Raw genomic sequence first — 72089 nt, 5'->3', positions numbered from 1 at the left:
CCAGTGCAGGGTTTTGTGTTCTACACCTACAGCTAGCAACCTGTTTCTGCAGGATATCTGTAGATAGGTTGACAATATGGAGTCACAATGGGCGGAAGATAGTGGGATACTGTAACTATTGTTGTCTGTGCTGCTTGTGTTACATGGTTGGTGTTAGCAGAGATATTCAGACATGTACTGTTTTACACTGTGATGTATTATGTCATCAACTACCAACAGATATACTTATTTGCTCACAGTTATTTCCTGGGAAATACAAGATGAATGAAGCTGTGTCCAGTAGTGTGGTATGCAGCCCACATATTCTTGCACACTCATGCCATTCTGGAGGGGTAGCTGCAGACACTTACTGATGGATCTGTGTAAATGGTCCAGCACTTTGGTACTGTAGTGGCTGAGGATCCCATGCTTGTACATCTATCGACATAACAGAATGGCCATATCTTGCTGAGGCCATACCTCTCAGATGTACAGATTCACCCAGGTTATCCAGAGGCAGGGCTCATATATCTGGTCAGATCCCCTTCACTTTGTGGTTTATGAGCGGGTTTGAGCCACCCATTACTGGGTTAGCAGGCAGGGGTAGTATGGGCACACATCAGAGTTTCAGACTTCACACACTCCTTGGTGTCCATGCTTCTACACCTCTCCACTCTTGTTATTCTATCCTCTTCCTAACATTATGCGAGTGATAGCTGCAAATTATCCCTATAGTTGTCCCTTCATCTCAGAATTATTTAGGGGTTGGTCCACAGTTCATGCAGTAGGACATGGTGGGCATGCTACTGGGATTGGTCGACATGGTCTTGCATTTGTGTTCTGTGGACTGTGTTATGTTGTTAGTTGTAACCCCATGAGATAACATACACTGGCAATACGGGTGAGGCACAGGCCTTTGACAGAGGACTGTAGGACATTTGGTAGTGATGCAGGCCATCTGTACCAGGCCAATGCATTCTGTCACTCCTACATTCCCAGGGTGCGAGCCACTGGATTCTCCTGGGGTGAAAAGGTAAGTGTATGAGGTGTTAATGGCAATATTTCCTATCCATATTAATCCATTGGTCTGGATGCTGGCAGGGTGCTGCTTACAGCTAGGGACACACCTGCATAGGACACCTCTTCAGCATGCTGCATTCTGTGGGCATTCCCATAAAGAAGTGGCAGTCATACTGCACTCATTCCCAACAGCAGGGATATGACCTGTGATAAACCTGTGGATGATGGTGGGGTGAGCTGAGTGCATGTGTGATATGGAGGCTTCCTGCAGCTGACTCACAGATATACCTGGGACATTCCCCTTATGCTGCCTTGTGTAGGATTGTGGAGGGGGGGCACACCTGACAACTGCAAACATTTGCTATGACTGTACTAGTATTTCAGGTACTCTGTTGGCTTCAATTTCATTTTGTATTCTGATCATGCAGACTAGAGGCATATCAGTGGAGTACAGATCTTAGGTTTTATTGACCTACATTTCAGTTTCAGGCTTCATACCCTGCAGAACTAACATACAACTGCCTGGCTTGTTGTAGTCTGCCTGTGTAAGTCTGGAGGGTGGCTGTTATCTATTGCCATTAATTGGAGGCCTTAGCACAGCCTTTCTTTATGGTTATCTACACCTGTTCTGCTGGCTGAGGCTGTTGTTGGGTATGTGAACCTCACTGACATGCATGTGTGTGTTCTATGGACACACATTTGGGACACCACATGTACTGCAATGGGATTTGTCACCTTGTCTAGTACTGCCTACTTTGTTGACACCAGTATTTGTTATGGATTTCATGCTGCCCATATAGGTGTCCACTATCTGCTGCCAACCCATTCAGCCACCCAATTCCCTTGCATGCTCACATCAATACCATAGCTACAACTAGCAGAACATACTACTCCATTCAGCAAATGATAGGAAGAGTGAGTTACTTGTGGCTGTGCAAGTATTGAGGATGGTGCTGGAGAGCTGACTATGTTGGATGCACAAAGTACACTCTCTATACATGGTAAAGTACAGGTAGTGTCATGTTTGGTATCCCTTTTACTGTATGTGCGAGTCAGAGAGAGGTGTCGTTCCCTGGGTTCCTACCGTGTCAGTGTATGTGCTTTGTGTTGCCTCTTTGCCAAAGCCTGGGCATACTGGTAATGCCTCCTTCTGCCTACATGGGTAGGCTCAGGCTGTTCCTACTCTGAGTCACTCTGTGCCTGTGCTGCCCTTGGCAATGGTGGAGGGGGGGGGTTGTGTGGCCCTGCTCCATGCTGTTCCTGCTGCAGCTGTTTCCACAGGATCATATTGTGTAGCATGGCACATACAATGAAAATGTGTGTACATGTAGCTGGAGAGTACTGCAAGGTTCCACCAGATATATCCAAGCACCGTAACTGTGACTTGTACATCCCAAACACACTCTCTGTTATGATTTTCATTTGTGCGTGTGCCTCATTATAGAGTTCTTGTTCAGATTATTTCTGATGGGTGTCATCAGCCATGGCTCCAGTGCGTAACCAGCATCTCCCACTAGGTGGCCATATGGGATGTCCCCACTGGCAAATCTCTGGTACATCTGTGTCATATGCCAGATGTGGGAGTCGTGATAGCTTCCAGGGCTGCCAGCACACACATTCATTATAATGCATCACACATGACCTGGCAGTTGATGGAGGGGACGTCCTTGTGGTTTATGTAGACCCTACTCCACTCACCAGGTGGTGCTTTGATGTGTATGTGCATGCAGTCTATAGCAGCCACTACCTCAGGCTATTCTGCTATTTGGTGGAAGACATGCATATTACTGGTCAACGCCTCATGGGTGTTGAGGAAATATATGTGCTCACTGGGATGTGCTGACATGGCATCCAGGAACTGGTGGAGTACCCTGGATGCTGATGCCTGTGAGATCCCCATGTTATCCCCAGTTGGCCTTTGGAAGGTACCTGTGGCTAGTATTCTTAGCCCTACACATACCTTGGTATCCACTGGGATGGGATCCCCTCTGTTGCTTCTGTGTGTAAGGCATGGCCAGCACAGCTCAACAATTTGTTGTAGGATGTCCCTGTCCATCCTAGAGTGCTCCACTATCTCAAGCTCATGTAGCCCCTGGTAGGTTACCCTGGGTCTGTACACTCTTCTCCTTCTCCTCACTGTGGGTTGGTCATCAGCATTCTTATCCTCACCACCCTCAGCCTCTTCCACATATTGATGGATGAGAGTGACAGCAGCCGCTATCATTTTGTTGGTTTTGTCAGGTAAAATGTTCCATCTGTGTACACCGGTGGTGTAGAGTCTGTGGGAAAAACCAGAGTGAAAGGTGTTTGCATAGTTTATAGTAGTGTGCTGGGCTGGGCTGCTACCTGTATAATTGGCTGATTCTGATACATTTCACCTGCCAGCTATGCTAGTTCTCCTTGATTGCCTTCCTACTGCTGTTTTCCCTTCCCATTGCCTTCCTGTTTAAGCCCTGAGGCGCGTCACGCATACTCAGTGCTCAGATGTAAACAGAGCTGCTATTTCCTGGGGGGAGGGGTTTGTTTAACACCTGGTGTGCAGCATGCACACCCATTTAGGCAATGTAAACACTGCTAGGCAGCCTCAGACACACCCTCGTTCCTTACTTGTGCTTAGCTAAGGACAAACACGGACCACAGAGCTCCAATAAGCTTACAGCATGTATGACACTCCCTCTTATGAGATCATATACCTCTTAGGCTTGTACCATGGTGTTGCTGCACTTACACTGTTGGGTGATATCTAACACTTAGGGGAAATCTGTGATTCAGTACCAATCCCCTCATTTGCATAAAACTGACTGCTAATGGATGGTTGCAAGATTGACACTCAGCCTTCCCCCTCAACAACCACTATTCCACGGTATTGTTGTCTTCTGCATGCCATTGACTATTATGGCAGAATGATGATTTTGGTTTAAAAGCATATTTCCAACTTTTTTTCTTATTTTCAAGCCAATCTCATTTGCACACCCTACCCTACGCTTAAACGGACAAAATCGGCCAAAAAAATAAAAGTTATTTTTTATAATTTTGCAACTATTTCCCATGCCAATGGCCATATATTTGGCCATTGGCATGCCTACTACATTGAATACATGCTTTCTTTGGAACTGTCATGCCTCCATTTTGTAATTTGGTTAGTAGCTGAATACATTTCTGCAGGTTACACTATTACTGCACAGATGCCTGCCTGCTTCCTGGATCGCTAATTCACCTCATTTGCATGGTTTTCACCTGCAAATGTGGTAATTAGCATACAGGAGCTGTGTCCATGCAGGAATAGTGTAGGAGCGCTTGTACACATCCCGGGAGCTCATTCCTGGATTGCTCGTCGGTCATATTGCGTGTAGCAGCTCTTGCACTATTCCTGCACACCATGCAGAGCTTGCTGAACCCTGGGGTTTATGTACTGAATAGAATGGTGGACCCAAACATTGTAAAAATTATACTAAAAGGTGAAGGAAGACTAAAAGGACCCCTCAGTCACAGTGATGGACCTTAGAAGCAAACTTTATTAGGTCACAGAAATATCACAGGGTAACTACTGAAGGATGAGTGAATTTAAATATCATTGCTCGTATTGCTAAGTCTGGCAACAGTAGTGATGAATGCACAAGAAAGGCTGTGAGAAAAACAAACAATACTGAAAGAGTGTTTTGACAGAGATTCAAGAAAAGTGTCAGAACCACAAGCAGAACATTCATCCCACTATAGCAATACATATGTGGATTCCAAAGATAGCAGAAGGCACCAGTGATCGCACATTACCTCAACCAAAGGTGGTCAGAAATAAAATAGGAGCCAAATATTCCTTATAATAATAATTTGCCTGATTGAAGAAGAGCAGGTGCTGACTGACTGATGAAAACTAGATGGCAGAGATCCATCTGATCCGGAGGCAGAGACACATAGATTAAATTAAAGTCAAGCAACTGTATTGTCTAGGACTGATGCTGGTTATGCTGTGTGTTTGATTTTTGAGTGACAGAGAGCTTGTGCAGACGTGTATGACTCAGGCAGGCAAAGTCAACAAGACCATAACATTACAGCAGTACTGAATTATGCAAGTGAATTTTGAAATGCAAATATACATGTATATCCAGGGGCTCTGTGTATATAATTTTTAAAAACTATAAAAAAAAAAAAAAAAAAAAAAACATCATATTCATCTTCAGTACAGTTCAGTTGTGGAGCACTATAACATTTACTGAAAGATATAAATTCAGGCAGTTACTGCAGACTCTTAAAGCAGGCAGATATAACAGTGTTAGCAGCAGTTTCTAAAGTGTCAGTATCTTTAGGAAGGGATTCTGTATTCTCCAAAACAGGCAGGAAGTTCTGAACTTTTTAGTTCTGGAATAAGCATTCCCATCCACTTATACACACTGATAAAGAAAGCAGTTCAGAAATTTTAGTACAGTTAGGAAAGGCTATACAGTCCATCTTATGGTTTCATTTGCAGTACTGTACATGATGATTTAATAAAAATACTGTTCTCTGTTATCAGGCCATGACTAATGCTAATATGACACATTCTATAATAAAATGCAGTATTATAAATATAAGCTTTTTATTAGCGTACTTTACACAGTGACTCCCTGCCCTTCTCTCATTTCTAAAGAAAGTTCAAGGGCTCTAACCAATAATATAAATGGCTAGTAACAGACCCTTTTACTGTTTTCCTTACTAAGGTCCACATATGTCATTTTATTTTCCATTAAAATTAATGTATTCAAGGATCAGAAATGTTATACAACATAAGTTCTCAGAATGCATGGCAGCAATCCATTATCCATTCATCATATAAATTTATGACTTTTTCCCCTTTTGCATCTATAGGTTATTGGTGTCACTCAGGTATCCAAACATAGTCGTGTAAGTGCGTCGTCAAATCCCTTGGATAAAATAGTCTGTGACCACTACCCAGCAGTTAGCAAATTTGTGGATTTTTTGACATCTTCGTTTTTCCTGTCAGACTTCCTTTTTTCAAGTATTGCAAACTTATTGTCTGGCTCTGGTTTTTAACATTCAAGGCTTAAAAATAACTAAGTGGAAAGTTTTACCCATGTCATAGGAAATGGAAAATGATGTACCATTATTGAAGTAAATGATGGAAAGGCTGAAAAGTTTGTTGAGGATTTGCAGACTGTTATAGTTGTATTATATACTGTAAACACCTCTATATGTTACAGGACAGACTTTTAGATAAGTGGTGGATTAACTGCCCACTAGGGCTAATTACTACCCACATAAAAGATGTTCTAGTGTTTGTGTGTGAGTGGCCTTGCAGATTAAGTTGCCAAGGCGTAACAACTGCCTTGTTTACAGACTTCTTATTCCTCTAAAACTACCAAATCAACTCCAGGCATAGTGGCTGCAGAGAATGGCTTTGAACATCAGTAGTGTTATCACAAGTCAAGTCAGAAGTAGGCTGAAGTACGAGAAGTGATTGTTGCCTTATAATCAGAATTATAATTTGGAGAGCAAGCAGTGAGAACTTGGCTGATGTATATCGGTTTGGTGCATTCATTTTTTTTCTTACAGAGTCACTTAAGAATAAATTATTCTGACAAGACTTTTATTTTTTTGAAACTAGAGGAACTGGTCACTGAATCTCTAAAGAACCAATAATTGTGTGACTCACCCTAAATTTGGGGATACAACTGATAACTAAATGTTTATTGTACATTATACTTATTAAAAGCAAATTAAAACAATTCAAATTAATACTAAAGTTTGTGAACATAAGAGATCCAGTGTTGTAATCCTTGTAGATTTATATAACAAGTTACTTTTTGTTATTATGGCTCTGGGTTTACATGCTACTAGAACAGAAAAATGGTCTTATAATGGAAATGCTTTAGAGGATATGGCTGTTAGAAATGTTACCAGTCATGGGTTATTTTTGTATTGTTCTCTCATGTACTAGTCACGTTTTAAAATTTAGATATGCAAGTATTCATGCATATAGTTTGTTTTATTATATTAATGAATATCCTGCCAATGTGATTCTAAATACTTAATTGCATTTAATAGTTCATCCTCAAAATCATCTTGTCACTTCTGCCATTATATTGTTGTATTGCTCATTTATTTCAAGTTTCTGATTATTCTCATCAACCTTTATTATTTCATTTCTGTTATTAGGCAATGCTTTTAGTACTGACAAATCTTCTGTTCACCTTGCCTTCTAAATATCTCAAATAGACATTGTTATTGCTGACAGTTTCTTTGAGTTCCAGAAAACTAATGCTTCAGAATTTATAACATGCTGGATGTACAGTTTTCTGGTTTGTACACTCAACTGTGTATCAGTACTATATGTTTTTTTCTGTGCAGTACTGCTTGAAAATGACAACTTTGAGGGAAACAACATACAAGATAGTGACATACTATACATTCACAATGTATGACATATTTCTGCATCACCACTTTCATCAGCACTGCAGAAGAGCAAAGCCAGATGTCCTTCCTATATTTCATGTTGTTGTCTCAAATGTAGTGTGCAGCGCACAACAGATTAAGATACACAGAAGGAGCTAAACAAACATAATTCATTCTTCTTTTGGATAAGCTCGCAAAAGGTACAATTGCAGTTAATGTGTTGGACTATGCAATTGGAGACCTGCCTTTTAATCATTTTCAAATGCTGAAATACAGCCTTCCCCAAAACTTTTAATACCTTGTATTATTTTTTATCCTGGATCTCTCTCCTAAACAAAATCATATAAACAATGATGCACTTACTATAAACATAACTGCTCTTTATCATGCTTAATTTTCTTTTGCAGGGACTTATCTGTGTTATATGTTTATTGTCTTCTATAATCCGTGGCATTAATAGCTATTTCATAATGATGCAGCTCCCTGTGCTGTTTTGTTCCCTCCAATACTAGTGAAAATGGGACAATGTAGGTTATAAATTTCTAAGCACCAACATTAATAGATAGTGATAATTATTGCCACAGATATTTTATCAGTTTTCAGTATAAAACATAGATTTTCATTTGCACAGTTAAATGCAAATAAATATTCTGCTGTTTTTCACTGAAATACATTGCATTCTAGTTGCCTGATGGTAGGAAAAAGCAATAAGCATACTAGTTTCCTCTTTAAGTGCAATTAGATTCTGTGCTTTCTCATCCTTAGATTCCTACTTACCTTTTGGCCCATGCCCTTTTAAATGCTACTGTGGAATCCATCTCCATCACCTGTTCTGGTAGTCCATTCCTTGGATCTGTAACTCTCCTTATGATGATATATTTATGGAAATACTCTGAGCACTTGCTCTCAGTAACCATTTAAATAGTCAAGAATCCCATTGCCAAGTCTTGAAATGCAGAAGCTAAATGACTAAAAATCCAGACTTAGATCTACTAAATCTGATAATGGTATTTCCAAGAACATTCTCTATTTTTCCTCAAGGTATGGCAATCCAGGAGTTGGTAAATATAAGATGGGGGAAGGTGCAGGTGGCTTCCTTGAAAATCAAGTTTAAAGAAGAAAAGAGATGCTTGACATTCCCCTGTCTTTTCTGTCTTTTTTTCTGCATTTTGAGGCTCAGCATCGGGAGCCCCAACATTTTAATAAGAGCCCTTGGCCACTACAGTCTGCTGCTTATAGTCACTCTTCTATCCATCCATCCTTCCCTTTCACAATGACCTCATCACATATACTTGATATTATTTGTGCATCCATCTTATATCACAGGAAGACCTCTTCACATATCCTTGACAGTATTTTGTGAATAGATTTTATGCTACAGAATGTCCTCATCACATATCCAGACAATATCTTATGTGTCTGTTCATGTTATGTCACAGGATGATCTCATCTTATATATCCTTGACATGATCTTCTACCTCCATTTTATGTCACAGGATGATTGTATCACATATTCTTGACATTAACTTGTGAATCCTTTATGGGTCACAGGATGACCTCATCATATATCTTTCTCATGATCATGTGCATCCATTTTATCTCACAGGATGACAACATCACATATGCTAGACATGATCTTGTGCAACCTCTTTATGTCCTTCCATCTTGCCTGGACTCTAGTGAGAAGAACTCCAGCTGTTGTAGCGTCTGGCCATATTTTAGTTTCTTTCTCCTCCATACATTTCAGGTGTTTTTTCTCAAGACTGCTGTTAGCAATCTAACATGCCTTTACTTCAGGAATCTTCAGAGCAGGTCACAGTACTCAAGATGTTGACAGAAAGGGACCTGGAGACTACATCATCACTCCTTTGCTTTTGCAGTCTGCTTTCCTGAGGATACAAATCAGCATGAGGTTTACCACTGCCCTCTCAGTTTGTCGCTGGTGGTCTAGCCCAAGTGAGATCAACACCCAACTCATTTTTCTGATCTGTTGCTATCAGATCCACTCCCCAGCTCATACTTCATACCCATTTGTTGTGGCTCAAGGTCAGTACTTTAAATTTATCTACATTGAATGCCAACTGCCACCATTTTACCCACTTGATTGGATTTTCCAAATCCTTCCTAAAACACACCCCTCCCATGTTCCCTATATCTGTACCTATCATTGTGTAATCAGCAAAGAAGCTGATCTTAGTGTCTGTTTCCCAAAATATGTGTAAAAAAGCAGTGAGAAGTGTTAGCCTGAGGACAGACCCCTGTGGAACTTCACTGGTGACTTCCGTAATTCCTAACATTCTTCCCCTCACCATAACCTTCTGTGCCTAACCCTTGAACCATGTAACATTGCAATACCTCATGTTATGATCTTATCTCCAATTTTTCTTATTAACCTATTTACTTCCTGTACCCAACTGAGTCAAAGGCCATGACCAAGTCCAAGAAGACAACATTCACAGGTACTACTCTGTCAATCTGTTAAGATTTTATGGGCAGATCTTTCTGGCCATGAACCATCTTTTTCCTTAGAATTATGGAAGGGTGGATGCTTGTCAGTAGGCTAGCTATACAGTGTCATTTTTGGGGTGATTAGGCAAGTATTATAACTCCAGCAGCTTAGAAATGGTCCTTTTTCTGGAATTTACAAATGGAAGGTGATCAATGTTTAATAAGTTTGCAGCCCTGCTTCAGGTGATCTCCATGTATCAGACCTCTACTTCTTTAAGCCTGACCACCAGTTGTTTCCAATATACCTGTTCCCCCTTTTGTGTACCCCAGCCTGTTGGTGTTTTTTCATGTGCCTGACCTCCCTTCAATTGTTCATCATGTACCTTGCACTCCTTGTCTGCCACCATGTTACCAAGAACCCAAATGTGCCTGACCCCATCACCAAAGCTATGCTACATGCTGAATTGCACGGTGCTGGCCAGTATCATATCCCTGTACCCTTCCAGTTACTCAAACCTTTCAACACAGATTCCTAAGAGTCTGTCTACATTCATCCTTAGCTTTAGATGGCATGTAGCAATGTTTACCTTATAACATTCAATTGTTGGAAATCCAAAGGTTTCCATCTACTTAAAACTGAATGTTTATTTGCTATAATCACTTTCTGCTTTTCTTCTCATTTAGCCATCTTTCAAACTATGGAAAACAAAATCAATTGTTATTTCTCCTTATCTGTGTAGAGAAAATATCATTGTCAGATACAGAAAAAATGCCATCAGATTGCCTGTAATGGCCACAGCAGTAGTAAGGTTGGCATCCCTGACATTTAATCCTTTTTATCATGGCATCTTCCATTCCCCACCCTCCCAAGTCTAAACTTCATATTAAGTCTAACCACTACCCTTTCAGATAACATGACCAGGGTTCCCTGATCCTAATGATTTATACCATTTGGTTTATCCTTAAGAGAAAGAGCTTTCAGTAAAACCTCACAGAAAGGACTTCTCTCTGAAATATGTAATGAACTGGAGTATAATCCATTCAGGATTAAACTTTTTAATCACCTAATTGTTTTAAGGGTGAGTGTAGTGGCCTTTGTAGCTTTCTATGGGCAGCTGACCATTCAGGACATTATAGTCCTTGTCAACTAGTCCAATTATTGCTTAGCTTTGTTAGCATACACTGCTGCTGTTTAATCCCCTATTTTGACAAAGCATTTCTTTAATGTGTTCACTGCCTCTTCAGAGTTTAACTAGCAATTTTAGGAATAGACTGGAGAGCAAGTTTACCAGTTTTATCCACTTCCTTTCTTATCAAGTCAAAGCATTTATTGTCTTGGCAGTTTTGCTGTTTTCTGTATTTAGGACTAAGACTTTCACTTCAGTGGTATTTCATACACAGTGTTGTGTTATTTTGTATAGAAAGTGGATTGTCTCACATTTATGTTTGGTACTCTCTGGATTCAGATGCACTGTAATATCACAGATTCTCTATACATTGCAAACCACTACACATGCATGCATGTATTAGTTTTATTTCATGTATGTACCTAATTTGGTCTGGTTGATTAGTACATATTTGAAATTCTTCTTCATACTGTTCCACTTCATCAGTAAACAAACAGGTGTGGCTTACACAAGACATGTAATTCTGCAACATCCACTGATGTACAAGCTGACTACACATTACAGCAGACTTAGGAATCTTGAATGCTAAGTAATACCTAGGCTGACTCAATAGTTGGTGATGTCATTGCTTGAAGTAAGTCTGGTGTAATGTGTTTCCTTTTATGTCATGTCTTCATGGTAAGGTAGACTTTTTCAATAATACTCATGCATTAAAATGCATAGTGTGCTTCTAATATTTTGCAAGTTAATGTTCTTTGAAAAAATCCTTACAAATCCCACCCAATTCTTTTTTGGGTATATAGTGTATCTGTATTAAGTGAGCCAGTGGACTTCTCCTCTTTCCTGTAAGAAACTTCCCTGCAAAACTCAGGCACCCAGTATATTAGGATTTTATGATGCCATCACAATGAAGAACTCCATTCTGAATGTTTCCTACTTCTACCTTCTTCCTGTCGTCTAGTCGTCATTGAATGTTCTCTATTTACCTGTTATGACTTGTGTTGTTGGCACTGCTTACTACATTGTTTCCATTTACCCACTACTGTCCTCTTCAAGTTGTTGTGCTTTTCTCAATCTCTGGTCATCAGTGTGCAATTCAGAATCTGTAGCAGGTTCCTAAATGCCTGTGGAGAAAATCTTTAAGCATAAAATCAAGTCTGAACTTTTTTACTAGAAATGTACTTTGTTTTGTGAAAGAATCAAACAATGCATTTGCAAGCAGCACATACTTGGTGCTAAAAGATAAAAGCAGCCCACATTGAATTGGCTGTGTTATGGAGTTGGGTTTTGTTATCAACCTCCTTTTTGTTTCTCTGCCAACATAATCACTCCCAGTAAAAAATCACACTAATCTCACAATGACAAAATGCTGCCTGTGGGTTTATGTCACACCAAAGCATTAATCTTTTTCTGTCAAGATATGAAAATACTTCAAAATTTGATTTTTCAGGAGTCACACAGAAAAATCATTTTTTTCTCTCCAAAGCAGCTTACCTTTTGACATATAGCATTGTGCCTCAGGCACTAAAGGGTTTCTGCAATTTAGCTGTATTTTATTATTTACTTCATTCTTTTTCACTGTTATATTTTTTCCTTTTCAGATGCCCCTTTTTTCAATACTTCTATTTTGTGTCATTGTTTTCTGAATTTTTACCTCTGCTTCATTCTTTAACTGTTTTGACCATCGTGTTAATAGTGCCTGCTCTGCGGTTTTGTATCACTAAATAGCAAACACACATATATATCTTACACTTATGCTTCTAAGATGAAGATATATTGCAGCAAGTATGGAATATTTATAAAAAACAAATGCAAATAAATGATGGCCTCCACTGAAAGATTTTTCAATTAAACTCAGGCTGACAAACCTGGTAAACAAAAGCAAAATTAAATAAATTTAAAAAAAGAGAATATTTGTCACATAGTGTGCATGTTCTTCCTCCCAATTAAGAGTATTGTACTCCAAGCAGGACATAATAGCCAGTATCACGCAGCAATGCATTCAGTAAACACTGAAGTACAGAGCATGACCATACTTTAAAATAATATAAGGAGGTGAAACTGAAATAATGGTGTTGGTCTGATTAACCCACACACACACTCACTCACACACACACACACACACACACACACACACACACACACACACACACACACACACACACACACACACACACACCTGCACTTATATATACCAACTCCATGGTCACACTAACTCAAAGAAGGAAAATTCCCCCATAAAGGTATCACTGCGGCAGAACTTGCTGACAGTCCTGGAGATTCAATAAAGTCTGTGTGGGCTTAGTGCGAAGCCTATACAGAGTTTACATGTTTGAGTGATGAGCAGCAGAGCTAATCACATATCCGTACCATGCATTGTGCTTAAACAGATACAAGAGAGATTTCATGGCCAGCATCAGTGTTGCCGGCCAGATAACCATGTAAAGCAGTGCAGCATGAACACATTTAGACAAGTAGACATGTTTACCTATGGGCAAACTAGTTCTGCGGGATTGCAAGGACAGCCATAATGACTCCAGGGTTGATTTTAAGGCAATGAATACATTATTAACACATAATAGCAAAGTGTACTCAGTCCAAAGTACAGTGCAAAAGTGTTTTGTCCATACTGAAATAAAGGTTTGGTGATGATCAACAAGGGTACATAGACTGTATTATGGGGAAGTGTGTGTGTATTTTAAAGGGCTACAGACAGGAATGGTAGGAATAAAGAATGGGTAACAGGACAAGTGTAATATGATAATGGACACCAGAAAGGGCATGTCAATCTACATTCCACCACAAAGACAAGACAGTTGTAGCATGAACATTAATCACATAGGTACGTAATACCATATGTATTGCTGATTACACCTCCTGTGTGGGTATATTCATACCATTGCACAGTTAATTGTATATTATGTGACTCTCAGACAAGGTCACATATCAATGGAGATGACTGGTTGTGATATAAGCAAACTGACATGATTACCAGAGAGGATATTTGGCAAGGACGGTATATACAACAGGGGGTATGTGCATATCATGAAGATGCGGCAAAAGAGTTGTTTGAATATGAATGTAATGTCAGCATAGGTTTCAACAAACTGGGGCATATAGCAACAGGCTTATGGACACCAGTAGACAGAAGCACCCACAGTCAAGGATAATATCAGTAGAATACCAGCATGAATCTGTGTCACTGTCATAAAATATCTGATTGTGGGTTATTAACATGTTTTGCCTGAACACACTTGCACCTTTGTAATAATTTGTCAGTAATCTATAAGGGAAATCAAGGGACACTGCTACACTTGTAGTTTGAATTATGAGCAATCCTAGCTAGCTGAGTGGTTTGCATGACACATTCATGCCACAATCCACACCTGCATGAAAGTAACCCATGCCAACAATGTTGTCAATGAGCTGTATATTTCTGGGTGCATCCCAGCAGTATGTATCACACATGCATCTTGCATAACACCTTGCAGGGAAGTCTGAACTATCAATTCCTAATAGTTATGCATCATGAAGAATGCTTATATATGAACAAAAAGATGTGTGGACGCTCACTGTGGTAAAAGTGATACGGTTGAGTAAATCATCCCTAGAAGATGTCTGTAAGGTACATGCAAAAAGGGTGCATTGTACTCAATTACCGGTGTGATGAATGCTGAGAACAATGAATGGGACCATAATGTTATTTGATGCAGATGGCCTGCCCATACTCAGGAGTTGCGCTATATACAAGGGATTTGTCACCACTGTGGTCACATGCTGGTGGAAGTTTTGCCTACTGTCTACCTGAGTAACCAGGTCATGTACCACTTGGTCTGGTCATAGAGGTGTGATTTCTATATTGCAATTAGCTTGTGTATTTGCTTTCAAATGGAAATATTCTTGCTTTTTTCATACAGTGTGTCTCCATGGCTCTGGCAATAATCATTTTTGTGTATTATTATTTTCTGCAGTATATTAATAGTGTTTTTGGATTCAATGATTGTCTGCAATTTGCAGTCATCTACAAAGCTGGTTAGACAAATGATATTGAAGTTTGTCTTAACTTCTGAGACCAAAATACTGAACAGGAAAGGGCCTAGTACAGAACCCTGAGGTATGGACCTGGTTATTGAACTCTTCCTACAGGTGACTTCACACACTTCAATATTATGTGTCCTGTGTGTGATCTATTTATCTAACCACTTGGTGACGTAGATGTTTATGCCACTTGAGACAGTTTTTCTGTAATACCTGACTATGGGATTGTGTCATATGCCTTGGCCAGATCAAGTTATGCAGGATGACATTTTTTTCCTAGTGCTTGCCCTTGTTGACCTTGAAGATATCAACCCTATTAAATAGACATGCTGTAGCCTTAACAAATCAAACATGGGGTTGATACACAGTCGCAAAATTATCCTTTTTGATGGTCCCCCCTTGTTCAGATAGTTGACTTTTGCTATTCACCCTTCTGCAAGAACATAGGCTCTATGGAGGTTGTGTTTAAATAGAGATCCAACTGTGTTTGCTAGGTCAGGTTGCAAGTGATGGTATAGGCAACCTGGGATGTTGTCAGGGCCCATTGATCCTGTGTTTTTAGCCTTAGAGAGCACACAGATGAGCTGCTCTCCAAAGAAGGTAAACCGAGTAATGTTTGAATGCATACTTTGGCTGATTTCCAGTCACAACATGGGGCAAATTGTGAGAAAAGCTGTCAGCTTGCAGATTTTTTATTTTCTCCTGTTGAGTATGTCTGTTGGCATCCACAAATAGCTCTGCACTTAGTTGTGTATTCCCCTTAACATTTCATACTTAGTTAAGTAGATGATTTGGACAACAACTACAAATACATCTTGGTTATGTATCACATACCACGTAGTGGTACTGTTCACACAATCGTGCAACTCTACCAATGTCATGTAATGAAATCAATTGCACAACATATGCGTATATGTTTTTCATTGGAAAGCTGTCTTTTAGTGGCCTGATAACATATAAGGAGACATTACAAATGAGTTGGTTGTGGCTCATGCAGAACAGTTAAATACTGATAGTAACACAATGGTGCTGGTGACCACTTTGATAATCCTTGGGAAAAGCAACACTATCATGCATACAATGAATTCCACAAGGTTGCATTTGAATCAAAACATATTTTTGTATATAAAATAGCATTACAACATGTGGATAAAACAATACTTATGTGCCCATATAATTAGTGTGAATTTTTAATGATGCATGTTACAGAGCATTTAATGATGGTAGGTATACACATGCACACCTGAGCTGTTCTGCAAGTGGCACTGTGATAGTTGAATGAGAACTGCATATAATGTTGATCTGACCCACTACAAAAATACATGACTTGCTACTCCAACAATATACATAGTAACATCCACGGCAACAGTTCTCATGAGGTATACTACTAGCGTTGTTATGGTATGACCATTTAATGAAATGTCAGCAGTAGCCATTAATACATTACCTCACATCACTGCTTGTAATATTCTCTTGTAGGCCTACCATACATGCATGCCTCTACATAGCACATGTCGATGACAGCAACATTGATATGTGAAATGCTCATAGGGTCACATGTCATTACTAACCTAATGGCCAACATCATATAAAATCCTAGACATTGTTATACCATTTAAACCAAACTCCCTATATCTGTACGACAGAAGATAGTAAGGCTATGTGAATATGCGTGTATTTGTTTGATTGCATTACATACTGCCTCTCTTCATATTGGACATGTGCACCACCCCATGACTGAATTACCAATCACACATCCAGTGGTCTGGGGATAGCTTGCAGAGGCTCCTGGAAGGACTCTGCTTCATGATGTGTGTATGTGTCTTTGACATGAGGACATTCTCCACTCCTCTGCAGGAATGTGGCCAGAGGGAAAAAGGGGATGTTGGATTCATGGAGCTATGTTAAAGGGTGTCCTAAGTGTTAGTGAATTGATAAGTGTTTCAAACAATCATAAAATGACCGTGATGTACCACCAATCACACAAATTACACCATTGTAGGTATGGCAGCTGAATTCCATACAATGTAACATTAGCACTACCCCATATGTCTGACTTTAACACTGTCAAGTTGCACTTTGTAGAGTGTGATACCATCATTGTACACTGAGGAGAACATGTTTGGAGGAGTGTCTGGCATGGCTGTGGAATCATATCTTGGTGTAAAATTGTCTATTAGATATCATTTGAATATATACACACTCAAGTTGCCTGCTGTTAGATTAGAACCCGTAAATATCTAGTTAGAGAAGCTGAAGAATACAGTACTTAAAGTTACTGCGACAGCACAAATTTGACTTCAATAATGCCAGAGTGCGCTTTATACAGAATGACATCATCAGTGTATGTTACAAGATGATGTTCAGAGGAGTGTCTGACATAGCTGTTGACTCAAATGCCATTCTAAAAATGTCATCATACTGATTTTTGAATGAACACAGACAGACACCAATTGATCACAGTGAGACTAGAACCCCTACTTAACTATATACAGAACACAGTACTTAATGCAAATGCCACAGCATAAGTCTGGCTGTTAAAGTATCAGACAACACTTTATATTTGAGGACATCAGCAGTGTCTGGTGGGAAGAAGTTGGTAATAGGAGTGTCTTACCTGCTGTTCTAAAATGGTTTCCTGAATGTGAGCTACCTGAGCACAAAAGCACCTACACATTGACCACAGTGAGATTAAAACCCTTATCTAACTATCTACAGAACACAGGACTTAATGCAAGCACCACAGCACAGACCTGGCTATTATATTGTCAGCCGACACTTTATAGCTGATGAAATCAGCAGTGTCTGGTGAGAAGAAAATGGTAGTAGGAGTGTCTGCACACACACACCAGTTGACCACAGGTAAACTATAGACCTTACCTATCTGCAGAACACAGTACTTAACCCACATGCCACAGCACAAGTCTGGCTATTAAAGTGGCAGACAACATTTTATAGCTGATGACATCAGCAGTGTATATTTGTCAGAAGATGGTTGGAGGCCTGTATGAAATGGCTGTGAGGGCATGTACAGCTGTCAAAATATTTGTTCTCCATGGGACTTGATTGCTGATAGTAGGATACATACTCATGCTTTTCTGACTGCACACATACACACACACACACACACACACACACACACACACACACACACACACACACACACACACACATATACACACACACACACACACACACACACACACACACACACACACACACACACACACACACACACACACACAGATGGAGTGAGTATTTCACCATGAAGTGAACAGCTTAGAATGTCTAGAAGAGGTAGCAGTGATCAAAAGGGGGGGTGGGGGTTGGAACGGAGCTGCTCAAAAATGTAGAATAGGAATAAGTTGCAAAATTAGCTTTGGAGAGGGGAATGGATTCCAGAACAGAAGCAGAGAAAATGTAATTACTAAAAGCAAAAAAAATCAGTCAGGTTACAGAAAGGGAAAAGTATAAAAAAGTAAGGCAGGGGCAAAGGTAGGGGAAAATAGAATTCTTAAAGTTGGATTCATCAGAGAGAGGGAAGGGAAGAGGCAGTGAGACTGCCCATAGCAGGGAAAAAGTTTTGTTAGCCTAGGAATGATGATAGAAAGGGAGAAAAGTAAAGTAAAAAGAGAGTAGGGAAAAGAAAAAGAGCTGATGGGGGAAAAGGCATTCAAACTGAGCAGACACTAGGAAGAAGAAGAAGAACAAAAAATAAGAGAGTAGATGGGCTTTGGGCTTAGATTGTTGGGGGGGTTGAATGGTGTGCTCCAGCAATAAGTTAACTTAAGAAACATCTGATAAAGTAGATTTACAGGTAAAAGACTGGGTAAACATACATAGCACTTATGAGAAAAAAGGCATTTGCAGGTGTCAGTTGGACTGGGGTAGAGGTGGATCCCAAAGATTTGGACTAGGTAGAGGGATGTTCAGTGCCTTTGATTATTACAACAGTATGTGTATAGCACTTGTGAGGAAAAAATGTATTTGCAGTTGTCAGTTGGACTGGGTAGAGGTGGATCTCAAAGACTGACTAGGCAGAAGGATGTTCAGCACCTTTGATTATCACAACAGCATGTGCATAGCACTTGTGAGAAAGAAGGTATTTGCAGGTGTCAGTTGGACTGGGTAGAGGTGGATCCCAAAGATTCAGATTGGATAGAGAGATGTTCAGCACTTTTGATTATCACAACAGCATGTGCCTTAGGCTGTAGTAACAGCATCACAAAGAAAGAAAGTTAAAAAAGAAAAACAAACTGTGTCCCAGCACACCACTGAGGACCCGACCACTGTTGGCAGTAGCAGAGGAGCATGGAAAGAGACATGTTACATGACACGTATGTATGACCATGCAATTAGATATCTGTTCTTAAATAATTAAATTATGATAGTGTGCAATACTATAGCTTCCCTGTACAATTATTTGTGGGTCAAGTATAAATGTTAAGTGTCGTGTCTGGCATGCATAATTTGCTTTCTTTACAGAACAGACACTGTGCAGCTGTTCTTACTTTAAAATCTGTCTATGTCATCAGAGAAGAAAAATACAAGTTCAGCCCTTGACAAATTATGTTGCACAAAGCATTACACAGCCAAATGGAAGAATAAATTAATACAGAGCTAAGACCTCCTTTGATGACAACATTGACAATTGGTATAAACAACAGAAATGTCACTGCCACTGTCGCTGCCTTTGATGTCATTAAACTTGATGACATGACACTAACATCCACAACTAGTCAGAGAGTGTTTGTAGTATTTTTGGCATAACAAATGTTGTTTGCTTTAGTACAGTCAGCTGAAATAAAAGACAAAGTTGCTGAATTAAAACATGTCAACAAACTCTCTGATGAGTTAATGTTGCAGCATAGTCTGTCTCAGAATTCGCTGTCTGACATCACATGCAATATGGGGGAGATCTCTTAATTCTGGAGCAGTTATGTCAGTCATGTGTTTCTACCTGACCATATCATTGCGTACCTCTTAACGGTTAGTATGCCTGGTAGATCATAATGTTATACAATAGATGTCAGGAACTCTCTACATAGTCCAGTTCTCTAAATACTTGTCTTATATTATTATTAATGGTATTTATGAACACTTTCACATGGACACTATATCATAAATGGGTGCACTTTTCAAAATGGGAATTGCTTCAAGATCTTTGGTCTTTACATTTGGTTGTTAGTGGTTCTTTTATTTCCTTAACTTTTGCATTAACATCTCATCCTACTGTTTTCATTGTTACTAAATGTTATTTGTTTGGAGAAGTGGAAATAAACAGTATCTGTGCACATGCAAAACATTGTGCAAATAACATTGGTCCCATCAAAGACATATCCTGTAGTTTTACTTTTCAGTACATGGCTGAATATGTTGTACTGTATCACCACAGTAACGGGCATTGCTTGCCACCTGGCACAATGCATTAAATATGCATTCCAGAAATGATTGCTACTTCTCAAGCTTCATAAACTATGCCATGCCTATAAAGGGTTTGATAGTGAAAAAAGCTGGCATTAAAATCTTCTTTAGAGATTTAGTGTCAGAGAGGGCATTAGTGTGCATGTTGATTTTTCCCTTAGGCACCAGAACCTTAGCTCCCTGCAGAATAAAAGAGAAGATAAATGTCAAAAGCAGAAAAGTCCCAATAGATGAGATGCAACAGTAAATGTGAATACTAAATATTTAATTGGGCAGTAGAAGCACATCATGTCCCAAATGCAGCTGTGAAACTATTTATTTTGTTTCTTTTTTTTTTCTTCTTAACATTTGTTCTGTCCTCTGTCTGATTAATAGTAAACTGCTGCAAATAGTTCTGCTCCCCCCTCATTCTCCACCCTAGTGTTAGGAAACCAATTAAATTTAAAAAAAACACACACACACACATTGTCTCATGCTGATTTAAGTCCTGCTCCAAGGGAGAATTCTATCATACCTCTCCAGACAGTGCACTGCCTTACAGGATGAATGTTGTGATGTAATAGAGCAAAGGAATTATGGATCATATTATATGAAATGGTAGCTGGATGCCAGCTTTTTACTCAGAGGAGGGGCCAAGAGAAACTATTTATTTTTCCAGTTGAGACACAAACAGCTACACTGCTGCCAGCAAATGCTTACTTCTTTTTCAGTTCATAGTCTTAAATGTCATTATCTCAGCTGACTTCCAAAATTGCCAGCATATTTTTTTTAACTTTTCTTAAAGACGGCATGACTCTGTTTTGTGACAGTAACTTTTATTAAAAAATGTGAGTGCTGTGATTTCTGTCAGTACTTAAAATATATTTAATGAAAAAGGCAATCTTCATTTGGAAGTGGGTCCCACAATCCATTTTTTCATGCAAAAATGTTTGTTCTGCCTTGGCTGTCGAAATAGATATACTGTGAAGCAATAGCATGCAGATTCCTCCAGCAAACCCTCTCCTACTTTAGAGTTTCATAGGTTCAATGCCTATGTTGCTAAATTAAGATCAGCATGTCTTCAAGAAGCTTGACAATCATTTTCACAGAAACCCCCTACAGCTGACATGAAAGTTGATGATAGCAAGAATTATTGAGTTACATGGATTAAATGATAAGCAGGGTGAATGACATTTCATTTGTTTGATACTATCACCTTACACATGTATGCAGTGGCAAAGACTAAGTCAGAAAAGCAACTCTAGAAATATCTTATTAGAAGATGCAAATGCTTTGGCATACCTGTTGACAGTGGGGACCTTCAGATCTAAAACTAAGGCCCTTATTCCTCCTGCCACAGTAACTACTGCTGTCTTTGATAATCCATCTTCAACTTGCATCTATTTTATCAGCTTCAGGAAAGTCAAGGGGCCCGTTTCCAAAAGACTTACTCTCAGTGTAAGTGATCACTTTCTGGAAGCTCTCTTTACCCTAGAGAATGCTGATGTCTCTGCGGTCTCTAAGACATGGTTTAAAGCCGCAGAAAGCACACCAACAGTGCAAGGTTATAATGCCTTCCATACATTTAGACCAACTACTTCACACGCAGGGACTAAAGGTGGAGATGTCTCTAGTTACATCAAGGATAAGTATACTTCTAAGCTGGTCAAACAGGACAATGCATTTGAGCTGCTCCATGTTCAAATCACCATAGGTAAAATCCAATACCACTTCCTTGCAAGCTATAGGTCCCACTCTATGACCCAGGAAACTCATACCATGTATTTAAAATTATTAGAAACACTAACCATCCAACCAAATACCATATTCACGGGTGACTTTAATTACCTCACTATTAACTGGGAATCTTATACGACATCAAACATACGTGCACAGAGATTCCTGGATTTTGTAAACACAAACTCCCACGACCAGATAGTCGGTACACCAACCAGGAGTGCAACCATGCTGGATCTGGTCCTCACTAATATTGGAGAATTTTGCACATCCCCTACTGTAATTCCTTCTCTGGCACGGTCAGACTACAAAATGGTCTCCTTTGAAGTAAAAATAAAACCTGGACCAGCAGCTCAACTGGGAATATTCTGGAACTATTCTAACGCTAACTTCCTGTGAGAATCTGGCAAAATTTCAAGCCCCTCTAAACCCTGAGAACACTTCTCCTATGCAGAACTGCTCACACAAACCCTGTACAAGCATGTTAATAGTTGCATAGAGGCAGCTGTACCCTCCAGGAAGAAGTACAGAACTAACTAAAAAAACAAGCCACTTTGGTGGAATTACAAAATCAATCATATGTATAACAGGAGGAAGAAAATCCTGGCAAAAAGTAGAAGGTGTAGCACCCTGAAGGATAAAATAACTCTATTCAAGCTAAACAAACAACTCAGAGGACAAATAAAGTCTACTAAAGCCAAATTTGAGATAAGTTTGGCCTCCCAGGCCAAGGACAGCTGCAACGTATTCTTTAGCTATGTCCACAACCTCAAAGGCAATACACCATTGTGTGCAGAGCTCATTGTAAATGGAGCCCCCTATACCGAGCCAGTAGATATAGCAAACCTCCTGGCTGATAAATTCAGCTCCAACTTTACCCCTCTTCTCCCCCAACCTTCCCTCAGGAAACATCATCAAATATAACTCCCCCTACTATCACTAGGGAACAAGTCCTTAATGCTCTCTCTAAGACCAAGAATACTGCATCAATGGGCCCAGACAATATCCCAGGATGTCTTCTTAATAGCATGAAACATGACGTATTAGGGCCTCCGGGATTACAATTTAACTGTACCTTCTAAATAGGCTTCATGCCTTAAGAATGAAGAAAGGCAACAGAGAAGGTCATGCTGCTCAATGGTAGGAGCCTTGATCTGAAAATGCACTCACTGGAGGTTCTCCTCACACTGGAAGATGCTGATGTCTGTGCAGTCATGGAAACGTGGTTCAGGGCTACAGGGAGCACTCCTGCATTACCAGGCTATACCTCCTTCCACACTTTCTGACCCCAAAATGAGGTTGAAAAGAATAAGGGTGGTGGAGTGTCTATCTTTATTAAAGACAGGCACACCTCCAGACTTGTTACCAGCATGATGCACTGGAATTACTCCAGGTGTAACTGACAGCTCTCAAGACACCCATTCAAGATATAGCCAGCTATAGACCCCTCCTCCATGTCTCAGGACACCCACTCCTCCTACCTGGACCTACTTGACTCCATCAAGGTACCCCCTAACACCATGATCCTTGGTGACTTCAACTACCCCACCATAGACTGGGTGAACTATTCCTACACTAATGCACTCACCCAACAATTCCTTGACTTCATTAGCACTAACACACTAGACCAGCTGGTCTCATCCCCCACAAGGGGAGATAACATACTGGCCTTGGTTCTCATCAACATGGGTAACCGCTGCACCACTCCCATACTATGTTCTTCCCTGGTGAGATCAGATCATCAGTCTGTCTCATTTGAAGTTTCTATCCCACCCAACTGCTCCCCAGCCATAATCAGGCTAACAAAAATTCTTAAAAGCTGACTACACCCTCCTAAGGAAGGGTAACAGCAGCTTCACACCACCGGCCCCTCAGAGGATGCAGACAACTATACTGAACAGTACACCATTGCAGTATACAAGTACCTGTACAATTGCATGGACTCAGCCATACCCAACAGAACTAAAACCTGCTCCTCAAAGAAACACAAACCTGTCTGGTGGACATCCTCTATCAACAGGCTTTACAACAAAAGGAAGAAACTGTTGTCCAAGGGTAAAAAGGAGCAAATTCCAAATCGGAAAATCTCCCTCCTCTGCCTCAACAAGCAAATTATATCACTAGTGGAAAACTCCAAAGCCAATTATGAGTTGAAACTTGCCTCCAAAACAAAGGGAAACCACAAGTCCTTCTTCAGTTATGTTAGGAACTTCCATGGCAAAGCCCAAGTTTGTTCTGAATTAGTACTTAATGGTATCACTTACACTGATCCTGCTGACTTAGCCAACCTACTAGCTGATAGGGTCAGCGCAAACTTCACCCCCTTATCACACACCAAAGGCCCAGTCGACATTCCTGATACTTGTCCCACACCTCACATCTCCATAGATTAAGTGTTAAAGGCCCTATCTAAGGCAAAGAACACAGCTTCCATGGGACCTGATAATATCCCAGGCTGTATGCTGCACAATCTCCAGCAAGAACTAGCTACGCTACTGATCACCCTATTCAACCACAGCCTAATTACAGGCTTCATTCTAGCAAAGTGGAGAACTGCCATTGTCATCCCCTTGCACAAAGGTGGTGCCACTATTGACCTGGGAAACTATTGCCCCATTAGCTTGACAAGTCTGATCTGTAAAGCCATGGAGCATATTATTATGGATCTCATAAACAAGGACATAGACAATCTCCAAACACTCGACCCCATCCAATTCAGATTTGTCAGGGGCAGATCTTGCCTACTGAACCTAGTTGACTTCTTTGAGACTGTCACCAAGGGAAAGTCAGTACATACAGCTTACCTTGACCGGGCCAAAGCTTTTGACACAATCCCCCACTCAGGCATCATTGAAAAGCTAACACAACTTGGTGTTAATCCCTATCTCATCATATGGGTGGCCATCTGGCTCACAGATAGGACCAGCAAGGTCAAAATAGGCACCACCACCTTCAACAGCAGACCTGTCACTACTGGTGTTCCCCAGGGATCTGTCCTGGGACCTCCTACTGTTTGGCATCTACTTCTCAGAGGACTAGGCAAAGACCAAGGGCCTGTGGCTGACCAAGTTTGTGGATGACTGTAAGTTGGGTGCTGTCATTGACTTCCTAAATGACATTAACATACTGCAAGGGGGTCTCACAGCTACAAATAACTGGTGCCAAAGTCATGGCCTTAAGTTAAATGCAAAAACATTATACATCTCAAAGACATGCTGTAGGTGGATTGGACACTCTAAATTGGCCCTAGGCATGAGTGCATGAGTGTGTGTGCCTTCTGTGGAAGGTTGGGCACCAGGCTGGCAACTCGACATCATAAAACTTCACTGATAATCATGAGCGGACAGGTGATCCACTGTGGTGACCCCAACCAGGAAAAGCCGAAAAAAGAAGAAGATCATACCATTCGGCAGTGGTCTGAAAAGCCTTTTACTTAGTTCATCTCATAAGTAAAGGGATTGCATACAGAAAAAAGGAGGTTATTATCTCTCTGTACTCCTCCCTCATTAGACCTATAATTGACTATAATGCCACGTTTGGTATGTACCTCTCCAAACATGTGTACCAATTGAAAAGGCCACAGAAATACCTCGCAAAGAGAATCCATGGCCTCCAACTCCTGTCTTATGTGGATAGGCACAAATCATTATCACTTTACTCAGTATCATACAGATTGCTCAGAGATGAACTGTGTCTCTCCTACAAGGCAAGATTGGACCCTGCCCTACTAGAGATGCTCCATATCTGTAAGTCTAACTCCTTGCACAATACCTGCTCGATACACCTAAATCTAATATGCAACATCAACAAAATCTGCTGGAGAGACAGGTTTGTCTCCAAGAGGCTGCCTGTCTCTGGAGTAGAGTTCCCATACATGTCAAACAGAGTACCTGGCTGATCCTCTTCAAGCGCAACCTTGATGAGTGGATGGAAAACCACAAACTTGTCCCAGGGGTTCCACCTTTGTCTCTCAATGACAGGGGTGACAGGTGCTGACTGAAGTTTCTTTTCTGGGACTAAACTCTTGGCTAGGATTGTAAGGGCCCCAGTGCCATTAGCCTAGTAGCCTCCTATGATCCTATGATCTCTCTGCACAAAGGTGGGCCATCTACAGACCCTGGAAACTACAGACTCATTAAGTCTCACTAGTCTTATAAGAAAAGCCATGGAAATAATTATTATGGAGATGATCAATAGAGATATAGTAAACCTCCAGACACTGGACCCAACCCAGTTTGGTTTCGTCTAGGGCAGATCATGCCAAGTCAACCTGGTGGACGTCTTTGAGAAGGTCACCAAAGCAATGGATGATGGCAAAATCATTCACACTGCCTACCTTGACCTGGCCAAGGCATTTGACACAATACCGCACTCAGGCATTGTTGACAAACTCAGAAGTTTGGGTACAAACCCATTTGTAACCCAGTGGATAGCCAACTGGCTTACAGACAGGACCCAGGAAGTTAGAACTGGAGAGTCCACCTCTACAAAGAGGCCAGTTACAAGTAGAGTGCTTCAGGGGTCAGTCCTTGGACCACTCCTTTTTGGCATTTACTTCTCAGAAGTTAAGGCCAATGTCAGTGGTCTCTGGCTGACTAAATTTGCAGATGATTGCAAATTAGGTGCTGTCACTGAATCTATCACTGACACAGACAAATAACTGGTGTCAGAGCTATGGACTAAAACTAAATGCCAAGAAATGCATAACAGTATCCTTTAGGAAGTCATCCATCCCTGGTAACTATCATATTGACAACACATCCCTTAGAGTTGATCCAGTAGTCAGGAACTTAGGGACACATAAAGATAGTAATCTAGCCTTTGATCATCACATGTCTACAGTGGTGAGGAAATCATTCTATCTTGCACAAGTTATAAACAAAGTTATAGCATCTAATTCCAAGGAAGTCATTGTTTCACTGTATTCAGCATTCATCAGACCTATCATTGAGTACAATGCACCCTTTGGTATGCACCTAACCAGACATATCCAACAACTGGAATGTCCACAGAGGTTCCTTGCTAAAGTAATTATGCAGACCACCTCAAGTCCCTATTTCTGTATTTTGTCTCCTACAGGCTTTTGAGAGTAGATCTGTGCCTGGCATACAGGGCATTGTCAGACCCTACTCTGATGGACCTCCTGCATATCCACAAAACACAAAGTAGCGGAATTACCCATTCTAATGACTTAAACCTTTTCTCTGATATAAGTAGGACCTGCTGGAGAGATAGGTATGTATCCCAGAGACTACCCCATCTATGGAACAGGCTCCCCATCCATGTGAAGCAGAGTTCCTCCCTAAGCCAGTTCAAGTGCAGTTTGGACAATTGGATGGGAAACCAGAAATTCATCCCTGGTTTGGCACCTATGTCTCTGATGCAAACAGGTAACCTGTAAATGGTTCATCTCCCAGGCCCATGCTTACACTTATCAAAGGTATCAGAACTTGTCAGAGATTTGGGATGCATGGCTAGGCTTAAAAAGGTCCTTGTGGTCATTAGCCTAGTAAGCACCTATGAACCTATGCACCTATGAACCACTTACACTGAGAGCAGGTCTTTTGGAATCATGCTCCCAGTGTAAGCCTGCTTACAGATAGACCTTACACCAAAGCAAGTCACTTACACTGAGAGCAGGTTTGGGCAGACTTACACTGACAGCAACTCTTTTGGAATCTACCCCTAGGATATAAAGAAAAGAAATATGTAAGTAAGTAAATAGCAAATATGACTAGCCCAGATTAATATAAAGGGTTATTCCAACACTGAAATTTGATAGAATGCTGATAACATTTAGTTATGTTGGTAGCATGGTAAAATTAGTTTTTTTTTTATAATAGGCACCCCAGATAAGGACTTGTCAGTGGAAAAAGTATGCAAAGTGACTATTAATCTTTAATATATGATCTGTTCCTGTGTATAAACAAAAGGCAATGAAATATCTTCTTATGAAGTTATTAATTTAAGGTTTGGTTACTTCTATTTTTTTATCTTTTTCTTATATTACATTTTGTTTTACGTTTTTTTGTTTTTGAGTTATTCTTTTGCAGACAGTGAATAGCATACAGCTAATTAGTGGGAAGAACTGCGTAATAGCAATCCTCATTTAACTATTTAATGGCCCAAACTGCAGAATCCTACATAAACGCATTCTACGGACATCTCCAGGAATGCATGGATCATGCTATCCCAAACAAAATCAAGACCCAGTCATCCAAAGGCAGGCGTCCAGTCTGGTGGACCCCAGCCATAAATAAACTGTAGAACAGAAGGAGGAAGCTACTACATGACAGAGCAAAATTCCTAAAAGGGAAGGCATCTCTGATCAGTACTAGCAAAATATTATGATCCCTCATAAAATCCTCCAAGGCCAGCTTCGAGAGAAAAATTGCACAGGACACTAAAGACAATCATAAGGCTTTTTTCAGTTATGTTAGGAACCTGGGATGCAACTCCCAGACTTGTTCTGAGTTGATTGTAAATGACAAAAATACACTGAACCCACAGACATCGCCAATATCCTGGCAGACAGGTTCAGTGCAAACTTCTCCACCCCCCCAAAAGAGCAAGTATCTATCCCGGCAGAGTGCAGCCTCCCAAACATCTCTGATACTCAGGTGAAGGCCGCCCTCTCCAAAGCAAAAAACACTCCTTCCATGGGACCAGATGGCATCCCAGGTTGCGTCCTACATGAACTCCAAGAAGAACTAATCCCTCAAGTAAAACTGCTGTACAATCTCAGCCTCACTACAGGATATGTACCCAAAGAATGGGGTACAGCAACAGTGGTCCCACTCCACAAAGGTGGCGCCTCTGCAGATCCTGGAAACTATTGCCCCATAAGCCTGACTAGCCTAGTATGCAAGGCTATTGAGAGGATCATCATGGAACTCATAAACAAAGACATTGGGGACCTACAGACACTAGATCCTACCCAATTTGGCTTTGTCAAGGGCAGATCCTGCCTTTTGAACCTGGTCGACTTCTTCGAAACAGTCACCAAGGCCATAGATGAAGGGAAGGTAGCCCACATAGCCTATCTGGACCTCGCAAAGGCATTTGACACAATACCCCCACTCAGGCATCATAGATAAGCTATCCAGCCTAAATATAAACCCCTATGTCACAAGATGAGTCACAAACTGGCTCAAAGACAGAACCCACAGAGTCAGAGTTGCTGGAGCCATGTCAGACTCGAAACTGGTCACAAGTGGCATCCCAGAAGGTTCTGTCCTGGGACCTCTCTTGTTCAGTATTTACTTTTCTGAGGTACAGGCCAACGTGGGAGGACTATGGCTCACCAAGTTCGCAGATGACTGCAAACTGGGCACCATAATCGACTCTCCAGCTGACACTAACATCCTTCAAAAAGGTCTCGCAGAGACAGATAACTGGTGCCAGAGCCATGGTCTAAAGCTAAATGCCAAAAAGTGCATAGTCATACCCTTTGGCAAAAACAATGTGCCCACAAATTACCACATAGGTGGTAACCCATTAAGTACAGAGAAAGTAATTAGGGATCTGGGGACCCAAGTTGATAGCAATCTCTCCTTTGACAACCACATTGCCAAAGTGGTTAGAAAGACCTTCTACATAGCCCACCTCATCAAGAAAGGATTCACATCTAGATCAAGAGAGGTAATCGTGCCCCTTTATTCATCCGTCATCAGGCTCACCATAGAATACAATGCCCCCTTTGGGATGTACCTTACCCGACACCTGCAGCAATTAGAAAGACCCCAAAAGTACCTCACCAGGAGGATCAAGGGACTCAAACAGATGCCATATGCTGCTCGATTAAAAAAACTCCAGCTCTACTCAGTTGCATACCGCCTACTTCGAGACGATCTATGCCTGACATATAAAGCTATGTCCAACCCAGAATTAATGGACATGCTCCACCTCAGTAAATCTAAATCCCTTAGAGCCACACACTTGAGGGACTTGAACCACAGCACAGAAATAAATAGAACATGCTGGAGGGACAGATTCATAACCCAGAGGCTCCCTTTGCTCTGGAATAGAATTCCAATTCATGTTAGGCAGAACACCTCACTGACTCTCTTCAAGAAGAATCTTGATGAGTGGATGGGGAATCGTAGGTTTGTCCCGGGGATTACTTCTGTGTCACTATTAGACAGAGGCACAGTAAACTATACTTTAAAAAGGGCACAGTATACTTAAATCAAGGGGTGGCGTAAGCCAAACACAATCAGGCTAGGCTTATAAATGCCCCAGGGCAGATAGCCTAGTATGAACCTATGAACCTATGAACCTATAAATATTTAATGGCATCTTTATTTAGTCATAGGGCTGGTTTGATTTGCTGTTCTCTGCCTGGCTATTACTGATTTCTCTCTGCATTTAATTTTTCCCACCCACTTGTCCTGCTGCTGTTGTGCTTTTAAAATTGGTGGCTTTTGAAGATGCCTGCTCATGCTATAAATCTGATTTTGGACAGTCCTCCCAATTTCATCTCATCAGCCCATTCTACTGAGCACTGAGAGATCAGCTGGGAAGGTCTTCTCCTTAGGCTCTTAAACCTGGATTATCTCCTGTTTTCTTCCATTCTGCTAACAAGAATGCACTTTGTTCAGCTGCTTTTATTGCATTGTTGTGTTTCATTCCACTTTATTAAATTTTTTGTTGCATGTTCTTGAAGTGTTCAATTGCATTTAATCTGCTGCATTTATTACTGCTTATTAGTAGTCTGATTACATTGTAATTGTATTCTAAGCCTCTCAGTTCTGATGTAAGCTCCAAACTATTTATTTTATATAAGGAAGGTTTTCAGTCTACACTCTTGTGGTAGGAGACGTAGCTTACACTCTTGTGAGTTGAGAAATGCTAGTTGAAAACTTATTGTGTCTGTTGTTCTAAAAGTGTTTTTTGTTCTGGTTTAACTGCTTGGGCTCCAAACCAGTTATTTTACATTAGGAAGATTTGTGGTCTACACTCTTGTGGCAGGAGAGAATAGCCTATGCCCTTATAAGCTGGGAATTGCTGGTTGAAAGCTTATTATATCTGTTAATCTTAAAGTGTGCTAGTTCTGCTTTAAGCACATGGGCTCCAAATCAGTTATTTTACATTAAGAAGGTATATGGTCTACATTCTTTTGGGAGGACAGGGTAGCCTCCATCCTTCTAAGCTGTGAATTGCTGGTGAAGGTTTATTGTGCTTGTTGTTCTATGTGTCTTTGTTCTGGTTTAAGCACTTTGTCCCCAAATCAATTATTTTTCATAAGAATGGTTTGAGGTCTATGCTGTTGTGGCATTACTGTGTAGACAGATTTTTTATAACTACTAAAGTATCTAGTTTGTGCATAGCCAAACATTACTCATCAAGTTATTTGTCTTATTGACCCATTGAATAACAAAACACCTACTGCACAGGGTAAAGGACCTACAAAGAAAACTACTTATGCAGAGGCATTTACAGGCCAACTTTCTAAAACACTAAGTCCTCCTGCACAGCACTGTGATGCCCTACCCCTGGACCAGTAATCAAGGATCCTCAAACCTCACCACATTGGCAACAGTGGGGGACATACACTTGGAGGATGGCAGTTACACACACAGTATTACCAGATACAGCTCTGTGTATCAAGTGAAATTTCCCTTAAGAGCACACAAAGACCACAGTCAGTCCAGGGTTGGTTTCTCCCTCTTTCTCCAGATCCCCAGTAAGACTCCCCACTTGCACAGCTATAGAGTTGAGTTCTCAGATGAATGGCCAAGCCAAGACCTCCAGCACCCTATTTGTCCAACTAGTATTTCATGTCCCTGCCCAAGTAGCTGACACAAACACAGTCTTTGAGGTTTGATTTATACATGCAGACACACACCTGGGAAAGGCTGCCACAGGTTTACTAGCTATGCACCCTTTTGTCCAGACTATAAAGTAGTTATCACTGCCACCATCCAACACCTTACTAGCTACTTTAAGGCCCTTAACAAAGGGTGTCCAATCTTACTTTGTAATGTTACTGTTAATACACATGGTAGTTTGACCGGGAACAAGGCTATTAGGAGTGGCCAACCCAGTGTCACCAAATAAATATGCAGAACTTAAATATCTCTAGACAGATCAACCACAATGAAAGATTTAATTATATTTAATAAGAAATAATAAAAGAACAAGAAAATATTCACTATATAATTACAGTGATATCAGAGTTCAAAATCCCAGGAAATATTTAAAACAACATTGCAGGTCAATCTCAAGAAAATAAAGATAAACATCTAAACTGAGTGTTGCTATATTCCTGACTGTATCTAAGAGAACTATACAGTTCCCTAGACTTAATTACTCATACCAAGGCAAATGTGTGGTGAATGACTGTTCTAGTTGGTAGTGCCCAGAGCCTACCATTTTGAACTTCTAGGCATAGCCCATGGTATTCCTTTGCAGGTCATATGAGCATAACATGTACCAAGAAACACATTATGCAGAACTTTCATTGGCCTGAGATTTCCAAGAATGTATCAGGGTACTGCAGGACTTGTGAGCAGTGCAAAAATTAGGAAAGACAGGAGACATGGTCAAGGCTCCATTGATGCCTTTGCCTGTGATTGAGGAGCCATTTCAGAGGGTAGCTATGGATATTGTGGAGCTCAGAGAGCCCCAAATTCCACAGGGAAAAAGTATATTCTACTGGTAGTGCATTATGCTACCAGATACCCTGAAGTGGTGGCCCTATCCTCCATTGAGGCAGAAAAGGTGGCAAATGCCTTGTTAGAGATTTTCAGCAGGGTAGATTTCCCAATAAAAATACTGACAGAGGTACCAATTTCATGTCAGACCTGTTGGCTTGTCTGTGGAAGTACTGTGATGTAAAGCACCTAAAGACCATGCCCTACCATACCCAGACTAATGGTCTGGTGGAGAGATTAAACTCTACACTAAAGACCATGCTATCGGAATTTGCAGACCAGTTTAATAGGGAGTGGGACAAATATTTGCCCGATATATTGTTTGCTTACAGAAAGGTGACCCAGGAATCCATAGATTGTTCACCCTTTGAGTTGCTATGTGGGCATAGGGTGAGGGAACCTGTAGATTTGATTTGAGATGAGTGGGAGGGTGAGTGTGAATCCCACAAGAAGTCTGTTGTGGCATATGTCCTAAACCTCAGGACAAGGCATAAGGAACTAATTGGATTGGAGCAGGAGAACCTGGCAGAAGCCTAATAGCAGAAAAAGGTCTAGTATGACAAGAATGCTTGAGCTAGAGAGTATGCTGCAGGGCAGCAGGTTATGGTTCTCATTCCTGTCAGAAACAACAAGCTGCAAGCATCCACACTTCAAAGTGGTAAGGAAGGTCATTGCTGTTAACTACATGGTAGGACTGCTAGGCAGGAGACAGGGGTACATATTGTACCATGTTAACACCATGAAACCTTACCATGATAGGGAGGCCCTGGTGCTAAGTATTATCAGTAGGAAGCTGGAGGAGTCTGAGGGAGATCTATGGCAACAGCAAACCAGCAAGTAAAATCCCAAATTACTATGGTGCAGCCTAGGGTTGCAAGCATATGATAGGACAGCTCAGCACCATACTGGTATCAGCAATGCAAAGGCAGCTGGGATATCAAGACAGGAAATAGGGTAATATATTCCCAGATAGGTTCATCCCTCTCAAGCAACATTTCTCAAGGGTCACGTGAACTTGAGTCTTCATGGGGGAGAAATGCGGCAAAAGAGGTACTGTCAGCATAGCTAGATGGAATTTTGTAAATAATTATATGTTATTTGTGAATATCAGCATGATTCATATGTTTGTGTTACAAATGTATTAGAACTGTATGTCATATAAGATAGTTTGTATAGATGTGTGCTGAACAGATATATTGTAAATTACTGAGCTTAAAGAGTTATCCACAATGTGCCCTGTTGGAAGAGAATAGAAATGTACATACACTATTGTACCTGTTTAAATGTATATATTTTAACAATGGAAACTGGAATACAGAAGGTTAACTTCAGAAAAATATCTGAAATTAAATTACTTTATGGCCAGGCCATAAAAAGATGTTATCTTTCAGTTTCAGTGCAGCAAGAGACACAATGTCAAAAACTAAGGAGATTTCTGTATTGTCTTGTACGTGTTTTATTATTTTATGACTTTCACCATTTGCCAAAAATATGAGGTCTATGTATTTTTACAGGTAGATGCTAAATGTTACTAGCTTTCAGCAGTGGGGGGTTTCACCTGGCATAGAGTCAGAGGACAAGAAATTAGGTCATTCTGCAAGCTATCCCAACAGTAATATTTGAAATATTAATTTAAGAACTTTTTGAGAGATACAGAGCATTCTGTATTCTGTCTTGGACTTAACAAGATCCATTCACCACACATTTGCCTTGTTCTGTAAGTAAATTAACTAGGGTATAGTAATTCTCTTAGATATAGTCAGGAATACAGCAAAGCTTAATTTAGATGTTTTTTTTTTATTTATGTGAAACTGTCCTGCAATGATGTCTTAAATATTTCTTGTGATTTTCAACTCTGATGTAACTGTAAAGATATACTGATTATGTTCTTGTTCTTTTATTATTTATTATTAAATATATTTAAACCTTCCATTGTATTTGATCTCTCTAGAGATATTTAAGTTCTGAGAGTGCTTGCATATTTATTTCATGACACTGTGTAGGCCACTTCTAGTAGCCTTTTTCTTGGTCAAACTACCATTTGTATTAATAGTAACATTACACAGTAAGAATGGACACCCTTTGTTAAGGGCCTTAAAGTAGCTGATAAGGAGTGGCTGGTGGCAGTGAAAACTATCTCGTAGTTTGGGCAGAAGAGGGCATAACTAGTAAACCTGTGACAGCCTTTCCCAGGTGTTTGTGTGTATAAATCAAACCTCACAGAGTGTGTGTGTCAGCTACTTGGGAAGGGACATGAAGCACTGGTTGGACAGAGAGAGTGCTAGAGGTCTTGGCTTGACCACTCAGCTGAGACCTCAACTCTATAGCTGTGTCACTGGGGAGTCTTACTGGGAATCTGGAGAAAGAGGGAGAAACCAACCCTGGACTGACTGTGGTCTCTGTGTGCTCTTAATGGAAATTGCACTTGATGCAGAGAGCTGCATCTGGAAATACTGTGTGTGTAAGTTGTCATCCTCCCAATGTATGTCCCCCACTGGTGCCAGTGGTGAGGATTGAGGCTCCTTGATTACTGGTCGAGTGGTGGGCTGTCACAGGCACAATCAAAGGAAGGGTCTTCAGCCATCATTTTAACACTCTGTTAAAACACCACCCACATCTACAAACAGTAACACTGTATCCAATGCCTCTACCAATAAGCCCCTAAATCAATACAGTGCACAGCCAAATTTCTTGATCATTGGTGATTCTACAATGAGGAACACTGATGTATTCATCACCAAACTGAGTAAGGAGAGAGTCACGGTTATCTGCCTTTCCAAGGCTAGGAGCCGTCAACTCACATAGGCACTCAGGTCATTGAAACACAGGTACCAGTATGACTCTGTCATAATCCATGTGGGAGTTAATGACCTGAGATGTAAATCCCTTGACTATATGAAGTGAAACATGATTGAACTCACTGATTATGTGCCTCAGGTGAGTATGAGCCTAGCACTGAGCAGCATACTACCTTCTCCAATGAAGATGCCATGTTACCACCAGAAATTTATTGATTTTAACAATTGACTTAGTTTCTGGTATCAGTCCATGGGGGTACAATAGTTGACAGCCTGGGAGGACATGGTTTACAGGCCACGTTGCTTTGCCAGGGATGGTCTGCACTTATCCCCTCTAGGCCTTTGGATATTGGCAAAGACCTTTGCCACTGCCATTGTGCCTTTTTTTTTCAGGCAATGGCAAACTGATTAAACTCCAGACTTAATGAACCTATGAAAGAATATCTGAAGGTGGTACTGATCAGTGCTTGAGAATTTAACAAAAAACTCCACTCCCTGCAAGCCTTCCTCTCCCTGGAGAGGGGAGACATCTGAGTAATAATGGAGACATAGTTTGAAGTCATGAAGATACCTCAGCAGTGCAAGGTATGCAAGGTTGTAATGCCCTTCACACCTTTAGACCAGCTACTGCACAGGAGGGAACTAAAGGTTGAGGAGTCTCAGTCTATATTAAAATCAACCGCACATCCAGACGAGTTAAAGTGTGTGATCCACTGGAACTCATACATGTGTAATTCACCATAAGCAGGGTCTTGTACTATATCTTTGCAACCTATATGTCCCCTCCAAGTCCCAGGAAACCCATGCTACCTATCTCAATGTAACTGAGTCCCTTACTATTCAAACCAGTACAATATTCATGAGGGATCTCAACTATCCCCCTATGGACTGGGAATCCTAAACAACTTCTAAAGCACAAATCCAGCAATTCCTAAACTTTGTTAATACCAACATCCACGAATGGTTGGCCCACTCTTCTAATGGGGGTACAAACATACTTGACTTGTGCTCACAAACATGGTGGGAGTGAATGTTTTTCACCGGATGTAATGTCTTCAGATCTGACCATAAGGCATTATTGCATGAAATAAAAATTAAATCCAGGGATTCAGTGATACAAAAATCCTTTCGGGACTATTCCAAGTCAAACCTCTCTTTACTAATCGGCACCCTGTCTATATTCCAAGCACCCCCAAATCCAATAAACACCCCAGCATATGCTAAGCTATTTTCAAAAGCTCTGTACAGCCATATTGATATTTGTGCAGAGCATGCTGTGTCCACTCATATTAAGAATAATCATTATCTTCATCAAAACCCTCTTTCCCATTTTGTATATGGGGTTCAGGTATGGTGTTAACTGTCACCATCTCTCACGATTCAATGCCACACTCCTGCCTTCTTCAACACTCATGCCTGAATGTTGCAGATCTACTCTCACACAATCCATCCACTTTTTTTGCTGGAAGCTCTCATTTCCTTTTGCTTTCTTCCTGTCTGTCTCAAATCTTCTTCACCAGATTGTCTTCTGCTTTTCTGCACATGTGTCCGAACCACCATAATCTGCTCTCTTTGATCTTTTCTACAATTGGGGCTACTTTGGCTTCTGCTCTTATGTCCTTATTTCTTCATCTGTCCCACAGTGTGCATCCTACCACCCTTCTCAGACACTTCATCTCCATCATCCATAGCTTCATCATCTGCTATGCCTTTACTGCCCAGGTTTCTGTACCATACAGTAATACTGGTCTCACCACTGTTTTGTATACCTTACTTTTTAGCTTCTTTGGCATTCTTCTGTCATACACTACACCTATGACTCTATGCCAGTTGACTGCAACCCATCTGATTCTAGCTCTGAACTCTTCATTCAGACTTCCCTTCTCCTCAACCACCCCTCCCAGATACCTGATGCTGTTAACCTGTTCCACTATCTTCCCTTCTATCTCAGTTCTCATCTTCTTCTGATTTCCTCAATTTGCTGATATTACCACTGTCTTATCTGTGCTGTTTCCTCCCATGTGCCTTCAGTTTTACATTCCATTCCCCTATCTATTGCTGAAGTTCTTGCTCAGAGTCTGCCTGTAATGCCACATCTTCTGCATACAGCAACTTTGTTGATCTGTCCCCTCCAACCTATTTGCTAATGTAATTCATCACCAGTATGAACAGCAATGAGTTCAAAGATGTACCCTGATACATACCCACTCCCACTGGGAATCCTTCTATGAGACCAAACACTGTTTGTATTTGAGTCATTGGATTCATGTACATAGCCTGCACTAATTCTATCAATGTTTCTGGAACTTGAAACAACTGCAGAACTGCCCAAATCAGCTTTCATGGGACCTTGTCATATGCTTTCTCCAAGTCTAGGAATGCATATTTGTCCTCTTTCCTAATCTCTAGCTCCTTCTCAACTGTCTAAGTCTCTGCAAACATTGGGTCATTTGTGCTGCATCCTGATCTGAATCTGAGCTGATCATCTCCCATCTCACATTCTACTACTCTGCATATCCATTTATCAGTCACCCTCTCCAGAGCTTTCATGCAATACGACAGGAGTTTGATACCTCTGTACTGCCCACAGTTGTGGATGTCTACTTTGTTCTTGTATACACACTGGCATGAGTATGTTTATTCTCCAGTCATCTGGGATATGCCGTTCTCTCCACACTGCTATGAGTATCCTCAGAAACCATTTGCCCCTATCTCACCCAGCATCTTTATCATGTCTGCTGTGATCACATCTAAGCCTGCTGTTTTCCCTCACACCATTTTCCTTAGTGCGGTTCTTACTTTTTCTATGGTGGACTCCTCTTCTTCTCTCATTTTAGGCTATCTCTGGGGTAGTACAGCTTCTGTGGGGTTTTCTTCATTCAGAAGGTGCTGGAAGTAGTCCTTCATTCTGTCTTTGATGTCCTGTGGACTGGTGAGCAGGTTGTTGCTAGCATCCCTAATGAAGGATGTCTTATTATCTTGTATATCTTTCTGTCTTTGCCTTGCAATCTGATGTAATTTCTTTGTGTCACCTACTGAGTCACTTTCCAAAAGCTGGTAAAATGCCTTGCTCTTTGCTATTGCAACTCCTTTCTCAGCCTCTTTGATAGTCAGTCAGCATTCATTCCCAGCCTTGTCCATCTTTTCTATTTCCAACTTTTTCCTGCACTCCTTTCTTTTGATGACTTTCTGGACTTCTGCGTTTCAAAACCAGCTTTCTTGCTATATCTTATTTCCAAACCAGGCTTTGCCACATATCTGTTCTGCTGTCCTGACACATACTGTTTTGAGGTGCTGCCATTCTTCTTCAACTTCACCTTGTTCCTTTTCTTCATGAGGTGCCTTGAGTATTTCCTCAAACTGTTGTACTTTCTCTCTAGTACACGTCTGAGTCTTCAGCCTGGTCTCTGTCGACCTTAGAGCCTTCTCTGACCACTGTTTGCAGCTGATTATGGCAACCAGTGGTTTATGTTGTGGACCAACTGTTTCACTGGGGGTGACTTTGCAATCACTGATTCTACCCCAGTGCCCTTTCCTTACTAGGAGGAAGTCTGCCTGAGCTGCCTGTTGACTATTCTTGTTTGTGAGCTTTCTGAACCATGTGTTGGTTACTATGCAATTTGCCAGAATTAAGTCTAGAATGGCCTCTCCTTCTGTATTCCTGTTGCCCCACTGATGTGGACCTAGGCAGTCCTGATATCCTGTTTTGTCTGTCCCAGTATGTGCATTCAGGTCACCCATTATCAACATCAATTCCTGTTGCCCTGCTTTATCTAGTAGGTCCTGGAACTGCTGTCTGAATTTACTCTTCCTTTCACTATCACACCCCTGCTGTGGGGCATAGGTAGAGATTATGAATACTGTCCTATCATTAGACTGGTGTCTGTTTTCCATAAGTCTGTCATTAATTCTGATGACATCCCTCACTGCCTTCTGAAGCTTCTGTCTTACTACCATTTCCATCCTGTTCTCATCCTGAGTAGTAGACTCTGGATCTCAAGCCAACTGGCTTTGCTGCACTACCCTTCCATCTTGTCTTCTGGATACATAAGCTGTCCAGCCTACCCTTAACCATCATGTTATCCACTCCCAAGCTCCATTCTGTCAATGAAATGACATTCAGTGTAGCAATTAATTATTATGAATAAGACAAACTCAAAAGTCAAGCCACCCTGGTGGAATTGCGATATCAGTCGGTTATACAACAAAAGAAAGAAAATCTTGACAAAGTTTAGGAGGAACAAAGCCATACATACTAAAAGCACCCTGACCCATCTAAATAGGTAGCTAAGCGGATTAATTAATATTTCAAAGGCTAAATTTGAAGAAGAAATATCTTCTCAAGCAAAGGACAAAAACAAAGCTTTTTACAGCTATGTCCGTAACCTCAGGGGAAATATGCAACAATGTGCAGAACATATTACAAATGGCATTACCCACACAGAACCAGAAGCTACTGCTGTCCTTTTGGCTGTCAGGTTCAGCACAAATTTATCCCCCCACTTGCCCCGATAGCCCATAGGAAATACTGCATACCACAATCCCCTCAACAATTACTAGGAAATAGGTCATTAATGCACTTTTATAGGCAAAAACAGTGCAACAATTTGCCTTGATAACATCTCACCCAGGAAGTTTAATAAATAGCATGAAACATGACCTCTCTGGTCCAGTTGAATCACTTTTCAGCTGTAGCCTACAGATAGGTTTTGTGCCCAAGTAATGGAAGATTGATACAGTCATTCCCTGCACAAAGGAGGTTCAACCACTGATCCAGGTAACTACAGGCCTGTAAGTCTTACCATCTTCATATAAATGAGAACACAGGTAACCTGCAGTCACTGGACCCATCACAATTTGGCTTTGTTAAAGGAAGGTCTTGCCTATTAAATATGACAGACATTTTTGAGAGGGTCGCCAAAGCAATGGATGAAGGCAATTCTGTGCACACAGCTTACCTCAACCTGGCCAATGCTTTGATAGAATACCCCACTCGGGTATTATAGACAAGCTAACTAATTTAGGTATAAACCATTTTATCACCCAATGGATAGCGAAATGGCTCACTGATAGGACCCAGGCAGTCAAAATAGGGTGAGGCTACCTGGGGCCAGTCACTAGCGGAGTCCCCCAGGACTCTGTACTGGGCCCACTCTTTTTTGCCATCTATTTTTTCTGGAATAGAAGCAAATGCTGAAGATTCATGGCTGACTAAATTTGCAGATTAAATAAGCTGGGGGTTATCATCGACTCCCCTGCAGACACTAGCATTCCTCCAAAAGGCCTATCTCTGACTAACATGTGTTGTCAAAGTCATGGTCTTAAACTCAATGCTAACAAAGTCATAATTGTACAATTTGGGAAGTCAACCATCCTGGCTAATTACCATGTTGGTAATATATCCCTAAGAGTTGACCCAGTGTTTAAAGATTTGTAGAGATTTGATTACACACATAAACGGCAGCCTTACCTTCAACCACCAAGTGGCCACAGTGGTGAGAAAATCCTTTTATGTTGCATATAAGTAAGGTATGGCTTCTAGGTCCAAAGAGGTCATTATCCCATTGTACTCTGCCCTTAACAGACCAATCATAAAATACAAAGCTTCCTTTCGTATGTACCTGACCAAGCATATCCAATAACTAGAGCGACCTCAGAGGTTCCTTATAAAAATAATACAAGGTGTAACAAACCTGACTTATGCAGAGCACTTTAAAGCCTTTTCCCTCTACTTAGTCTCTTATAGACAGCTGAGGGTTGATCTATGCATGGCTTGCATGGAATCTGCCAACCCCACACTTACAAAGTTCCTGTATATTTGTAAGTCAAAGTGTACCAGAAATACAAGGTCTAGGGACCTGAATTTTGTCTGTGACTTAAACAGAACATGCTGGAGAGACAGATATCAAAAAGAAAATAGCCAGCACAAAAGTGGTGTGAAAGCAAACATTTATTTCAAATATGGCAAGAGACAGACCGGTTTCGTCAATCCAAACTATGCCTTCCTCAGTGTAAATAATAACCTCAGTTAGCCATATTATATAGGAATGGTAAGAACAGCAACACATATTGATTGGCTGGTCAAAAATTGCTCACCGAGTCCTGGTGGAAATAATCCACCCAATCTAATTATCCATCTTTTCTCTTTTTGATTAAGGATAGTAAGCCAGCCAATCTGGTTACCTCTATTACCACTGATAATATCAGTAACAGTAAATCTAAAAGAAGCAGATGAATGCATCATAACATGTTTATAAAGGGCATTAGTGATTTTTTTTTTATGTTTAATGTTGCTCAAATGTTCACCAATGCGATATTTAACTGGTCTTGACATCTGGCACACATAAAAAGGCTGAACACAAGCAGGTGGCTAGATAGATGACCCAATCTGTAGTGCGATTTGCAAAGAATCTAATATAAAAAACCCTGCCAATGTTACGGCTGCTAAAATGTTTAGTCTTGTTCATTCTGACACAATGGACACAATGTCCACATGGAAAACATCATAAATAAACCCCCCTGTTAAGGTCGCCTGTTTGGGTGAAGGGGGGATATCCAACCAATGTTTATAATGATTACAGTGTGAGCCCAAAGTTTTGTCCTTCCTATAACCAAAAGAACACCTGTCATGAAGCAGGTTTGCAACTCTATCATCAGACATAAGTATATTCCAATTACGCTGGATAACCTCACAAAACATATGGGTATTACACCCATAACTTGTAATCAGCCTGATCTGAGATAAATCATGACTGGTTTTGTCCCTATATGCTATCAGTTCAGTCCTGTCCCTGGATGATACATCATGGCAAGTCATAGTGATTGTCCCTGGCTTATATCCCTGATGCTTAAATCTGTTAACCATATCCCTCCTAAAGTTTTCATATATACTTGAATCCGAACAAATCCGGTTAATTCTCAAAAATTGAGATTTTGGTATGCTTCATATAACATGGGGTGGATGATGGCTGGATGCATGTAATATAGAGTTATATTCAGGATATTTATGGAACACCTCAGTATTCAGAGTATGATCTGAATTTCTTGTTACCAGCACATCTAAAAATGTAATCTGGTTTCTATCATAATTACATGTGAACTGTATCCCCCACTTATTATGATTGATGTAATCCATAAACTCCTGTAAATAAACAATATTACCCTTCCAAACTAACCAACAGTCATCAAAATAACAATGCCATATGTCTATTTCAGGCAGATACAGATTATGTATGGGATCATAGATCAGTTGTCCTTCTATATACGCCATGAATAAATCAGCATAAATGAGGGCAAAAGATGCCCCCATTGCTGTCCCTTTTGTCTGCCAGAAGCAGTTGTCCCGATAATAAAAGACATTTTTGGTTTGTACATGTTCTGTAAGCCCAATCAAAAATGTATTAAATCCGGGTCTATATCAGAACATTGAAGTTTTAAAACTTTGAATGTTCTATTATCGACAGTTTTGACTGAACGCTAAAAATAGCGAAGCTGCAGAACACCGAATTCTTTCCTAGGGAAATAATTCAGTTAGCCGGTTCTGTGGCTTCGCTATTTTTTAGCTCTGTTGTGGAAATTTACGGGTCGGGTTCAGGTAAGTGTGCGATTGTGTGTTTGTTAGGATTAGGGCGTGGGTTAGGTGAGTTAGGGTTAGGGCACGGGTTAGGTGAGTTAGGGTTAGGGCGCGGGTTAAGTGAGTGTGCTGATAGTGTTAGACCTTAGGGTTTGGGTTTGGGTTAAGGTAAGTGGATAGATAGTAGTGTATGTACAGTTTAGTGTAGGGTTAGTTCTAGGATTATAAGTGCATGTGTGTGGATTGATGTTTTTTAGGTGTGCTTGTGCTGTGTGTATGTGTTTCGGAATAGCAATTTTTTTTCTTGAATGTTCGATATTATGTGGTTTAGATATTTGAGGTTCGATGAAATAGCGGTCGCTATTTTCATCTTTCAATTGCATGGTATAAAAGCTTAAATCCAGGTGGATAAGGTTCCGAAATCTCTAACCAATATTGAATGGCAAGAATCCCTGCCCAGTGAGGAATATTGGTATAAAGAGCCATTACATCTAATATACACAAGAATCAATCTGGTTCTATTTGGGTATCAGCTAAAATCTCTAGGAATTCAGTCATATCCTGGATGCGGGCTCTAACATGTTTAAGTAATGGGTGTAAATACTGAGTCAGGAACACAGACAACGGTTCTGTTAATGAGCCCTTGCCCGAAACAATAGGTCTCCCAGGAGGATCCGATAGTGATTTATGAATCTTTGGTAGTAGATAAAGGCATTGTCTTTTTGGATCGGATATCATAAGATGTTTAAAGGTAGTTTGAGATATGATACCTTCCTCTACAGCCAATTTAATAAAAGCGTCAATGTGATGTTTAAATACTCCTGTAGGATCCAAAGGCATGGGTATATAATGTAATCGATTACCAAGTTGTCTGTGAGCCTCAATGTCATATTTCTCCCAGTCCATCACCACAATTGCTCCCCCTTTATCAGCAGGTAAATAACAATGTTGGTGTTAGATCTAAGTTCATGTAAAGCTGATTGTTGATGCTTAGAGAGGTTATGTGGCTTTGGTTGTGCATCACTATGATGTGCATGTAGATCTTTAACTACTTGATTTAAGAATAGTTGAACGGTAGGCTGCACTGGTGGCATAAAGCCAGATTTTTGAAAGTAAAAAGGTTGATCAACTGAGACATTAACCTCTTTGTCAAAAAATAATTTCAAGTTTAATAAATGACAAAATGAATGAACATCAGAAACAAAATCATCCTCAGCTACAAAAAATGCAGGGACAAAATTGAGGCCTTTATTCAATTGGTCAATTTGGGTAGTTGTTAAAACACATGAAGAAATATTAAGCAAATTACAATCACTCATTTGTTGCTCATCATTTGTATTAGGGTCTCCACTTTGAGTGTGTCTATGAGTCTGTCTATTCAGTTACATTTTTAGTCCTGGTGCAACAAAATGTTACATTATATTCAAGGTCCAAACAGATTAATGAGAATTACAGGGGAACTATGACTTTCTAATTTTGTCTAATCTTGGCTTTGAGTATCACAGGGACAGTTCTATAAATGTTTCAGCTGACACATATCTAGGGAGGAGCTAAGGGCACAGCTTCCTCAGGAAAAATATGATGAATGTCATATCCCAATTGGTCAAAAGTGATATACTGTCATTCAGAAGAAAATACTGATATTGCATTTATTGTCAGAAATTAAGCTCTTTAGCACTCCTTGTATGGCATTAACTGTAATTGCTACTTGTTACAAATATAGCAACCATTTTAAAGTAAAGAACTTTTTTTTCTTCTCAAGTCAGAGTTGAGGACTGTAGCTCTGGACTAGGCTGGCTCCTTAAGGAACACCAAATCATAAACAGACATTTGTTATTTATTTTTTCTGATTTTTTTTTTTTTATTTATTTATTTATGTATTTATTTATTTATTTATTTATGTATTCATTTATTTATTTATTTATTGCTTTGCTCCTCAGCTCTTAATGTTGATGGGAGTACCAGATCAGGGCACGGCAATGAATACAAAAATAGTTAGATATAGTATCTTTGTTTTTCATATCATTATGGTCATGTTTTCATCAACATTAACTTTATTATTATTCGCTTCTGTTTTAAAGTCTGTAGTCTGTCATTCATTCTTTATCGGTTGTCAATTTGTTTTGTTATCAGAGTCAACACTATTTTTCCCCAATTTTACTGTGCTACATTTCTTGATATTTAATTTATGTTACATTTGTTTACAGGGAAAATCCGACTGAGAAAGAAGCCCATTTTTAGCAGAGACCTTTGGAGAAAAGCTCCACTACAATATATCTAAGAACACTTACAACAATAGTTATTAATCTTAATATATCTGTCACTTATCTTAACAGAATTTTAACAGAGGAATAAGGTGGCAAAGCTTGCTTACAGTCAGAGCTCTAATTCAAGGTCACTTCTCTGACTTGAGGGTCACCAGGCATTTGTGGCAAGGGATACAAGCTATAACAGACTATAGGCCTATTTCCTCTCAATGTGATGACAACACTGAATTCCTAATTTATCTTAACATCTACTTCGGCAGGTTTGATGAAGGAAACAGTACCGTGGCAACAAACTCCCTATCAAACAATGTGATGATGTGCTCTGCCTCAACCCAACAGATTCAGAGAACCCTAAGCCGAGTAAATCCTAGAAAAACAGCTGGTCCTGACAACATTCAGGGCTGGGTACTCAAAGACTGTGCTTCTCAACTGTCAGCCATACTTGCAGATATATTCAACACATCTCTGTGCCAGGCCATAGAACCCAAGTGCTTCAAGAATACAGCAATCATACCACTACCTAAGAAGTCTCAGCCAACAAGCCTAAATGACAACTGTCTAGTTGCTTTCACCTCCATGGTAACGAAGTGCTTTGAGCAGTTGATCAAGGCCTATCTATCATCAAGCCTATCTGCAACACTGGATCCAATCCATTTTGCTTATTGATCCAATCGCTCCACAAGAGATACCATCTCATTAGCACTTCTTAAATCCATGGTACATCTGGAAAGCAAAAACTGTTACATTCAGATGTTATTCATTGATTTCAGCTCTGCTTTCAATACGGTCATTCCACAGCATCTGATAGAGAAGCTGTTACAGCTGGGCGTCAGCACCCCCTTATGCAACTGGATACTGAACTTTCTCATTGACAGATCCCAAAAAGTATGTGTGGGTAAAAACAACTCAAAGAGCATAACACTGAAGATGGGAATCCCTCAAGGATGTGTCCTGAGCCCACTGCTGTTCACCATGCTAATGCATGACTGCATCACCAGGCAAAGTTCAAACCAGATCATCAAGTTTGTGGCTGATACTACAGTTGTAGGTCTTATCTGCAATGGTGAAAAAACAGCGTACAGAGAGAAGGTGAACCATCTCATCGACTGGTGTGATATCAATAATCTGGCTTTGAACATAAATATAACTAAAGAGCTAATAATGGAGTTCAGAAGGAATCAGGAAGAACATCATCCACTAAGAATTAAAGGGGAAGCAGTGGAGAAGGTGAAGAGAACCAAATTCCTGGGGGTGCACATCTCTGAGGACTTGTCATGGTCAACAAACATTAACTACATTGTCAAGAAGGTATAACAATGTTTACACTTCCTACAAAGGCTGAGGAAAGCAAACCCTCCACCTTCTGTCCTCAAAGCCTTCTATAGAGGTACCATTAAAAGTACCTGACAAGCAGTCTCATAATTTGTTATGGGAACTGCAAAGCTCTCCAAAGTGTGGTGAGGGTAGTGGAGAGGATTGTAGGGTCCTCACTCCCAAGTTTTACAGGGCCTGCATGAGGCTTGGTGTATAGGTATAGTAAAAAAGATAGTCAGTGTCCTCACTTGTCCTGCTCATGGACTGTTCTCCTGCTTGTTTTCAGCCAGACGATATCACAGCTTGCATTACAAGCCATCCATATTTAGCTGGAGTTTCTTTCTACAAACCATCAGACTGTTGAACTCTAATAATGTACCCAATAACAGGACATGAGATCAATTAGTTACATAGCTGAAGAGAAAACTTAATTGTGCAATACTTAATGCAAATTGCTCTAAATGGTGTAATACCTAAGCTGGTACTTCCCTTACTGCTGTGCAATAATCAGGAGGCAAGATAACATTCCATGCAAACAGAATAAGTGTTACGTCTCATATTCTGTATAATATCTACATATGCAATATTGATTGAGTGCTGCTAATAGTTATATGAGGAAATAACCTATGTCATGGCAACTGTCTACTATTACTGTGTTGTTAAATAGTCGTGTTGCTTTCTTGTATTTATATGAGCTGCCAACTGTTACTGTGTTGTTAAATAGTCATGCCGCTTTGTTTTATTTGTATGAGCTGTCTGCACTTTGAGACTGAAGCAACGAAATTTCGTTCAGCTTACACTGCTGTGTAGGTCTGAATGACAATAAAGGTTTACTTTGACATTGACATTGATTAACTAACAACAGAGAAATAAGTAATGTTCAGGGAATAAAGATAACTTGTATACAGTAATAAAGAAAATTGCATAGTGGAACATAAATAAGGCACAGCATATCAACATGAAAAGTCAGTACTATATACAGTATTATAAGATCAGCATAGTTTTTTTTTTTTTGCAGTAAAATACGACATTGTTACTATCCTAATAAATGACGTGTTTCACTAACCAGTCCTTTTGGAGTACTTCAGAACTGAGTAAAGTAGTAATATCTGGGCTAATATAAGAGGAAGAGTGAAACAGAATAAAGAGAAAGAAAGCAGTGAGTGGATTAGGAGTGGAAGGGTATAGCGTGGATGAGAAGGTATAAAGAAGCTAAGTATTGAAAGGTCATCCTGGGGTAGTACAGAAGCATAGCCAGTTGTTTGTCACATGTTCCCTAAGAAATAACTTAAAATTGGGAGTAATGCTGTTTTGAATGTGTTGGGAAATAGGATTCCATTTTTTGGATATCTGGTTAGAGAAGAGAGAACCCCCAAAGCTATTGTTAGCTTTAGTGACTTTTAGGAGTTTGTCAGAAGATCTCAGTATTGTAGCACTGTATTCCTGAATTAAGGTTTTTGTGCAGGGCAGTTATTGGGTTTATGAACTATGGAGTTAGCAACATTTAGTTAGTTCAGGGATAATAGGATAGTTATTTCAATCCAGCTTAGTTCGCAAAGGGCAGAGCAGTGGTGAGATACTCAGGGATGACTGGTAGCAAATTTTGCTTTTTTATTGTAACATGACTGTAAATTGTTCATATAAAATTTTCAGAGGTTAGTGAAAATGGGTGACGTCTATAGAAGGGTGGAGAGGAGGTGGGTCCTGGCTATAGAGAGTCAGGTGTTGTAAATAAGGTATGGCTTGGACCTATAAAGTGTTCCAAGCTTTATGTGGAGCTTTTTTGATGGATATTGCTATGTGTTTATCAAATTTTAGGCAGTTGTTTATTGTTACCCTGAAGAGTTTGATGTGTTCTACAGATTCAACTTTGGTTTTGTTGGAGGAGTATATAGTGAAAGTGAAAAAAGTGATATTCATAGATCAGCCACTGTTTTTACATCAGGTATGCATTGTATTTACATATTCTTATGTCAGTCGTACATTTGGGCATGGAAGAAATATCCCAAACTACAAAGAATCCAGCAAAGATCCCTGTGGGACACCGCTCTACTCTTGCTGGATTGTTTACATGGCCTGCCAGATTGATTTCTTGCATGTTATTTTTAACCATGGTTTAAACCTCTATATTATATATATATATATATATATATATATATATATATATATATATATATGTATATGCCAAACATATAATCAATATGATTATATCAATTTAAGCCAATTCCTTGTAGATTTTGAATGCAGTAAAACTTTTACCCGTGTGGCAGCAAGCTCCCAAAAAAGGTCACTAAGGTGTAGTAAGTGCACATATTCTCTTTGCATTGCTATTCTCACAACTTCTTTGCATGGCATGTACATTAGACTTCTGGATCTATAATCATCAGGGCCTAAAATGGTGCATTGTAGATCTGAGCCATAGAAGTCTTTTCAGGAGATTTACACTTGCCTAATTCTTCACACAAGCTCTATGTGGTAGGTAGCAAAAGCACTTCTCCCCAGTTACAATCAGAAGTGAGTATTAACAAAACAAACAAAAAAGAGGGTAGATATCTTGATTTGGTAATTATTTGAAATGTTAGGACCCTCTTTAACAAGTCTGATAATGTTGAGACTGAATGGCGAAAAACTGGGCTTAAATACTAACTCCCAAGATTGCCATTTCTCACAGCATTGCGTTTTCTCCAGGGTGTGGCAGTCTCAGAGTTAGTACATATATAACTTCAGGGGAGTACAGGGGGGTGCAGGAGTGGTGGGTTTGCTCTGCAAAAAAAAAAGTTTAAAAGAGAACAATGTTTGAAATGGGCTCTTCTCCTGCAGTTTTGGTCTTTTTTCAGTATGTCGGCATTCAGTGTGCCAAGTGCCAACATTTCAATAAGGAGCCTCCAAAGTATCCCTCCAAATTGTCAGGACTGAATTTGCATGCATTCACTCAGATAAACTCAGACATTCTTGTAATAATATTATTAAGGTTCAGTCAATCAATGAATTGTGTGTACCTGTTTAATTCAATACATTACAAATATAAAATACATAAAGGAGTAAAACTAGAAACAATTACTGATATTATATGCAAGCAGAGCATTCAAAAGCCAATGCTATGTCGATTCCAGGTATGAAAACACAGTTCATGAACCTAATAAAGGCCATATTAGTCCATACGAAAGAGGTACATCTGAAAGCAGATCATACAGCTTGCCTCAGTGGTTGACTTCCATAACTTCCATGGCAGTAAATCCCATATATAAAGGTACTAAAAAAAAAAAGGGAAAAGAGGTATGCATGTGTGTGTGTGTGTGTGTGTGTGTGTGTGTGTGTGTGTGTGTGTGTGTGTGTGTGTGTGTGTGTGTGTGTGTGTGTGTGCATGTGTGTGTGTGTGTGTCTGTGCATGTGCACATATCTGCAGATATATATATATATATATATATATATATATATATATATATATATATATATATATATATATATATATATATATATATATATATATATATATATATATATATATATATATATATATCTGCAGATATGTGCATCTGCACACACACACACACACACACACACACACACATATATATATATATATATATATATATATATATACATGTATATATATATATATATATATATATATATATATATATATATATACATACAGACATACATATAAATATCTTTCTCTCTCTCTCTCTCTCTCTCTATATATATATATATATATATATATATATATATATATACACACATGCCCACACAAACATATATGCGTGTGTGAGTTTTTGTGTATGTATGGAATCACTGCCTTGTGTTGTTTCATTTAACATTTTAGCATAATGCAGACATTGTAAATGCTTTAGCTCAACACTCCAATTTCTTCAGACAAATCACTGCTGCTAAGCAGAAAGTATGTACCAATTTATGAACCAATTTATTTCTAAGCAGAAAGTATGTACCAATTTTGGAAAAGGATAGTAGTATTTGAACTACAGGGAAGACGCCTTTTAGAAGGTCTGCTCCAATCAGCAACATGCATAAAAAAGTTGAAGGACCAATCTGTCTGATAATAAATTATTTCTATTCTATAACAGAAATGTGTGGTTACGAATAGTCCAATGGGCATCCTGCAAATCATATAGAAGTCTGAGAGGGAGTTGGCCAGTCAATACAGAGATACCTAAGCTACAGCATTAGAGCTTAAGGTGGCCGAGAAAAAGAGTCTGCTGTGGCCTTGATGCCAAAGAGTCTGGGTTTAGGTGAGGAGAAAGGGTTCTGAATTTGCATAAGTAAAGACCTGGATTGGAAAATGCTGGAACCTGGTTAACAATATGGAGGAATGATTCTTGCTATACAGTGATTAAAAAGGAATCCATAAATGAAGAGGGAAGACATATTACAATTTTGGGGTATTGTTCTTTTGTTTTGTTTAATGAAAAAGCAGACAAATTTTATGCACTACACCTTACATGGAAAAATTCACATGTAGATATTGACAAAAGAAGCAAGATTGAGTTCTACATTCTTGTGCATCAACTCAGTTAAGATAACACATTCTGACCTCTAGGATCAATGAAACTAGAATAACAGAATGAAACACAGAAGAAAAAATGATGAAAATGTCTTCTGCATAACACTATTCCTTGACAGTTTGAAGAAATTAAATATATTTGTTTTACAACTAGTTTAAATAACTCCCCACAAAAATCTTATGCATGATTTAGCAACAAGATTCTTGACAATCTTTCCATTATTTTGTAAAAATGTACTGATCTGAGAATGTCATTTCCAGTGTCACCTGCATTGTCATTTCTTCCATAAATGACCACAACATGTAAATGAAAAATAAGAAGCTCTGACCCAAACATCCTAACTTTCATGCATGCTATACCATGTATGCTGGGTCACATGGAATGGTCCAGATTATTGTTTGTAAATAACAAAAATGTCACCCCCATTGAATTCCATGTAGTCTCATCAACCTTAGGGGAGGGGGGTCCAAGTTGGGCATTTGTGAAGATGTACTATAAATTGGGAATGCCACTAACTGGGAATGTTTTTCCAGTTTTTAAACAAGAAATTGATGAAAGAAGAGCGGGTTAGTCTAAGCCATACCATGTGCTGTGTAGAATATGAATGGTCAAAGCATGTGTTCAAAGGAAATTGAGTATGTGAAGAACCTGTATGTGTTGATTTGAACTATGAACTATTAAGTAAACTGTGAATAGTGGAAAAGTACTGAAAAACTTCAGCCTGTCTGATGGCAGGAAATGTGCCTTATACGGAAGTGCATCCGATTTTCTTTCTCTGCCTAGAGATGTAGTAATGTGAACTGCTTCCAGCCTGCGGGTAAACCACTGATTGGTTAATTGTCATTTGTACTATTTTAATTGGTCTAGTTTATATTTTTGTACTGTCAGCAATATCACCGGCATATAAGCTTATGCATTCCTTTGTTCAGGGCGTCTCCCTGGTACTTTCCAGTAGGCTCCCACGTGTGTATTAAATACCACTGAAAGAGAGGAAGAAGTGTCTTGTCTTCATTTAAGGTAAAAATGCAAACACAACAGCTGTTTGCCAGGCCATAAAGCTTTACGTTGGATTCCAAACAACTAAAACAAGGAATTACTAGACTCAGGTAGGCGAGACCTAATGATTTTCTGCCACAAAGTCTATATCTGTGGACAAGACCACACAGCAATGCCAGCAAGTATTATTAGCAGATAACCCCCATTTATAAAACTTGGATTGGTGGTGATGCTATTAGTGAAGTAATCTGAATATTGTGAACTGATGAATGGTTAGGATGAACATTGAACAGGGCCAAATTATATCTTAAAAACAATCCTGGGTTGTGGTCAACAAGATTTTCTGATGCAGAGTACCACTTCTCCACAATAGACATAGCAGCTATAACTTTGTCCTTATCTTTATACAGAAATTACAAGTTATACTGAAGAGCTAATATTACTGGCAGAGCAAGAAGTAAAATGGAAATCATGATGAACATTTCAGAAGTTGTAGATGAAAGGAAATAGTATATAATTTGAAACAGATAGAATTTTTACTGTATATAAAACAGTGTTGGTTTTATCATCTTCAATTGTGGCCTGCTTCACCTTCTGTCAGTGAGTTGTGGCATTTTCATTTGAATTCATGATTTTTCATATTTTGCATTTTGCATCATTATTTAATTGTGTTTTTCAATATTTAAGGGATTTTGCTTGAAATGGTATTTATCTTTTTGCTGTAAAACTTGGCTCTTGCACTGGTTTCAAAAGACAATTAAGTATGGCAGCATCAAAGCATAAAACGTTTTCATTTTTGTTTATTTAGAAGTTTTATTGTAATCATTTATTTATTTATTTTATTTATTGTGCTTATTGTCTAGGGATATTTATAACAACAACATCGCTTACTGTGGACTAGTAGAATTATTTTCAAGGTCAGCTTTTATTACAATTTTACATATTCACTCTCTCTGAAGAAGCACACATTGTGGTATATAGAAGGCTGAAGGCTGTAGAGTGCAAAACTGGTAGAAAGGTGAAGTTGTAGTGACTTCTCTGCTCTCACTTGACACCAGGTAATGCCTTTTTGGATGATAGCACTGTATCATTTTATACCGTTCAGCTTCAATTACAGAACATATATCTATGAGTGAGGAACTAAGCAACCACAGTCTTTACTGTAATGACATCAGCTGACTAAGGTAGACAGCATCACATGACACCCCCGCTATATAGCATAGCCTGATGAAATTCTTAAAGACACACTCCACTTTATATTACAGGCAGATTACCAGAAATACCTTTAAACAGATAGGGACATAGCCATGGATGTCTTTAGATACCATCACTAAGGTTTTAAGTATGATTTTATAGCTGGCCTGGAAGCAGTGCAGAAAATATCAACCCAATTACACAGCTGAAAATTTATTGAAAAAAGTTATGACGTATTCATATCTGTATACAATTCATTCACCTATGCATTCACATGCTATTATATATATATATATATATATATATATATATATATATATATATATAAATACTTTTTGTTTTTTATTTGATAAAAGTATACGAATGCATTGCCATCTCACTGCACATTGCTTATAGTACTGTTCAGGGCATTACTTTAATTTTACAGGATTAAATAAATTATACATAGATGTATATGTGTGTGTGTGTGTGTGTGTGTGTGTGTGTGTGTGTGTGTGTGTGTGTGTGTGTGTGCATGTTTATGCATGAGTGCTGTGCTTCTTAGTTACATATTCATAGGTAGAACATATTATATTTCCTGCAAGATCAGCATGGACTACAACTGCTGAAACTTCAGGTCCAAATATTCTGACTGCATGGTTAAATTAGCCATGCAGACTATGGATACAGAATAAGCAGCTAGGAGGCACCAAAACAAATTCTATATTACTAACCAGGAGTAAAGTAGATGTACAACTAGCAGTGAAACATGCCTGAATGACATTGTTCACAAAACAAAATCCCTAAATTAGATAATTTCCTGTCCTTGTATTGTTTTGCTTCCAGATATGACTGAGTTTTCTGTGGGTATTCAAGTTTCCTCCCAAGTCAACAAAGTTAAGCTGGTTGACTAGCTTGTAAAAACTGTATATATTAATTTTATACTTGCGAGTGTGGCTGAAAAGTCCAGGATACTAGATCACTTACTGAAACCAAATGGCAGAAAAAATAGAGAAATGCTGTGTTGACCCTCTAACAGAAAACACAAATACACTGCAACACAAACAGGATGCAATGGCTTTTACTGGACCAACTGAGGTTTTGCATTTACCAGCTTGAAAGCTATGCTGACCCAATAAATCACTTCTGTATTTCACTTTTTTGTGTTTACTGTTAGCAAATGAATAACAAGTATAACTTACTAGAAAAAATTAAAATTGAGAGTGTAAGTTCAGCCAACAGTCATGCAAACACAAATTCAAGCAGTAGGTTTTCTGGGGAGAAATAAGACTAATACAACCTCTTTAAAGTGATTTTTACAATCAGTAGAATAGATAGGGTGGAGTGAGAGAGGCAACTATTCCAGGTGCAAAGTTCTGAGGTGAGGGGTGCGATCAGTGGATCTTAATCTTTTGCATTTGTGGTTAAACCTGAGTGCTGTAGTGCTCCATGTGTGTTTTTAACTGTAGCAATCTGTTTGCTACAGTTTAAAAGTAAAAAAGAAAAAAATGTCTTTTTTTAACTAAAATCTGAGCAACATAGCACTCCATGCAGGCAGGGTATAAGCTGCAGAAACTGTTTTCCACATTTGTAGCAAGCACTTTGCTACAGTGTGTAAGAATTTTTTTTTGTTGTTTTTTTGTTTTTTAAACTAAAGCCATGTAGTGCTCCATTCAGGCAGGATATAAACTGTAACATCTGTTTGCTACATTTGAAGAAAGTAGTTTGCAACAGTTTATAGAAATATTTTTTAAAATAAAATCTGAGCACAGTAGCACTTCATGCAGGCAGGATATAAACTGTAGCAAACAGTTACTACAGTTTATACCCTGTCTCCATGGAGTGCTACGGCACTCAGGTTTTAGTTAACTTTTTTAAATTCTTTGTTTTAAAGAGTAGCAAACGTCTGCTATAGTTAAATGAGACATGGGATCATAGGATCATAGGAGGTTACTAGGCTAATGGCCCTGGGGCCCTTACAAGCCTAGTCAAGAGTTTATCACCAAAAAGGAACCTCAGTCACCACCTGTTGCCCCTGTCATTGAGGGACAGAGGTGGAACCCATGTGACAAATTTGTGGTTTCCCATCCACTCATCAAGGTTGCACGTGAAGAGGGGGGGGGGATTACTCTTGTTGGGATAGGGCAATTCATGGCTATGCAATAAGCCAGTCAAGTGTTTTTTTTTTCTTTTTTTTTTTTTGCTCTTCAGGGAGTGGGGTGCTGGTTCATAGTACCAGCCCAGGATGCTGGTTGAATTAGCTATGCTTCTGTTTCCAATGTTTCATAATCTTATCTTTGCACCATGGCATATGGTGCAAAAACTGCCAAACAACACATTTACCCATTCAAAAGCATTTTCTTGTTGCATTTCAACAAGAAAAACACTTTTAAAAATATGATTTCTATACACTGACATCACTGAAGAAACAATGAAGCCTTTAACTGTAGTGGCATCAGGGTAGGAAAAACATGTATTTCATGCGCAAAGCTGCCCCATTAAACTCTATGGACACAACACGTTACCTCAAGGTAATGTCACAGTAGTAAATGCTAAATTTATTTAGGCTGGGGTTTTATAAAAAGTTGATGAAGCTTATTATTAAAAAATGTATTGCTGTACTTGACTCATCAAATGTTGCGATATTGATATATATATATATATATATATATATATATATATATATATATATATATATATATATATATATATATATATATATATATATATATATATATATATATATATATATATACACATACAGTGGATATAAAAAGTTTATACACTCCTGTTAATGTGTCAGGTTTTATGATATGAGACAATAATGAATCATTTCAAAACTTTTCCCACCTTCATTGTGACCTATAACCTGTACAATTAAATTGAAAAACAAACAAATCTGTTAGGGGGAAAAAACATAAAAAATAAAAAACGTATAATACACTGGTTGCATAAGTGTGCACTCCCTTAAACTAATGGTTTGTTGAAGCACCTTTTGATTTAATTACAACATTCAATCTTCTTGGGTACACACCTGTCATCAATTAAGGAGACTATGATTAACCCCAAATAAAGTTCAGCTGTCCTAGTAGGATTTTCATGACATTTACTCAGTTGCCTGCTACAACAAAAGCCATGCTTCACAGAGAGCTTACAAAGCATCAAAGGGATCTCATTGTTGAATGGTATCAGTCAGGAGAAAGGTACAAAAAGAATTTCCACAGCATTGGATATACCATGGAACACAGTGAAGACAGTCATCAAAAAGTGGAGAAAATATGGGACAACAGTGACATTGGATATAACTTGACGTCCCTCCAAAATTGATGAAAAGACAAGACAAAAACTGGTCAGGAAGTCTGCCAAGAGACCTACAGCAACACTGAAGGAGCTGCAGGAATTTCTGGCAAGTACTGGTTGTGTACTACATGTGACAACAATCTCCCGTATTCTCCTTATGTCTGGACTATGGGGTAGGGTTGCAAGACGGAAGCCTTTTCTTACACAGAAAAACATCCAGGCCCAGCTAAAATTTGCAAAACAATACATCAAGTCTCCCAAAAGCATGTGGGAAAATGTGTTATGGTCTGATGAGACCAAGGTTGAACTTTTTGGCAACAATTCCAAAATGTACGTTCTGTGCAAAAAAACACTTTGCATCACCAAAAGAACACCATCCCCAAGATGAAGCATGGTGGTGGCAGTATTATGCTTTGGGGATGTTTTTTTTTTCAGCTGGAACTGTGGCTTTAGTCAAGGTGGAGGGAATTATGAACAGTTCCAAATACCAGTCAATTTTGGCCAATAATCTTCAGGTGTATGCTAAAAAGCTGAAGATAAAGAGCAATTTCACCTTTCAACATGAAAACAACCCCAAGCATAGGTTAATAGGTTCATTGGTATGTACTAGGCTAATAGCCCTGGAGCCTTTACAAGCCTAGTCCATAGAATTACCCTGGCATCATGCCACCCGACCTTAGTTCCAGTGCCTCTGTTGAGTAAAGTCACTGGAGTGATCCCTGGGGTGAATTTTCTATTTTCCATCTATTCATCAAGATTTCTCTTGAAGAGGGCCAGTGAGGTGCTCTGCTTGACAGTCTCTGGGTTATGAACCTGTCCCTCCCAGCATGTTCTATTGACTGTGGCAATGAGGTTGAGGTCTCTGGAGTGTGTGGTGTGGAGGGATTGGGATTTCTTTAGATGTAGCATTTCTAACAGAGCTGGGTCAGACATGACTTTGTAAATCAAGCAGAGATCCCCTCTAAGTAGGTGATATGAGACAGAAAATAGTTGGAGATTTTTAAGTATGTCCATATAGGACAAATGTTTAAGGCATAGGATCCTCTTTGTGAGATACTTTTGCAGCCTCTCCAGTTGTTTCCGGTGTTTAGTGAGGTACATGCCAAATGGGACGTTGTACTCAATGACTGGCCTAATGAGGGAAGAGTAGAGTGAGACAATGACCTTTTTAATTCCTGGATGCAAACCTCTTAGTAATGAGATGTGCCACATAGAAGGACTTTCTGACCACAGTGGCAATGTGGTGGTCAAAAGAAAGGTTGCTGTCAACCTGTGTTCCCAGATCACTTATAACACCTTCTGTGTTCAGTGGACTACCATCGATGTGGTAATTCATGGGAACTGGGTTTTTCCCAAAAGGGATGATGACACATTTTTTGGCATTGAGCTTAAGGTCATCGTTCTGTAGAATGTCAACATCACTTGGGGAGTTAATAATAGGTCCAACTTGCAATCGTCTGCAAACTTTGTCAGCCAGAGTCCCTTTGTATTAGCCTGGACTTCAGAGAAGTAGATACCAAACAGAAGAAGGCCAAGGGCCAAACCCTGTGGTACTCCACTCGTGACTGGCCGGCAGTCTGACTTGGAGTCAGCTACTTTTACACTGTGGGTTCTACCTGTGAGCCAGTTTGCAACCCACCTAGTGATACAGGGGTTGATGCCTAGCTTAGTGAGTTTTCTATGATTCCTGAGTGGGGAATAGTATGAAAGGCCTTGGCCAGATCAAGGCAGACTATATGAACCACCTTGCCTTCATCCACATCTCTGGTGACTTACTCAAAGAAGTTGACCTAGTTGAGCAGGCATGATTTACTCTTCACAAAACCAAACTGTGTGGGATCCAGAGTTTGGAGATTCCCAATTTCCGTGCTTATTAGGTCTATGATGATGCATTCCATAGCTTTGCATATCAGACTCATCAGGCTAATGGGGCGATAGTTCCCAGGGTCTGTAGTCACTCCTTCTTTGTGGTGAGAGATAACTATAGCAGTCTGCCATTCAGTAGGGACAAAGTCTGAGGTGAGGCTGTGATTGAACAGGGCACAGAGGTGAGGTGCCAGTTCACTCTGTAGTTCATGTAGAACACAGCCAGGGATATTGTCAGGTCCCATAGAAGCTGTATTCTTGGCCTTGGACAGTGCTGTTTTAACCTGTGCAGCAGAAATACTGGTTGCCTGGCAATCTACTGTTATTGTGACTGGTCCTTTGGGGGGGATAAAGTTGGCACTGAATCTGTTGGCCAGTATTTTGGCAATATCTGTTGGATCGGTATAGGAAGTACCATTGTGCAGTAGCTCACAGCAAATCTGAGTATTGCCGCATAGATTCTTTACATAACTGTAGAAGGCCTTGAGGTTGTCTTTACTATCTGCTGCAATTCTGTTTTCACAGCTAGCTTTAGAGGATTTGATGAGGGATCTCAACTTTTTGTTGAGGCTGATAAGGGAGTTTTTCCAATCTTAGGACCACACCTTATTCCTCCTTCCGTTGTAGAGTTTGTTTATGGCAGGGGACCACCAGACTGGCTTCCTTTTTGTGGAGCAGAGCATCTTGGTTCTGTTGGGTATATTGAGATCCATGTATTTGTGTACATGTTTGTAGAGTGTATTAGTGTATGATTTGGCAGTCATGCAAAAATTCTCCATTTGCATAGGTGCTGTGAAGTTAGCCACCTCTGTTTTTAGGAGCATAAAGTTAGCTTTGGGGAAGTTTTTCATGGTGGTTACCTTTGCGGGGGGTTGGGGGGGAGGGATGTGGATTTCCAAGGTTATTAGTTTGTGGTTGGATCTAACCAGGGAGGAGTTGACTATTGATGTAGAGCAACCTTTGCCTATGTTAGTAATGACCAGGTCAAGGATGTTGCTACCTTTAGTGGGGGTAAGAATGAGCTGCTCCAGGGCATTGAAATTAGTGAATTCCAGGAAACATTGGTCAAGTGTATTGGTACATGAGTAGTTTTCCCAGTTAATGGAGGGGTATGTTGGGCTACCAGTCTGGAGATGTGCACATTCTTTATGAATATGGAAACACAACAGCCTTTGGAACTTCGGTCCAAGTTCTGGGGGCGAAAGGTGTGGAATGAGTATAGCCTGGTAGTGCAGGGGTCCTTTCTGCTGCCTTGAACCAGGTCTCTGTTACGGCACACATGTTGATGTTCTCCATTTTAAGGAGTGCTTTGAGCTAATGCATTTTGAGATTTTGACTTCTAGCTTTTAGCAGCATGACCCTCAGATTGCATTTGTTTGTAGCTGTTATGGTGGTAATTTGGTCTTTGGAACACCGCCTAAAAAAAGGCACTATAGGGGTGGCAAGAGCCTTGGCCAGTACCCAGAAGCCCAGGCATGACAGATGCAGGCTATCTCGGGCAAAGCATCAAGGTCTGTCAATCATGTCATCCCAAGCAGACAGATACTGGATCCCCTTAGAATGACACCAGAAACTTAGGCAATTGTTGAAATCAATCATTTTCTGCTTGTACAGTGGTATCATTCTGGGTGATGGTAAGATGCTGCTCAGGGCTAGGGTCATACCCGCCTGGGCTACATAATCTGAGAGCTCCTCCATGTCTCTTTTCATGTAGTCCAGGGAAGTACATCTCAGGTCATTCACACCCACATGTACAATGACAGAGTCATATCTGTACCTGTTGTTGAGGGACCTGAGTGCGTGTGTTATGTGGTGGATCCTGGCACCTGACAGGCAGCTGACTGTTACTTACTCCTTATTCAATCTAGTGAGTGGGACATCAGTGTGCCTCACTATCTAGTCACCTATGACTAGTGTGTTGGACATGCTGTTTGGCCTTAGGGGTTTTAGTTGAGTGACACACTGTTTAGGAGAGTTATGTGTCTCATGATTAGTGTTGTGTTATGGTGGTCAAATGCATTTCTGCCTTGGAGGTCTCCGCTGTTTGGGTAGATTTTTATTGAGAGCCTCCACAAAGGTGGGTGTGTGGTTTGTGCTTTTATGTGAAGGCAGTGCTGTTGTGTGTTTTGGAAGGCCATGTGTTCCATGTGGTGTGGTGCAAGTGTTGACATTCTCCTCTTGACCAGCTCTTCCGGTCTTGGCTAGAGAGTGCGTGGCTTTTAATTTGGATATATAAGTGCATCTGTCACAAGTCTGAGTGTTGGGAGGTAAGAGGAGAGGGTTGTTAATGTACATGAGGCAATTGCTACATTGCCTCATGATGCCCAAGTTCACCAGGTTAATAGGAGAAAGCACAGGGAACTGACCTTTAGACATTCCTGGAGGGGTGGGCATTAATAATAAGTACTGGAGCTGTTTCCTTGTAGAATGTTTAGTGCTGGTACCACTTTTGTGTGCTACAATTATTGCTACAAGAAGTCTGGTAAAGTGTTAGACTAATAAGGTAGTAAAAGTGCAAGAGAGGAGAGAACTAGCAGATCTAAGGGAAATTTTGAAGAGCAGACTCTGGCACCTCTCAGAAGCTTACAAACAGTCCTGGATACAGCAAATCTGTATCTGGACTAGACCAGTTACAGGAAAGGTGGGAAGCAAATGCAAACATGGGCTTTTAAACCAGAAAGTTGAAAGAGCTGGAAAAACTGCCCAAACGGCCAATAAACTACAATGTTGGGGCCAGAAACCACTCCTATTGTGGTAGATAGGCTACCTAGTGCTTACCACTCCCACTGATAAGCTAAAAGGCTTCCCTCCAACACAGAAAGACTTGGGGGCTCAGAAGCTTACATACAGTCCTGGAAACAGCAAATCTGGGACTAGACTAGTTTTTTTTTAGTAAAGTGGAAAGGGAAAAAGGAGGAGCAGAAGATAATTCAAGCTTAAGAAACTAAGTGGGTTGGCCTTCTCAAATGTTGCCTCTGTAATAGGTAAAATGAGCTAATGACACTAGACTGGGGGGAGTGTTCCAGATGAACTTTACAGTAGGGGCGGGCAACTGCAAATTCAGAAAATATAAAAACAAGATACCAACAGGGAGACTGGGAAGGGAAACAATACAGCAAATGTATAGATAATAAGCAAATGTATAAATAGAGTGCAGTGCAAATTAAGTGGCAAAAAGTGTACTTATCAGTTTGGAATAGATTCCAGCTCTGCACACAGGCAGGAGATCTATCAGCTTTTCACCAATTCACTGAAATGCAGTCTGTACTGGAATTACATCAGAGCAAATACACCTCAGGCAATGACTAACAGCTAGGATGTGGGCTGGCTCAACAACCCCCCACCTGAAACTAGCTTCTGATTTACCCTGAGAAAAAAACAGTGGAGACAATAAAGGACAGAAACAATACAGCACATATATAGATAATAAGCAACTGTATAAATACAGCACAGTGCAAATTAAGTTGCAAAAAGTGTACTTATCAGTTTGGAATAGATTCTAACTCTGCACACAGCCAGGAGATCTATCAGCTTTTCACCAGTCCAACAAAAGAATGGCTTTACCAGAACAAAATTAAAGTTTTAGAATGGCCCAGCCAGAGCCCAGGCCTAAATCCAACAGAAAATCTGTGCAGTGACCTAAAAAGGGCTGTACGCAAGAGATGCCCTTGCGATCTGACAGATTTGGAGCACTTTTGCAAGGAAGACTTGGCAAATATTGCCAAGTCAAGATGTGCCACGCTGATAGACTCCTACCCAAGAAGACTGAATGCTGTTATTAAATCAAAAGGAGCTTCAACAAAGTATTAGTTTAAGGGTGTCCACAGACAACAAAGTATTAGTTTAAGGATGTGCACACTTATGCAACCAGCGTATTGTACATTTTTTATTTTTTATATTTTCTCCCCTAACAGATTTGTTTGTTTTTCAATTCAGTTTGTACAGGTTATAGGTCACATAAAAGGTGGAAAAAGTTTTGAAATTATTTATTGTGGTCTCATTTTTTTATATCACAAAAACCTGGCATTTTAACAGGGGTATGTAAACTTTTTAAATCCACTGTATGTATGTATGTGTGTATATATATATATATATATATATATATATATATATATATATATATATATATATATATATATATATATCCTAATTTACATGGCCTACCTTCAGAGTTGGTTCATAGTATTGTGTTGACACAGACTCACGCTGCTGATTTATGTTGACTGGTTAAAAATGCCATTAGAATACTAGTCAAACATATAAGGAATACTAGACAAATATGCAAGAATACTATTCTTGTAATAATAAATCACGGCTTTTAGCCAGTCAAGGATAAAGTCAGTTAGGTGATTATGAAGCTCACATCCCAGAGAATAAAAACTGATTAAAAAATAACAGGCATAAATCAGTAGTGAGGGTCTGTTTCAACATGATAAGCATGACATATAAATAAATTGCAAAATAAACCATAGCAATGGCACTCTTGGGAGAAAGACCAACCACAATTTTATTAAGTGCTTTTCGTTCAGTTAGTAACATGAACTTCCTCCCATCTGAGTGCTGTTGCTTTGGTTTATTTTGGAGTGTGTTTACTATTGTGATTCGTTTAATGTTGTTGTGTCTTTCGGCTTTTCGCAGTTAGGGGTCGCCACAGCAGAACTCCGTTCCGCTAATGATTAGCAGTAGATTTTTACGTGCCATGTTGCCAGCCCTGACGCACAACCTTCAACGAAGATACGCCCATTCACGCATGTCTCCACACAGAAGACACTCTAGCTGAGAATCGAACAGTACAACATCTTACTGTGAGGCAACAATGCTACCGCAGCACCACCACCGCAGTTCGTTTAATGACATATAAATAAGACATATATATGTTACATATTTTAAAGAAATATAATTCTTGCTCAATGACAAAAGGCTGGCACAGAAAGAAAAAAAAAAATATTACTTCTAACAGCACATTTAAATGCTTAGTGAACAAATTCCTATTACCCTCATTTAAAGTCTAAAACTAATTGACTGGACGCCCTTAAAAGCACTACCCCTAGACAATACCATCAGCCACTTTAACAATGCTTTTCTCACCCTACTCGACCACAGGTCCCCCCTCAAACCAAATGAATCAGATCCAAAATCTCCCCTGGCTATCAAAAGAAATTAGACATACCATGATCCTCAGAGATAAAAAGTGAAAACAATATCTAAACAATAAACTACTCAGCACACTACTTAATACAAACAACTTTGTAACAGCATTAAAAAATTAATAACCAGAGACCACAAGTTCTATTACACAAAGCTTCAATCCGAGCACTCTGCCAACCCAAAAAAGTTCTGGAGTACTATGTCCTCCCTCCTCCATCCCGATAACAAGGACAACCCTTGACCCAACTCTAACATCTTTGACCAAGATACAGCCACGTCATTCAACTCCTTCTTTCTGGACTGTATATCCAAACTAACCAACAGTTTCCCACACCCGAGCCCTAACACTTCCCCATCCACCACCCTCTCTTCTGACAACACACACAAACCCCCCACTTTCTCACTCAACCCCATACCCACTAGCATAATAAAAAAACTACTCCTCCAGCTAAAACCCTACCACAATGCACCAAATAATCTACCCATATCCTTCCTTAAAATATAAACCAACAGCTTAGCCCTTCCTATATCCATTCTAATAAACAGTTCCATACAAGAATCCTATGTCCCTTTAATTTGGAAACATGCTTTCATAATTCCACTCCATAAAGGAGACAAAAAAATGACAGAACCAACTTCAGGCCCATTGCCATCCTTTTCCCACTCTCAAAAATCCTTGCAAAATGTATTCATGCACAACTCATGTCCTACATTACTCACAACAACCTCCTTACCCCCACCCAAAACAGTTTCCACCCAGGCCACGGTACCATCACTGCCCTTGTCTCCTTCCTAGAACTAGAATGCATAAGCCATGCTTATGACTCTGGCAGACTCATTTCTACCCTTTTACTAGATCTATCCAAAGCCTTTGACACTGTCTCCCATCCCATTCTCTTCTCCCAGCTCTCCCATCTCAACCTATCCCCTTCTACAACATCCTGCTTCTCTAGCTACCTCTCTGAAAAGCAGCAAGCTGTAAAATGGAAATCATCTACCTCCTCCTACCTACACACCCCCACCAATGTCCCCCAAGGCTCTGTCCTCGGCCCTTTACTCTTCAACATATTCATTAATAACTTTCACCAATCCATCCATGAGTCCTCCCTGATCCAGTTCGCAGATGACTCTACTATCATCTGCACTGCTGACTCCCCATCTGACCTGCAACTAAAGACCCAATTAGCTTTAACTAAAACAGAAAATTGGATGCAGAACAACCATCTTGCCCTGAATGCAAATAAAACAAAACTAATGATCTTTACCATCTCCAGACATGCAACAATTGATAACACCTCCTTTTCGATAATTAATCAAAATAACACCCCCAATGAGACTGTACCTCATGACAAACTCCTTGGTTTTATCACTGATGAACATCTAAAATTCAACATCCATATTCAAACTGCCATTAAAAACACCCACCAAAAAATAGGACTCCTATACCGACACAACTGCTACCTGACTCCCTCCACCAGAAAGACCTTAGCCTCCAACTACCTTTTCCCCTCTTTAATATATGGCACCCCCCACTCACCAACCTCCAACTTAGCTTACAATCCAAGCTGGACTCCTGCTACAATAAAATCTGCAAATTCACCACCAACTCCAAAAACTCATCCCACCACTGCAACTCCCTTCAATCTCTACGCTAGCTAGAACTTCCTAACTACCTGAACTTTCTTAAGCTCACTACCACCCATAAACTCATATTCAAATCATCCTGCTGCCATGCTCTATCTTCCTACTTAACCTCATACATACCTAATTTGTCACTACGATCAGAAAATCAAAACCTCCTACAAATCCACATGCCATCCCGGCCCCCTGGTCAACTTCTGTTATCATACTCTGTAGCCAAACTATGGAATTCTCTCCCCTCAGCCCTTCATAATACCCCTAACCACACTAACTTCAAATCCCTCCTACACTCCTACCTATCCTCAAACAAGATATGCTCCTGCTCATCTCCTACTTGAGCCCCCCCTACCATCCAGCCCTTTCTAATCTCACCACCTGCTACTTTCCACCCTAATTAACCACTAACTCTACCTCTAAACTACTGTTTTTATTCTTCCTTTTATCATTTTCCCATATTATGCCTCCTTAGACTGTTGTACTGTGGAAATGGGCACTACCACCCTTCTGTAAAGAACTAGCCTTATTGCTAGTCTGAAGCATTCTTACAGCCAGTCTGCAACACATTCACTCCTTCATATGTCCTTGCCTATTGTCTACTAGACATACTTATCTTAATTTTTCATCTGTTTCATTCCACTTCTGAAATTTTGTAATTCAAATGTTTATTGAACTACAGACTGAACACATAATGTTTTATCCATTGACACTACAACTACTCCATATTCAATTGTAATTTATATGCTCACCCTTTATAGCTGCATCTAACTCTGTTTTTATTGTATATACCATGCTTGTCATTTGTAATTATTATTGTCTATGAATTTATATGTTGTATTGTTCATTTATTGGAGATTTTCTCCCCGGGCCTCCACTGAAAATGGGCTCTTCTTGGTGCAGTGGATTTCTCCGGTCATCAAACTGAAATAAATAAAATACAAATAAAGTATTTTAAGCAAACCTAAAGAGAACTAAAGCCTTCCAAGAAAAATGGGTATAATGCATGAACAGAAAAATACCAGAATTACACAGGTTAACTGGTTATGCTGATACCCACTTTCTCCTTAACTTCTCAGCTACCCATGGATACAGAGAGCTCAGCGGAAAAATAAAATGGAATTTCACTTCTTACAGGGAAAGGCGGGAGGGTAGAATCGATGTTCAAGATGAATACCAACAGTGATCTTCGATTTTTGTAAGCATTGTCACCATGTCATTTCCTTCCTGTTAATCAGTTTTGTAGTCAGAATGAATGCTCTGAAATGACAGAAAAATGTAGCAGAAGGCCAACACTCAAGAATCTCATCTTCCTTGTTCAAATGCTGCCTCTCTTGCAGATGATGACAAACGTTTCTTTAACTAGAACCACAAATTAATTCCTAACCTTATACTGCCATGCCTCTCAGCAGAACTCTGAGCTCCACAAAATCCAGTCCTATGGGTCACTCCACCAACTGCAACACAAGCCTAAAGAAAAACAATAACAGTTTGACTCCTCATGCCTGGAAAACCAAACAACAAATTGTGTGCATGCACAAATCAACAGCAGGGAGCCTGCAAATGTCCCCAAAGAGAATATCATTTTTACTGTTTAACTTTCCAGCTGCAGCAGGCTCATTCCCATTTAGAATGGCAATTTATTCACAGCACTGGTACTGGAATTATATTCCACCAACTTCATTATGGACACATGACTAGAGATGTTAGCTTGGGAAGTACAGCTTATGTCCAGCCCAATCAAGTTTCTACAGAAAAGTTCCAACTCCAGATGTTCTTTAAAACTATCCTCAAATGAATATATTTCAGTCATAACCACTGTATATCAGTGTAAGCAATATTTTATCTTCTTGTCTCCATGTATGCCAACCATCAGCTATGGTCTTGAGTCCATTCACTCGTTGTAGAGTTCCTACTCTCAGTAAGGTGAAAGCAAAACAGAAGGAGACGTCAAAAAGACACTCATTGAAACTGATTGTGTCTTGCCCCATTTCATCACTTTAGCTGGCATATAGAGATAGGAAATGCTGTCATGCCATTTTGTGAGGGTCTGGATCCATTACACAAAACCAAGGCCTTTGACATTTAATGGCAGATTCTAATTATCCTCTGCCCAGTCATCTAACCAACTCCCCCACAGTTGCATCAGTCTATGAGGTAGGACTCATTATAATTTCTGAATGGCCCAACCCCACCATGACAGCTAAGATATTTTCCAACATAACCACATGAGCAGTAGAGACTACCATCACCAGCATGACAAAGCCAAAAGCACAGAAGGAATCTAGTGTTTTTTGTAGTAGGTGTCAGCACCACATTGATAAACTGGACACTTGTTCCAACTCTCACCACTGAGCTTATCCAGTGCCTAAACTGGATTAGGTCATCTGGGTCATAGTCAGTGCTTAGTCTGCTATAGCAGAGAACTAGGCTCTTAGACAAACAATAACTTGGCAGCCATATTCTTTAGAACCAGACTGCTACATCCATGGTAAAAGCTACAAGGAGAGAACAAAATGCCCAGATACTTGAATATCTATGACCATTCATAACATTTGATATAAATGATTCTGCAACTGCACAGTTTTTCATTCAAAACAGAAGTGCAAGGGGGAGGGTGTCTTCACAATACATGTCAAAGGCAACATAAGCAGTGGCCCATGAAGAACAAAGTAGAAAACTAGTATACCAAGGCAGTAGCTGTGCAACACCAAATACATCTTGTCAAAGTTGCAGTTTCCTTGTTGCTCTGTCACATTCTGTGACACAGTAGCTGTGTGAAGGAAGAGCATGCATGTCAGGTAGAAATGGAAAAAAATTGTCAAGAATACAAATGAAAAATCTGAAAATGTGTCTTGCACTTGTTTGTATTTTCCTGAGAAACATGGCAATAATAGCCTTCCACACCAAGCTTGAGTCTTAGGAATTATAATGAGTGGTGCAGGTTCTGAAAAGACATTTTCCCTTTGCATCTCTGTGCTCCATTCTAATATTTTGGGAAATCATGTAGTTACTTTAACATCTTTGGCCACTGCATATAGCCGCATCTATATCATATTATCGTACAATGTAAATAGTGAACGCTGTTTCATCATACCGATAATATCAAAGCAACAAAATATCAAAAAAACGGAACAGCAAATTTTTTCCCAGGGAAAAAAATTTGCTGCTCCATAAAAAAAAAAAATAAACTTAAACACAAATTTAAGTGGGGGGAGCTTCATCCCCACACCCCCATATGGGGGGCTGTGCCCCCTACTTAAATATACCAACTCTGAGATTGCACCATAGTGGAGGAAATGGTAAAGTCCCGAAGACGGCCCAACAAATTTTTTCCCTTGGAAAAAATTCGATGTTCCATGACTTCGCTATATTGCCATTTCGACAGTATTGGATCGACTAAATAGTGATTCGATAGTGTCATATAGACCCCATACAGCCACCCAGACTACCTCTAACCTTATGCTGAATATTTCAAGCAGTGGATATCAACTCCACAGGCATGCTTTTGTTAAACTAAAATTTGCCCCACAGTTTGCGTATCCAGGTACTTCCACTGGCTTGGTTTGACCAGAAGCAGCTGAAGAGTTACCTCCTTACTCTTTATTATGCAAATATCCAAAGTAACTCATTATTATGCAAATATCCAAAGTAACTCATTGTTATGCAAATATCCAAAGTAACTCATTATTATGCAAATATCCAAAGTAGGTTCATAGGTTCATAGGTTCATACTAGGCTATTTGCCCTAGGGCATTTATAAGCCTAGCCAGAATGTGTTTGGCTTTCGCCACCCATTTTAAATTTATTTTGCTATGCCCTTTTTCAAGGTTAGTATACTGTGCCTCTGTCTAACAGTGACACAGAAGTGATACCTGGGGTAAACCTACGATCTCCCATCCACTCATCAAGATTCCTCTTGAAGAGAGTCAATGAGGGACTCTGCCTAACCTGGACTGGGATTTTATTCCAGAGTGAAGGGAGCCTCTGGGTTATGAATCTGTCCCTCCAACATGTCCTATTTATTTCAGTGCTGAGGTTCAAGTCTCTCAAGCACGTAGCTCGATGGGATTTGGATTTTCTGAGGTGCAGCATGTCCATTAATTCCGGGTTGGACATGGCTTTATACATCAGGCACAGATCGCCTCTGAACAGGCGGTATGCCACTGAGTAGAGCTGGAGTTTCTTTAACCGGGCAACATATGGCATCTGTTTGAGCCCTTTGATCCTCTTGGTGAGGTACTTTTGGGGTCTTTACAGTTGCTGCAGGTGTCTGGTAAGGTACATCCCAAAAGGGGCATTGTACTCAATTATGGGCCTGATGAGGGATGAGTAAAGAGGCACGATGACCTCCCCTGATCTAGATGTGAATGCCTTCATGATTAGGTGGGCTATATAAAATGTTTTTCTAACCACTTTGGCCACATGGTTGTCAAATGAGAGATTGCTATCAACTTGGGTCCCCAGGTCCCTAATTACTTCTTCTGTACTTAATGGATTACCACCTATGTGGGTAAAGGGGATGACTATACACTTTTTGGCATTTAGCTTGAGGCCATGGCTCTGGCACCAGTTGTCTGTTTCTATGAGGCCCTTTTGGAGGATGCTTGTGTCAGCTGGAGAGTCGATTATGGCACCCAGTTTGCAGTCATCTGCGAACTTGGTCAGCCACAGTCCTTCCGTGTTGGCCTGTACCTCCGAGAAATATATACCGAACAAGAGAGGTCCCAGGACTGAGCCTTGTGGGACACCACTTGTAACTAGTTTGGAGTCTGACATGGCTCCAGCAATTCTAACCATGTGGGTTCTGTCCTTGAGCCAGTTTGCAATCCATCTAGTGACATAGGGGTTTATATTTAAGCTGGTGAGCTTATCTATAATGCCCGAGTCGGGTATTGTATCGAAGGCTTTAGCGAGGTCCAGGTAGGCTGTGTGGACCACCTTCCCCTCGTCAATCACCTTGGTGACTTTTTCAAAGAAATCAACCAGGTTTAAAAGGCAGGATCTGCCCTTAACAAAACCAAACTGGGTAGGATCCAGTGTCTGTAGGTCCCCAATATCTTTATTTATGAGGTCCATGATGATCCTTTCCATAGCTTTGCAGACTAAGCCAGTCAGGCTTATGGGGCGATAGTTTCCAGGATCTGTTGAGGCACCACCTTTATGGAGAGGGACCACTGTTGCTGTACGCCACTCTTTGGGCACATATCCTGTAGTAAGGCTGAGATTGAACAATAGTTTTATGTTTGGGTTTAGCTCTTCTTGGAGTTCATGTAGGACGCAGCCCGGGACACCGTCTGGTCCCATTGATGCTGTGTTTTTTGCTTTGGAGAGGGCGGCTCTTACCTGAGCATCTGAGATGTCGGGGGGCAGCACTCTGCTGGGATAGATATTTGCCCTTTTGGTGGGGGGGAAGAAGTTTGCGCTGAACCTGTCAGCTAGGATGTTGGGAATGTCTGTGGGTTCAGTGTATTTTTTGTCATTTTGGGCTAATTCTGAGCATATCTGGGAATTACCACCCAGGTTCCTAACATAACTAAAGAAAGCCTTGTGATTATCCTTAGTGTCCTGTGCAATTTTTCTCTCAAAGCTGGCCTTAGACAATTTTATGAGTGCCCGTAGTTTTTTGATAATACTGATCAGTGATACCTTCCCTTTTTGGGATTTTGCTCTATCATTTAGTAGCTTCCTCCTTCTATTGTATAGTTTGTTTATGGCTGGGGTCCACCAGACAGGACGTCTGCCTTTGGAGGATTGGGTCTTGGTTTTATTCGGGATCGCATGATCCATGCATTCCTGAAGGTGTTCATAGACTGCGTTTATAAAGGATTCTGTGGTCTGGGCCATATTTTCCACAGGCCCGGGGGCTTTGAAGGATTCCACCTCGGTTTTGAGGAGTGTGAAATTTGCTTTAGAGAAGTTTTTCACTGTGGTTTTCTGGGCAGGGGGTGGGGTTGGGATGTGAATATCCAATGAGATTAGTTTATGGTCTGATCTTACCAGTGAGGGATACACTTTTGGTCTGGAGCATAGAGTCCCCATGTTGGTGATAATCAGGTCCAGTATGTTTTCCCCTCTTGTGGGAGTGGTAACAAGTTGTTCCATAGCATTTGAGTTTATAAATTCTAGGAACCTTTGGGCTAGGGTGTTGGAGCTAGAGTAATGCTCTCAGTCTAGGTTTGGGTAGTTGAAGGCGCCTAATATAATGGTGTTTGGAGAGACCTTCATATTTTCCAGTGTTCTCAGGAAGGCCGAGTGGGGTTCCTGGGTTTGGGAGGGTGGTCTGTAGCAGGCTATAAACTGGAAGGCAGTTTTACCCACTGTTAGTTGCACATGGATAGTCTCTGATGCTTCGTGCTTTGCCACCAACCTGGAGGTGTGGGTATCTTTGATGAATATAGATACTCCCCCTCCTTTTGTGGTTCAGTCCAAGTTTTGGGGCCAAAAAGCATGGTATGAGGTATAACCTGGTAGTGCTGGGGTGCTCTCGGGAGCCCTGAACCAGGTTTCTGTTACTGCACAGATATCGATGTTCTCCAAGTTAAGGAGAGTTTCGAGTGCGTGCATCTTGTAGACTTCTGGTGTTGAGTAGCATTACTCTTAGTTTCTTATCCCTTGTGATACCTATGGAGGTGGGTTTGTCTTTTGAGCCTTGCCTAAAAAAGGCACTATAGGGGTAGCAAGAGCCTTTGCCAATATCCA

Source organism: Protopterus annectens, chromosome 12.part0, assembly GCF_019279795.1.
Source record: "Protopterus annectens isolate FY-2018-M chromosome 12.part0, PAN1.0, whole genome shotgun sequence".
In the NCBI taxonomy this organism is placed as follows: Eukaryota; Metazoa; Chordata; order Ceratodontiformes; family Protopteridae; genus Protopterus; species Protopterus annectens.
The sequence above is the reverse complement of the archived record's forward strand: the minus strand, read 5'-3'. Positions refer to the sequence as shown.